The sequence below is a fragment of the Euphorbia lathyris genome, chromosome 7, assembly GCF_963576675.1.
Source record: "Euphorbia lathyris chromosome 7, ddEupLath1.1, whole genome shotgun sequence".
Classification (NCBI taxonomy): domain Eukaryota; kingdom Viridiplantae; phylum Streptophyta; class Magnoliopsida; order Malpighiales; family Euphorbiaceae; genus Euphorbia; species Euphorbia lathyris.
Genome location: NC_088916.1, coordinates 12,154,046 through 12,226,134, shown reverse-complemented (window position 1 = coordinate 12,226,134; position 72,089 = coordinate 12,154,046). Strand labels below are relative to the sequence as shown.

Genomic DNA, 72,089 nt, shown 5'->3' with positions numbered 1-72,089 from the left:
GAGCAGGAGTTTAGATTACCATTAGTGAAGAGTATTAATGTAAGTGGACACAAATATGGACTTCTTTATGCTGAAATCGGTTGGGTCATTTGGAGAAATAAAGAGGACTTGCCTGAAGAGCTTATCTTCCACATTAATTAACTTGGTGCTGATCAACCCACCTTCACTAACAACTTCTCCAAAGGTACACATATTTACCATTTTTACTAGCCCTAAATGATAAAATCATAATTACTGTTAGTAATTTGAAATTATTAAGCTGTAGTTCTTGTTCTTATGATTAAGTTTATCTTGGTCTAGTGCAATTACAAATATAAGGCTAAAGAAGATCTTGCTACTGCTACTCATGCTTTAGAGGTGAGCATGTGAAATAAATTCTCTTTTTCTTTTCCAATTAAGTTAATTAATTGCTTTTGTGAAAAATTTGCTAATCTTAAGCCTTGAGTTTTGTATTGTTCTAGGACAAGTAATAATTATCTCAAATATGGACTTGAAATAAATAAATAAAAATAAAGGTTGTGGTGGTAATGCAAATGTTAATGTCATATATTAGATTTCCAATTTTCCAATCCACTAATGTAATTCATTGTCATAATTAGGCACTAGGATGAATTATTTGGCACGACATTATTTTCTTAATTTATTTATTTGACTTTGTTTCCAAGTGATGGATTATTTGTTATTGTGATAATTTGAAAAGTAAAATTATGTATTTTTAGTATGAGCAATGTTTAACATGTGCTTCTTGCTCCATTTTAACATGAGCTCTAGAGTATGTGTAACATTTTAACTAGGCTAATTATTTTTTGGGCGGATTTATTAAGTCCAACTCATAAGCTTTTGTAGGCAAGGGCCCCTCGACACTATGATTATGAGGGGCCTTGACTCCTAACCAGTCTAAAAATACATTTTAGTATTGTCGATGAAGGATTATAACTCTCATTCGAATCTCTGGTTCGCTTTCAGCCTAGCCTGTAACCCCCTTTAAAATTGTAGTCCCCTTATAATTTTATCCTGCCTTCACTTGGGTTCACTCTAGTATGTAGAAACACTAAGGTCATTATTGCCAATTATTTTCTGCACTGAGTTATTTTTTTCCTGCTTTCAGCCAAGATTTTCATTGACAACCAATCTTCATAAACCCTCTATATTAGGATTAGAATAAGAAAGTTAAAATCTCAAGATGTTAGTCCAAAAATTAAGAAAATGTTATTAGGAAGATATATTTATAATTTAAAGTCTTTGAGAAAGGTTAGTCATTTAGCACCATTTTGCTTGTGTCATATCATCAGAGGACAACAGTAAGTTTAGTATAACCGTAAATAATATTTGAAAGTTTATAAGATATAAAGAAGATTGAGGGAAATGTTTTGAATATTAGCATCTTTTCTTTTGTATATGATACATACAGATAGGAACAAAAAAAACGTTCTATACAAAATGTGTGTTGATCAACAGCTTGATCATAGCTATGAGTCTAATGAATTTGAAGGCATTAGAGTCCATATAAGAAAAGTCACAGAACAAGTGAACTTTCGCATACATATATTGTTGCACAAGATGACTTTAAGTCTATATAAAAAAACAGGAAGTCTAAATTTTAAGATATGGAAAAGCTAAATATATATTTAAATTTTTCTTTTATAGCTAGTCCTTTGTTTGCTTTATTAATTGGGCTGATTTTTATGGGTTCACTTGGTCAAATAAAATGAAGTTAACATTATTTATTCATTTATTAATTTGTATTCACATATAAAGCTAAACATATTATATTTTGCAGCTTATATTATTTCTTCTATATCATTATGTTTTTTTCTTTTTTTTTTCTTGTGCTAGCAATTTGAAATGCCAAAATTAAGAGGAACCGTCAAAAGCTGAAACTTATGGTGACACAGCATACAAATCCTTTTGGTTTGTTAACAAGCAGGCAGTCCTTAGAAAATCGAAGGAACAGTCAATCAGGAACATTTCTGACTCCTATGTAGAGGAATTGACAACAAAGATAAGATACCAACTTTAAGAGAAAATAGATGAGAAAATGAACCAAAAAATATTGTGGATGATGAACAAATTGGGAGACGCTAATTCCAATCTCAGAGTATGGAAGAAATTTACGGTGGCATGTCAAGTGAAAATGACAATATTGTAGTCTCTTCTAACAATAGTGCTTCAAATGAAGAAATGGCATATGACATTGTCATCCTTTTAATTTGTTTTTTTTTTATCATATGACAATGTTAAATTTTATTGTTCGTGTATTGACCTATTACAGTACTATATAATTAAGGAAATTGTTCACATTTTAATTAAAAATGGCTTTTTTTTATGTTGCATGGGTTAAATAATTTGTTACATATATTGAGGTGGTATATGAAAGTGTTACAATGCAAAAGAAAAAATGTTGCTTCGAATATCGTAAATAAAAAAATATATTGCAATTAGAAAAGAGTTGCTTCCAAAAAAAAATGTTAAATAAAAAAGTGTTGCAATAGTGACTAAAAGAGTTGCATAGAAAAACTTATGCTGTAATTACAAGTGTTGCTATAGTGTACAAAAAAGTTGTTTCAAAAAAATGTGTTTGCATAAAACAGTGTTGCAAATATGTAAGAAAGTGTTGCTTATATTTTTTCGACAAGAGTGTTGCAACCCCTGCGAAAGTGGCAACACTTATACTATAGTTGCCTGAAGGTACGGAAAGTGTTGCTATATATATGAATGGTAACACTTATATTGGTGTTGCTACTGACACGGTTAAGTGTTGCTATAACATCTATAGCAACACGCAAAATTGCAACACAATTTTTTTGTCTAAAGTGTTGCCTATTAATCAAAGGCAACACTTTTACAGTCTAAGCCAACATTTAGTGGGTGTTGCTATAGACCATCTATGGTGTAAAGGTAGAAGTATTCATCAGTGCATTGCCTTAGCTTCTGAGGGAGTTAATATGCTTGACAGAAAACGTTTTGATGGACACATGGCCTTAAAAATTGATATTCGTAAGGCTTTTGATACTTTAGACTGGAACTTCCTCTTGGCTGTGTTGGATTCCTTTGGTTTTTCTCTCACTTTTAGGGATTGGATCCTAAACATTCTGGCATCTGCTCGTATTTCTGTGATGATTAATGGTTCTCCAAAGGGTTACTTTTCTTGTTCTAAAGGGGTTAGACAAGGGGACCCCCTCTCTCCTTTTCTGTTTGACATTGCTGAGGATTTTTTCTCTCATTGGCTTGCTAAGATGGTGGGGGGGGTACTTATTCTCCTATGTATTATTCTGGAGGAAATTCTTTTCCCTCTCATCTTCTTTTTGCTGATGACATGCTCATTTTTGGAGTGGCATCCTTGAGCAACTTACATGCATTCAAGGATTTCTTCCTACTCTATGGACAGATCTTCGGTCAGCAGGTTAGTTGGGACAAATTTGCTGTCTTTTTTGGTTTTCAGGTGAGTCCTCCGAAGAGGGTTCGTATTGCTCACTGTCTTGGCATTCGTTTGGAGTCTCTTCCTTTCAGTTACTTAGGAGTCCTTCTATTTAAAGGAGCTCCAAGGGCTCGTCATCTCAGCAGCATTGCAGACAAATTTCTCTCTCAATTTAGCAAGTGGAAAGGTAGCTCTCTCTCCTTTGTAGGGCGTTTAACTCTAATTAAGTCTGCTATTATTGGATCTCTGGTTCACTCATTCTTGATCTATAAGTGGCCAGTGGGATTGTTGAATAAGCTCAATAGAAGTGTTAGGAATTTCCTTTGGACGGGTTGTATTGATCAGAAGAAGCTAATCACGGTTCCCTGGCAGACTTGTTGCAAAAGTTTAGAGGGTGGAGGTTTGGGCATTAAGGACTTTAGAATCTTTAACTAGGCTCTCTTGGGTAAGATGTGTTGAGAATTAATTCAAGGCACCAGTCTAGCTATTTCTCTGATGAAGTCTACATTTCTGGCTGTCTCTGGTTTGCCTAAAGCTACCATTGCTCCTTCCTCGATTTGGTCTTCTTGTAAGTTTGTTTATTCATCCATTTGGGACCAGACCTTTTGGTGGATTGGCCAGTCTTCAACACTCAATTTCTGGACAGATAGGTGGATCATTCCATCGGTGGTGGATATATTAGGTCTTGATCATCAGGATAAGCGTTCTCGCTATAATTCTGTTGATGATTTTTTGGTAAATTTGGAGTGGCTTGACTTAGGTACTCTACCTTCGGTTGTTCAAGACAGAATTCGATCTATTCACCGGGGTAGAGATGATATTGATTTCTACGCTTGGCAGCCCTCTACGAAGTGTATTTTCTCTATCAAAGAGTACTATTCGGCTATCAGTCCTAGTTCCTCCTTGATGAACTGGTATAAATTTGTTTGGAATACTCACACACCCCATTTTCGTTCCTTCACTTTATGGAGAGTTTTGCATGGTCGGGTTCTGTCTCACGACCTCATGCAGCGTCTAGGATTCTCCATTGCCTCTCGTTGTGTGCTATGTGGTAGGGATGCTGAGTCCATTAACCACTTATTCATTAGCTGTTCTTTTGCGGATTCTCTTTAGAGGGCCATTGAGATTCATTTTGACTGCTCTTTGCCTCATCATTCCCAATTCATCCACTTCTTCAGCACTCTTCGTAGCATTCATTTTGGCTCACAGGTGTCGATGATCTGGCGTGTTGCCACTGTCACTTGCATTTGGTTAATCTGGCATTGCAGGAATGAAGCAATCTTTAAGGTGAAGGAAAATAGGCAATCATATGGCAGTGAAAATACAAACTTGTTACCTATTTCCTTAAACCAAGATCCATTAATCATTATTTCATACAAAGAAGGATAGAAGGAAATACCTTATATGACGTACTATCTACCGTTGCTAACAAAGTTCCCTCAACTCTAGTTCCGAGTTCAAGAGCACAAAGAAAACACAAGGTCAAATAAGTCAAAATCTCAACCAAAAGAAAAACAATCAATAGAGATTGTTAACACAAGATCAAAGAGGAAAAAGGAAGAGATAGAATTAATCGAATGGAAGCAAGCGGAGCGATTTCGTCCTCTACGGTAGGGGGGTCGAATTCTCTCTCTGTGCAGGATTAGGGTTGGCCAAAATTTAGCATTAAGGGGGGTATAAATAACCTTTTGTGTCTAAACCCTAGTTAGATAGAATTAGGTTACTTATTAAAAGTTTTATTCTAAATAATACTCTCTTTTTTTGGCAGGGAAAAGAAGGAAAAAAACAAAACACCACAACAAGTTAGCCCGGGATTAGCCTAGGAAAGCTAACTCCCACATTATCTTTCGAAAGCAAAGACAAAAGGAAATTAGGGGAGGCGAGAAAATCGAGACGCCTAATGCCCTCTCATGACCTTTTGTAGCAAGCCGATCTGCCACCCGATTTTGCTCTCTGTAAACAAGGTAGAAATTGATGCTATCAAAAGAGGAGCAAATCCTTCTAATTGCCTTGACTAAATTATGGCTCCCTAAGTACAGAGCCCTTTTATCAGAAATTAAATTGATTGCTTCGAGACTATCTGACTCCACGAGCAGCTTCCTAATCCCCAGACCCTTTGTCATCCTAAGCCCAGAAAAGATACCCCCAGAGCTCAGCAATAAACGAAGAGCCCAAGCCCAGATTCTGAGCAAAACCAGACAACCAAGCACCTCCAACATCTCTTAAAACACCACCAGCAGCAATTCCTCCATTCTCTTTACACGATCCATCGGTATTCAACTTCACCACCCCCTCACCAAGTCTATCCCAGCCTAATAGATGAACAACTGTCCTTGGGATAGAACCTACTAAGCTATCAACTGTAAAACTCTCAATAATTGATTTAACTTTCCTGAAGAAGAACTCCAGCAAATTAGGAATGACAACCGCTCCTTCTCCCACCACCTCTACATTCCTCCAATGTCAAATTTGGTGGCAGACCACAGCAAACAGAATTGCTCCATACTCGAGCTCAGCCAAAATCTTCCCTCCAACACCCTATTAATATTATCTATAATTATATCTAAATATAAAGATAATATTAAGTTATTTGATAGAATAATAATTAGAAGCAATTTAATCACATTAAACTTTCTAACTTAATTCTTCGAAAAAAAAACTTTCTAACTTAATTATCCTATAATTAATTTAACCACAATTATAATCTAATTACAATTGTCTAAAATAAATTAATTCCCACATGTATTTTACTACATGTAATTCCACCCCCCCTCATTCAATGGTCCTTAATGGACTAAGTTGGGCTTCCATCTATTAATTACTATCCATTCCTCTTTTTGGTTCTAAGTTTTATGTGTGACCCATTAGGTTCTTATTGCTACTAGCCGTATACAACCATTAAATTAATTTCCCAAAATTACATTTAATCTTTGTATAACGGAATGAGTACGAGGACTATGAATAGCAGAATCGTAAACATTCCCCCAGAGCTATAAAAAGACAGGTTGATTCCGTCGTTGACCTTTTTGTATTAGTTACAGTATAATTCGATCCTTTATCAACTATATCCTTGAACTGAATCTTATGACTATGGATTATGTCAAGTCATATATAGCGAGACGTTCGTTTTACTTGTACAGACCGAGTTAACTCCGAATAGATAGGTTAAGTGAAATCTCTATTTCAATTCTTAAGCTATCACCTTGCAAGGATTTAGAGTTAAGTCTTCCATAAGTGATCCTTGGATATATCTCCCATTTATCAGGAGTGACAAATGCTCAATCCAATGTTAACTATTCTGCAATTACTTCCTGTGATACCCAACGCCTGTCCGCACACACCCCAGAGTCATCTCTGTTATGGATAATGTTTGAACAGAGTCAACGTATCACATTAATTAACATTCCTTTGAGTTTGAGGATTACTTATACCTATTAATACTAATGTGATGAACATATGACACAAGATAAATCCATCCATCCTGTTATCTCAAGTCAGGTCCCCAATCCTAATGAACTCCTTCACTGGATTCATGTAACTGTCCAGATATCCACATATCTGAAGCTTGTGAGATCAGCTCTCTGTCTCGACAGAAAACATTGTTACATGCGAGTCTCTACAGTATTATGTCAATCCCTATTCAAAACATATTACTTGACTTGGGGTAGTTTTAAGTTTATTAGTTTATTATAATGTTTCGTCTCACTTCATGCTTGGGTAAATTTCATCAATGGTGTACAACCTTTGTCCTATATCACACTTTGGTATACAACCTTCAATTTGTCTCACTAATATATACGAATTTATAGGTGACCTCCCACTATGGTGTACAACAGGTAAAAATGACCGGTCAACGCTCGGTCAACGTGCCACCTCAGTAGTTTTCATTTAAGTCATTAATAAAAATGGACCCACCTAATGTGTAATGAACAAAATGCCCTTTATGAGTTTCCTTCCTAAATACTACTCTCTCCTTCACTTATTTCCTCTAAATACATTCTCTCTCTAACTTTCACTTTCTCTCTCTAACTTCTCTCTCACTAACCCTTTCTCTCTCTAATAGATTATTTTCAGTAAATTCAAGTAAAATGTGTTGTTAAAACATGTGTTTTTAAGTTCATTTTTTATCCATAAATGAAGACCGGATGATAATAGGTTGGTCTCCTTATTCAGATCGATGCGACTGTCTCATTAATATGGCGAGTCAAACCTTCTGATGTTGAGTAAAGGAGGCGATGTGCATGTGTGCCAATAATTCAATATCATCATACTTCACTCTACACTTCTTCAGAGAATCAATGTTTGTTATGCCTTTTAAAGACGATCCATATCATTAGAGACATGCAAGAACTGTATAAAAACATTATCAAAGTTCCAGCTTTTCTTTTCTTAAGAAAATTACATTATCTTGAAAAGCTTCTGGATTTTTCAATTTAAATTTGAACAATAAGAAAATGTATACAAGACTGGGTAAGATGTATCAATGTTTGGAAATCTGATTTTACAAAGGAAAGAATTATGCATAAAAGCAAAGTCTTAAAAACTATTGCACATGCCTGGGTTCCTAATGCACCAGTAGTAAAAACCATTTCTCTTCACAGATTGGATAGACTAATATATCAAAATCGCCAAGATTCTGCTTCAGGCGGCTTTATAGTTCCTTTGAAATATAATATGTAATGGAATGCGAGAAAGTCCACATTTTAGTTCAAATGGTGTTGTCCTGGTGCACTATTTCTGGGAAATTAGAGAGAGAAAGGGCTAGTGAGAGAGAGTGGAATTAAAGAGAGAAAGGGAAATGTAGAGAGAGAAATTATTTACAGGTGATAAATGAAGGAGAGAGACTAGTGTTTGGGAAGGAAACCCATAAAGGGTAATTTAGTCATTGCACATTAGGTGGGTCATCTTTATTAATGAATTAAATAAAAACTGCTGAGGTGGCACGTTGACCGAGCGTTGACCGGTCATTTTTACCTGATGTACACCATAGTGGGAGGTCACCTATAAGTTCGTGTATATTAGTGAGACAAATTGAAGGTTGTACACCAAAGTGTGATATGGGACAAAGGTTGTACACCATTGATGAAATTTACCCCTTCATGCTTGTATGAACACTTTTATAATCACTTTAAATAAACTCATAGATTTCCTTTTATTAGACTTATTTATTTCTTAAAAGTAATTGCCTTTATATAGTTGAATATCATATCTTATTAAAACAAATGATATAAAAGAACAATTCATTTACAACTGGTTTATATCCTAGAACAATTGACTATAGGACATTAAACCCCAACATAAGGAAGTTTCTCCTTCTATTCAGCACTCGAAGATCACCCTCTTTCGAATGATTCGAGAGTCCTTTGCCACTTCTAAAGGTTTTTGCTCTTCGCGGAGAGATGTTGATATCTTATCCCGTCTTCTGGCTTCTCCTAAGCCGCCTCTGTTGGGATTTAGTGTCCTATAGTCAATTGTTCTAGGATATAAACCAGCTGTAAATGAATTGTTCTTTTATATCATTTGTTTTAATAAGATATGGTTTTCAACTGTATGAAGGCAATTACTTTTAAGAACTAAATAAGTCTAATAAAAGGAAATCCCTAAGTTTATTTAAAGTGATTATAAAGTGTTCATACAAGCATGAAGTGAGACAAAACATTATAATAAACTAATAAACTAATAAACTTAAAACCACCCCAAGTCAAGCAATATGTTTTGAATATGGATTGACATAATACTGTAGAGACTTGCATGTAACAATGTTTTCTGTCAAGACAGAGAGCTGACCTCACAAGCTTCAGATATGTGGATATCTAGACAGTTACATGGATCTAGTGAAGGAGTTCATTAGGACTAGGGACCCGACTTGAGATAACAGGATGGATGGATTTATCCTGTGTCACCTGTTCATCACATTGGTATTAATAGGTATAAGTAATCCTCAGACTCAAAGGAACGTTAATTAGTGATTCTGGATTATGGAGTGTGATACTTTGACTCTGTTTAAACACGATCCATAACAGAGATGACTTTGGGGTGTGTGCGGGCAGGCGTTGGGTATCACAGGAAGTAATTGCAGAATAGTTAACATTGGATTAAGCATTTGTCACTTCTAATAAATGGGAGATATGTCCAAGGATCACTTGTGTAAGACTTAACTCTAAATCCTTGCAAGGTAATGGATTAAGGGTTGAAATACAGATTTCACTTAATCTATCTATTCAGAGTTAACTCGGCCTGTACAAGTAAAATGAACATCTCGCTATATATGACTTGACATAATCCATAGTCATAAGATTCAGTTCAATGATGTAGTTGATAAAGGATCGAATTATACTATAACTAATACGAAAAGGTCAACGATGGAATCAACCTGTCTTTTTATAGCTCTAGGGGAATGTTTACGGTTCTGCTATTCATAGTCCTCGCACTCATTCCGTTATACAAAGATTAAATGTAATTTTGGGAAATTAATTTAATGGTTGTATACGGCTAGTAGCAATAAGAACCTAATGGGTTACACATAAGACTTAGAACCACAAAGAGGAATGGATAGTAACTAATAGATGGAAGCCCAACATAGTCCATTAAGGCCCAATAATGGGGGGGGGGGGGCGAAATGACATGTATTAAAATACATGTGAGAATTCATTTATTTTAGACAATTATGATTAGATTATAATTGTGGTTAAATTAATTATAAGATAATTAAGTTAGAAGGTTTAATGTGATTATATTGCTTCTAATTATTCTATCAAACAACTTAATATTATATATAACTAGTGAAAACACTCGTGCAATGCACAAGATCGGAAATTTATTATAATTTTATAGTAAAATGAGAAAATTAAACAATTTTATTAAAATTATAGTAAAAAATAATTTTCAAATTTAATAATAAAATTTGTCGGTTGAAGAAATTTGTGATCCACAAATTTATTACTAATTTTTAAAATATTAAAAGGTTGTAATATATAATTGGACTATAAGAAATCCGATTTAACTTGCAACAATCTTTAAACTATAAATTAGTAATACATATATCAAATAAAAAAAAGGGTTCCGATGTTTACAGCTCCAAGGGCTGTAAATAAAAATCTGAAAAGTCTTATTTGTAATGTTAATTTTTTTTTCAATACATAAAATTGATTGATACTTCAATGCTTAAATACTTAAATACATTTATTATAATATATTGTTATATTTTCAATACAAATAAATGTTTATTTTAAAATTAAAATTCTCTTTTTTATTAAAAATATAAAAATCATAGGGATAATTAATGCTTATATACATATATATCATTTTCCATAAAAAAAATTAATAAAAAAATCAAATGAAAACTGGAAGTATTTTAAATTTATAGTTATCTTATCGTTTTTTTAAGTAAGCATAACTTAACCCTAATAATTATATTTGCATACTAATCACAACGTAAATTTAAGTGACTCAAACTGAATGCCAAAAATACAAACCAACTCTCTTAACATACTAATGTGCATTACTTTGCATTGGATGTTCAATAATTTGTCTATCTTAACATGCGAATCTACATAGTTTCATTGGGATGGATTTTTAAACCATAGAGCCTCATAGGAACATATGTATCACTTTGATTTTTAAATGATTAAATATATGTGCATGAGTATCGAAAAAAATACATGACAAACTTTAGAAGTATGGAAGACAAAAAAAACAATACTAAGATGTGGTAGAATTTATGAAAGATGTTCATATATATAATTTTTCAAAAAATGTCAGCATCTAGAAAATGCTTGTATTGTTTGCCTTTAAAGAGCAACTCTTAATTCATCAATGGACTGTAAAAACAAAACAAAATGCAATCCCCTCATTTCTTAAAACTACTCCAATATATTTCAAAGAAATGCAATCCATTCTGAAACCATGCAAATCATTAACAATTGAATGTAAAATCGAAGAAAACATATATAAAACTACAACAGTTCCAAAATTCCTTATTTCACAAATTTCAAAAAATTTCACGGGTTACGTCAATCATGCAAAAAAGTTGAAAACATAAGCAAACAAATCCTCATTAATACGTTTAAGTTTAGTTATGGCCATCAAGGAAACCTTATGATAAATAAATTGAAAATTTTCTCCATCCTTCTACAGAAGCAAACTAAGCTAATCCAGCATATAATAAATTGAATTTATAGAAAAAAAAATAGAATGCAAATTCATCTTCTTAGGTTGCCAATAACTAAACAAAGATCATTGTTTTGAGACCAAATTGAAAAAATATAAAATAAATGAGTAAATACTCAAATCAAATTTCACTTGATTCAAGTTCCAGTCTTAAAAATGGGAAAATAGCAGATAGTTTAACTTAATTAAAAATTGACAAAGAGAAATATAAGTGTGTACTGAATTGAAAGAAGAATTGTGAGTAGCAGGAGAAACATACCCAAGAACATGAATCAAACCAAAAAAGAAACCCAATTGAAAAACTGAATCTCCATTTTTAAATTTTCCAAATTAAGTCATTTAGAAATACAAATTAGGAGGATTTCTAAAATAGCAGATTGAGGAAACAAAACCAGATGTAGAGCCCATAGACCTTGATTCAAGAATGAGAATATATAAACGAAAGATCATAAACTAAATCATCCTATTAGAAATTGCCAAAATTGAAACAATAAAAATTAGACCTAATACTGAATTAATGAAAATGTAGTATACTTACCAAATGCAGTAAGTGAAGCCCAAGTGAGATTAAGTGGACCATGAATCTCAATGATTTGTAACTGTTCCTGCTGCGATAAAAAAGAATTCAGAGGCCGCAACATTTGATGAATACAGAGCGAGTAACAAAGTTGAGTGTACCAGTTGAGGAATTAAGTGGATGGGTGAGATATTTGTTAGGGAATCAAGAGAGCAGATACAAACAAAGGAGTTATCATCGTGATTAGGGGATTACTGGGAGACATAAAAAGAAAAACAAAGTTTATTTAAAATTTCTGAGAAATTGGATGCACATAAAACTTTTAGGAGAAAATAAAATTTACCTCTTGAAGAGTTGCAGATCATAAGGAAACCCATAAATTGAAAGGAAAAACACTTGCAGATAAACCCAAATGGTGAGAGAATCTTCATTTTCATACTGCAAGAACAACAAAACATAATCGAAAGAAAATAAAAGTAAGAAATCAAAGACATAAAAAAATCATATCTATAGACAAAACTTAAGAAAAATCAATCACTTATGGATGAACTGAAAAAAAGCAAGTATTATAGTTGAATCTGAAACACTCAGGAAAAGACAGGGATGGCGAGCACATGCAAAAATTGAAGAGATTGAAGCAAGAAATCCAATTAGCAGTTAATGGGATATGTAGAGAAGAAGAAGTTGAGCGAGGAGGTTGCATAATTGAGAGAGGCCAGAGATTAAGGGAGTGGGGAAGGAAGAGTTGGGAAGTGATGGTGAAAGTAAATGTTAAAATAAAACGTGAAAAAAAGCAGTTGAGAAGGTAGTGTAAGTATAAAATTTTGTTGTAATAAATAAAATAATCATCAAATTTTGAGGAGATGCCACGTCAGCTTGACGGTAAGCTGCTTTAAATATAGTAATAGATTATAGATAATATCAATATAGTATTATTTAGAATAAAACTCTAAATAAGTAACCTAATTCTATTTAACTAGGGTTTCGATACAAGAGACTATTTATACCCCCCTTATAGGAGAATTTCGGCCAACCCTAAGCAGAGAGAGAGAGAGAAAATTCGGCCATCAAGAGTTGTTGAAGAATTTTGCTCCGCTTGCTTCCATCCGATTGATTTCTATCTCTTCCTTTTTATCTTTGATCTTGTGTTGATTTATTAGAGGCACTCTTTATTGATTACTATTCTTTGATTGAAATTCTAATCGTTTGATTGTTTGTTTTGCTTGTGTTAGTGGAACCCGGGATTAAGAGTTGTGGGCACTTCGTTTGCAACTGTAGATAGATCGTCAATAAAGGTATTTCGTTCTATCCCTCTTTATATGAAATAACGATTAACGGATCTTGGAAAAAGGGAAATAGATAAAAATAGGTAAAAAAATTATATTTCAGTTGCGCCTATGTTTGCCTATTTTCCTTCAGCCTCCTGCTCCCAATATTATTCCAGTCCATTGGCTTAAATCTCCTCCGAGCTGGGTTAAAGTCAATGTGGACGGCTCTGCTTTTGGCACTTCTGGCGAGGCAGGAGCGGGAGGTATTTTTCGCAACTATCGAGGCTTTCCCAAAGGTTGTTTTGCTTTTTCTACCCCTCATTCTTTTTCTTATATGACTGAATTGAAAGCCGCTATTTTCGCAATTGAACTTGATTGGGAGAAAAATTGGCATCAGCTTTGGATTGAGTCAGACTCAATGTACGTAGTTAATCTGCTTAGACATCATTCCATGGATGTTCCTTGGAGTATTCGACAAGAGTGGTTGCATTGTCTCAGCATTTGCTCTAGGATGAAGATTCTCTTTTCACACATCTTTACGGAAGGAAATAGAGCTGCTGATGCATTGGTAAAGTTTGGAGTCTCTTCCTCAGTGATCTATTGGTGGCCTTCAGCTCCTGCTTTTTGCCACAGGTTTATCAATGATGACATTTGTAGTATTTCACATTTGCGTTTTTCTTGACTTTTCCTATTTTTTCTCCTTCCCCTTCTTTTTGTTTGTTCTCCTTTCCCTTCTCTTATTCAAACACTCACTTTTTTTTATTAATATGTTGCGGTTTGTCAGTTCGTGGGCCATGGGTGCTTACCCCACCCAAGTTCTGTCTCGTCCCAATTTCTATCAAAAATAAAATAATCATACAATTTTAATTTATGATAACAAACTTATCTAATTTCATTATTTCCACGCACCAAATTTCCATATATTGGGTTGCTGAATATGGAAAATAAAAAACCCTCCAAATATAATTAGAATATATTAGAAAATTCTATCATTTAATGAATAAAAAAAATTTGTAATTTTCTCTAAAATGATAGGACCCATTAGTATAATTAATTAAGCCTATTACATTTGAAAGCAATATCATTTCTAAGTCTCCGTTTGTTTATAGAAAAATGCTAGGTAAGACAAAATATTTTTATTTGAAATAAAATATTTTTTGATATTTTACTATAACACCGAAAAATAATTTTCGGTATTTGTGCATGCCTTAAAAAAATCATCATGATTGAAAATGGAAGAATGATTGAATCAATCATTACTATTAATTTCCATTTGTAATGATATGATTGGCAAATATAACTTGTAATATTGATGAATTTTAGAATTTGGTGATAATTGTTTTCCATTAAAATTTATGATGTGTTGCAGAGTAGAAAAAAAAATTTTATAGCAACAATCCTATTTTAAATTTATATTACAAAGCTAATTATAATTATATGAAAATTATTCATAAGCTAACGTTGGAATTCTGATTTTTTTTAAATGGTAAATGGAGTAGAGTTCTGATAAATTGAATAAAATATTTTATCCTTTTTCAAAAGGTAAATATTTCCTTATTTTTTAATACATTTCTCTGATTATCAGTTGTTTGTTTTCTTAGGAAATTCCGATAAACAAATGGGGTCTGAGAATCTACTGTTTGAACAAGTTTTTCCTCTTAAAAGCCACGTAAAATATATTCATAGCTCTTAAACTACAATGTTGTTAATATTAACAACGTTCTCTAAATTTCTTTTTTTTTTTTTGCAACTGAACTAATATTACTGAAAAATCGATCTAGCATCATTACAAACTGTTTGTCAAATTGGAGTTGGACAATCCTTCATCAATATCATAGATTCAGTCAAATCAGCAGCCCAATCAGCAAGAGAATATCGTTCTCTAAATTTCATTTTATAACATAAAAATCCTTATATTTCATATAATACTAATATCAAAATCCAAATAAAAAATGGTTAAAAAAGTAACGAAATCATGACCTAAAAATAGATATTTGACCATAATTTATAGTGATATGAATAAAAAAATCAAATGGCCAAACTTATCCATTAACAAAATGTTAGTATCATGTAACATGTCAAAAATGAAATGAAGTTTATGAGCCATAATATTAGTAGCGCTGACAAAGTAGTAGTTTCCGATAAATAGAGTATAAACGAGCTGAGCCGCTCATGGACGACTCAATGTTCGGTTCGAATTATAAACGAACTGAGCTTGAGCACATCAAAACTTATCTAGAAAGCTCGCGAGCATGCTCAGCTATTGGTTTATGAACAAGCTCATGTATAAGCTCAATTATAATAAAACTTGGTTCAATTATTTTTTTATTAATAGTATTTCTATAAAGGAAGAAATATTAAACTATTGAATTTTGTGTGAAACTTTAGTTTTGTAGATTTTACAACTATGTAATTTTGTGTTAAAAAGATTTTAAATAAACATAATTAATAAGTTATTCGCGAGCAAAATTCAAGAACAGAATTAACGTTAAATTTAAATTCAATTTTTCTTAGAAACGTTAGTCACCTTCACCCTGACTTTCCTTCTTGTAATCGTCACAGGTACGCTTCTTGATTTCCCTGCAAATAACATAGTTAGTAATTATTTTATCACCCATTAGTAATTCAATAGTAACTATTCTAGTCCGCCATTCTAAGCTTTCAAAAATCTATGGATCTTGCTTGTTCTTAACCATGCTATATCAAACACTTCCGATTGCTTCTTATCTTGAGTAGTCATATTCGTTTAGTTTAATTAGGCATCTTTCTAATCATGTCTGAATCAATTTATGGTTGTGCTCATCTACTACTTGAGTAACGGTCCAAACACCACTTTTCTGTACTGCTCTTATTCTTGCTTGGCAGTCTATCGTTTTAGTCTTTTATGAGCTTGTGATTTCCTTCATCTGTCATTGTGGAGTGTCCTATATTTGATGAACTCACCTCCATCTTTGCTGCTAGATGCCCTGAAAATGCAAAAACTTTTGACCTTACTGGATTCTTTGTATGCATATTCCAATGGCTCAAAACTCGAATATGTCGTACATATAGTGGACACACTACCGCATTTGTGTTGTTATATGTTTTAGTGTAATATTTGCTTAACAAACCACCATCTTCCAAGCTATATTTGCTTAACAAAACTTTTTACCTTCCAACATTTTAGCAACCTTCCCCATAGAAGGACAATTGTCTGGCCTATCTTGAAGACACCACATTGTTGTCTTAACCATCCTATCCACCATTTCAAAATGCATCTATTACACTAAAACATATAACAACATAAATGTTGTAGTGTGTCCAACTATATGTACGACATATTCGAGTTTTGAGCCATTGGAATATGCATACAAAGAATCCAGTAAGGTAAAAAGTTTTTGCATTTTCAGGGTATCTAGTAGCAAAGATGGAGGTGAGTTCATCAAATATAGGACACTCCACAATGACAAATGAAGGAAATCACAAGCTCATAAAAGACTAAAAGGATAGACTGCCAAGCAAGAATAAGAGCAGTACAGAAAAGTGGTGTTTGGGCTATTACTCAAGTAGTAGATGAGCACAACCAGAAATTGATTCAGACATGATTAGAAAGATGCCTAATTAAACGAATCTGACTACTCAAGATAAGAAGCAATAAGAAGCGTTTGATATAGCATGGTTAAGAACAAGCAAGATCCATAGATTTTTGAAAGCTTAGAATGGCGGACTAGAATAGTGGACTAGAATGGCGGACTAGAATAATTCATCTATCGTTCACGTGTGTATCATTTGATCACCCATTAGTAATGGATAACAAACATATGATTAGACGTGGAAAAAAATTATTTTTTTTTAAATATACTATCTTTTGCACGGATTGGAAAAAAATTATATATTTCGACGAATTTATAAATATTAATCTCCAATTCTATTATACTATCTTTTGAATTGGATAAAATTTAAATTATTGTTATTCTAAAAAAAACATTTTCAAACTCCAAACAAATTATCAGACAATAGAACAAAGGAAAACGACGAAGTTCCATTGAGTATACCTCCTTAAATACCTTATAAGAAAAATCAATTCCAACAAATAATCAATTTAGTTATGTGCACACAATAAAACAAAAACAAAATGCAGAAGAAAGAGAAGCAATCCGCAAAATTAACCATCAAACTAAAGCTTCAAGTTGAGAAGTATTTAATTTAGAACAAAATTAGGTACAGTTAACTATTAAACCGCAGATCCTTGAATGAGAAATTAGAACTCACCCAAGATGAAATAAACTAAACAACCTACCTTATCATAATAATCTAAAGTGTAATATTATAGCCCTGTAAAATTGAAAAATAAGACATATTAAATTTGTATTATTTCATACATTAATGCTAAATAACTAAAATCCAATTAAAGGTTCCTTATGCACCTATATAAATACCCCCCTTACTTCTCTTATTTTTCTTTATCTTACAACCAATTCTATTCCCTTCTCTTAGAAAAAACTTAAAATCTCTCTTCTCTTTAGTTTAATTTCATTTCAGTCTGAATCCTATTCCGCCTTGCAACACTGAGCCTGAATCAATGTAGTCATTTAGAGTTACTGTTGATTCTTTGCTCCTGTTATGTCACTTAGTGCTTAGCGTGAGAATCCTATTCTCATGTTTTTTTATGTCTATCGGCATCAATGTCGAATGTCACTTCGATCTGAGGCAGACCTTGTGGTGCTGGTGGAATACCAACAAAGTCAAACTCTCCCAAAATCTTGTTGTCTGATGCCATCTCACGTTCCCCTTGAAGCACTAAGTGACATAACAAGAGCAAGTGAAAGACCATATGAAGAAGGGGTGTGTAAAGCAAGGGTCATTTATAGATAAAACATGTCGTTTTTAATTTGCGATTTTGCTGATGTGAGTATTATAATTTACATGTTTCAATATTTGATATTTTGAAGCATTTCAAAGGGTCCAAAGAGGAATCTGTGATTGGTCTTCTTAGCAGTCTGGAAGGTGACTTCATGATATATAAAACGAATGATCTGTACAGGCTTTTGTAAGGAGTTGCATCATATTACTAGAAATAATATAATTTTGTATGTAACAATCATCTTCATCATTTTTCTTTCCAAAACTTTAATCGTCTCTTGTTGAGATTCGATTACGATTTTCAAATGTGGATTACGACTTTATGATGGATGAGTTCAATTTTTTTTTGCTGTGAAAGGTGCATTTAAAACCAGTTTTTGGGGATAGTATTAATGAGCTAACACTGTACCTGAGATTATTAGTAATTTTAGCATAACTGAGACTCAACTATGTGAGGGTTAAAAAACTATTTGATAAAACCATAGTTATCAAATCCGGATCGGTGAAAGAACTCAGAAGTATAAAGAGTTAAGGGTTAGAGAGTTGAATATGTGTTAAACTGTTTTATTATTTAATAGGAAATAACACACAGGAAACCTATTTGATAAATCCATAGCTATCAAATCTAGATTGGTGAAAGGACCGAAAAATATAAAGGGTTAAGGGTTTGAGCATCGAAAACTGATTTTATTATTTAATAGGAAATAACACTACAACGCAACTCATTTAGGAGAGGTTTCTTTCATCTATTGTAAACTTTTCCATGGCCTTGGCTCATTGTTGGACTGCACTCTAACATCACTAGGCCCGTCATTAGGTTCTTTATCATTAAAACTCATTTAAGTTTTATGTATTATTTTTATTTTTGTGTTATATAAATAAACAAGTTATAAAAAAATTATATTATTAGTTTACAGTAACAAAGTAATTTAATAAAAAAAATTAATCTTATGTGACAAACTGTTTTAAATAAATTTATATGTGATTAGTTTCATTTTTAATATAATATACTCCATAACTCTTGGTTTTATATAAATTATGCTATGTTTATTACTAATATGATAATTATTTTATTTTATATTAATTTCTAGTTTTCGGTTAAAAATGTTTTGATAAATTAAATAACTAAATGTATAAAACTTAATTGTACAAAAAAATTAGACATGAAAAAGAACTTGAAACTTGAAATTATGTCAAATGTATTGAAATGTTTTGAGTGTTAGAATAAGCAGAACTAATAAAGAGATAAGGTACACCGTTATAAGCATTTATTCCCCTATTTTAATAAGTTACATATTAGTTGTCTATTTTTATTTTTTTTTGAAGCTAATTAGTTGTCTATTTTTTATTTAATGTTTTAGTAATTTTTTTAATAATATTTTTAAATTAAAATATTTGATTTTTTTTTTTGTCCAACTCATATAGAATATAGAAAGAACTATAAAAAATTTAATGAAATTCAAAACGAAACTGTCAAATGAATATATAAAGCCTTTAGAAAACAAAGTCTTACAATTAGAGGTAATGAGATTCTTTACCTAAAGGACTCATTATATAACTTATAAATCCTTTAGAAATCTATTTGAAATCAATGTGTGGTTTAAACCAACATACATCTTCCTCGCTTCTTCTCCTTCGAACTTCCAATGTGGGATTATGTTAAGATTGGTATATTGATGAGTGACTTCATATAAAGAAAATAAAAAATAAAATGAGTTATTTTTTTAATTAACCAATTAGAATGGAACTCCAAAAATTACCGAGATAAACGAAAAGCTACTACTAAATAATAATTAGAGTAGCAAATATTCAGGCCTATTAGCTCAGTTGGTTAGAGCGTCGTGCTAATAACGCGAAGGTCGCAGGTTCGAGGCCTGCATAGGCCATTTTTTTATTTTTAAACAGTTACGTTATAAATTAAATAAATTTCTTCATGTGTGTGTGTGTGTATATATATATTTGTGATTTGTTACTGATGAGTTAAAAAATGATGTACGCATATGATTGAAAAAATATAGTTTAATAAATTATTTTTGAAATTGATCATACTTAACGTGACCTCTCTACTCTTACTTTTTATTCTATCTTCCTCTTTCACATTTTTTAATTCTTTACCTCTTCAGTTCATCTTTATCCATATCTTATTTTAGATAGACATGACAATTGGGTTAATCCAACCAATTATATTATAATAATAATCATACAATTTTAATTTCTAATAACAAACTTATCTGATTTCATTGTTTGCACGCACCAAATTTCCATATATTGGGTTGCTGAATATGGAAAATAAAAAAACCCTCTAAATATAATTAGAGTATATTAGAAAATTCTATCATTTAATAAAATAAATAAATTTGTAATTTTCTATAAAAATAATAGGACCCATTAGTATAATTAAGCCCATTACACTTGAAAGCGATATCTTTTTTTTAGCAAAAAGCGATATCATTTCTAAGTCTCTGTTTGTTTATAGAAAAATATTGGGTAAGAAAAAATATTTTTATTTGAAATAAAATATTTTTTGATATTTTACTACCACACCGAAAAATAATTTTCGGAATTTGTTTATGCCTTAAAAAAATTCATCAGTATTGAAAATGGAAGAATGATCGAATCAATCATTACTGTTAATTTCTATTTGTACTGATATGATTGGCAAATATTACTTGTAATATTGATGAATTTTAGAATTTGGTGATAATTGTTTTCTATTAAAATTTATGATGAGTTGCGGAGTAGAAAAAATATTTATGTACTAATCCTATTTTAAATTTATATTACAGAGCTAATTGTATTTATATGAAAATTATTCATAAGATAAGAGTTGGAATTCTGATTTTTTTTAAATGGTAAATGGAGTAGAGTTCTTATAAACTGAATAACATATTTTATCCTTTTTCAAAACGTAAATATTTCCTTATTTTCTTAATACATTTCTTTGATTATCAGTTGTTTGTTTTTTTAGGAAATTCCGATAAATAAATGGGGTCTTAGAATCTACTATTTGACCAAGTTTTGCCTTAAAAGCCACGTAAAATATATTCATAGCACTTATGTAATTTTGTGTTAAAAAGATTTTAAATAAACATAATTAATAAGTTATTCGCGAGCAAAATTCAAGAACAGAATTAACGTTAGATTTAAATTCAATTTTTCTTAGAAACGTTGGTCACCTTCACCCTGACTTTCCTTCTTGTAATTGTCACAGGTACGCTTCTTGATTTCCCTGCAAATAATATAGTTAGTAATTATTTTATCATCCATTAGTAATTCATTAGTAACTATCCTAGTCCGCCATTCTAAGCTTTCAAAAATCTATGGATCTTGCTTGTTCTTAACCATGCTATATCAAACGCTTCATATTGCTTCTTATCTTGAGTAGTCATATTCGTTTAGTTTAATTAGGCATCTTTCTAATCATGTCTGAATCAATTTCTGGTTGTGCTCATCTACTACTTGATTAACGGTCCAAACATCACTTTTCTGTACTGCTCTTATTCTTGCTTGGCAGTCTATCCTTTTAGTCTTTTATGAGCTTGTGATTTCCTTCATCTGTCATTGTGGAGTGTCCTATATTTGATGAACTCACCTCCATCTTTGCTGCTAGATGCCCTGAAAATGCAAAAACTTTTTACCTTACTGGATTCTTTTGTATGCATATTCCAATGGCTCAAAACTCGAATATGTCGTACATATAGTTGGACACACTACCGCATTTTTGTTGTTATATGTTTTAGTGTAATATTTTCTTAACAACCCACCATCTTCCAAGCTATATTTGCTTAACAAAACTTTTTACCTTCCAACATTTTAGCAACCTTCCCGATAGAAGGACGATTGTCTGGCCTATTTTGAAGACACCACATTATTGTCTTAACCATCCTATCCACCATTTCAAAATGCATCTATTACACTAAAACATATAACAACACAAATGTGGTAGTGTGTCCAACTATATGTACGACATATTCGGGTTTTGAGCCATTGGAATATGCATACAAAGAATCTAGTAAGGTAAAAAGTTTTTGCATTTTCAGGGTATCTAGCAGCAAAGATGGAGGTGAGTTCATCAAATATAAGACACTCGACAATGACAGATGAAGGAAATCACAAGCTCATAAAAGACTAAAAGGATAGACTGCCAAGCAAGAATAAGAGCAGTAAAGAAAAGTGGTGTTTGGGCCGATACTCAAGTAGTAGATGAGCACAACCAGAAATTGATTCAGACATAATTAGAAAGATGCCTAATTAAACGAATCTGACTACTCAAGATAAGAAGCAATCAGAAGCATTTGATATAGCATGGTTAAGAACAAGTAAGATCCATAGATTTTTGAAAGCTTAGAATGGCGGACTAGAATAGTGGACTAGAATGGCGGAGTAGAATAATTCATCTATCGTTCACGTGTGTATCATTTTATCACCCATTAGTAATGGATAACAAACATATGATTATACGTGGAAAAAAATTAATTTTTTTAAATATACTATCTTTTGCACGGATTGGAAAAAAAAAATTATATATTTCGACGAATTTATAAATACTAATCTCCAATTCTATTATACTATCTTTTGAATTGGATAAAATTTAAATTATTGTTATTCTAAAAAAACATTTTCAAACTCCAAACAAATTATCAGACAATAGAACAAAGGAAAACGACGAAGTTCCATTGAGTATACCTCCTTAAATACCTTATAAGAAAAATCAATTCCAATAAATAATCAGTTTAGTTATGTGCACACAATAAAACAAAAACAAAATGCAGAAGAAAGAGAAGCAATCCGCAAAATTAACCATCAAACTAAAGCTTCAAGTTGAGAAGTATTTAATTTAGAACAAAATTAGGTACGGTTAACTATTAAACCGCAGATACTTGAATGGGAAATTAGAACACACCCAAGATGAAATAAACTAAACAACCTACCTCTAAAGTGTAATATTATAGCCCTGTAAAATTGAAAAATAAGACATATTAAATTTGTATTATTTCAAACATTAATGTTAAATAACTAAAATCCAATTAAAGGTTCCTTCTGCACCTATATAAATACCCCCCTTACTTCTCTTCTTTTTCTTCATCTCACAACCAATCATATTCCCTTCTCTCAGAAAAAAATTAAAATCTCTCTTCTCTTTAGTTTAATTTCATTTTAGTCTGAATTCTATTCTAACTTGCAACACTGAGCCTGAATCAATGTAGTCATTTAGAGTTACTGTTGATTCTTTGCTCTTGTTATGTCACTTAGTGCTTAGCGTGAGAATCCTATTCTCATGTTTTTTTATGTCTCTCGGCATCAATGTCGAATGTCACTTCGATCTGAGGCAGACCTTGTGGTGCTGGTGGAATACCAACAAGGTCAAACTCTCCCAAAATCTTGTTGTTTGATGCCATCTCACGCTCCCCTTGAAGCACTAAGTGACATAACAGGAGCAAGTGAAAACCCAGATGAAGAAGGGGTGAGTAAAACAAGGGTCATTCATAGATAAAACATGTCGTTTTTAATTTGCGATTTTGCTGATGTGAGTATTATAATTTACATGTTTCAATATCTGATATTTTGAAGCACTTCAAAGGGTCCAAAGAGATATTTGTGATTGGTCTTCCTAGCAGTCTAGAAGGTGACTTGATGATATATAAAAAGAATGATCTGTACAGACTTTTGTAAGGAGTTGCATCATATTACTAGACGTAATATAATTTTGTATGTAACAATCATCTTCATCATTTTTCTTTCGAAAACTTTAATCGTCTCTCGTTGAGATTCGGTTACGATTTTCAAACAGTTTTAAATAAATTTATATGTGATTAGTTTCATTTTTAATATAATATACTCCATAACTCTTGGTTTTATATAAATTATGCTATGTTTATTACTAATATGATAATTATTTTATTTTACATTAATTTCTAGTTTTCTGTTAAAAATGTTCTGATAAATTAAATAACTAAATGTATAAAACTTAATTGTACAAAAAAATAGACATGAAAAGGAACTTGAAACTTGAAACTTGAAATAAAGTCAAATATATTGAAATGTTTTAAGTGTTAAAATAAGCAGAAATAATAAAGAGATAAGGTACACCGTTATAAGCATTTATTCTCCTACTTTAATAAGTCGCATATTAGTTGTCTATTTTTTATTTAACGTTTTTATAATTTTTTAATAATATTTTTAAATTAAAATATTTGAATAAGTTCATGAATAAGTTCAATTATAATAAACTTGGTTGAATTATTTTTTTATCAATAGTATTCCTGTAATTGTACATGCCCCCATCGCAATAACATATTTTGGTTCAGGCATTTGTTCATATAATCTTACTAAAGAAGGAGCCATTTTCATGGTTACCGTGCCGGCTGTTAAAATTAAGTCCGCTTGTCTAGGACTAGATCTTGGTACTAGTCCATATTTCTATAAAAGAAAAAATATAAAACCATTGAATTTTGTGTGAAACTTTAGTTTTGTAGATTTTACAACTATATAGTTTTGTGTTAAAAAGATTTTAAGTAAATGATAAGTGCATAATTCAACAATAAATAACCCCGCTTTTGTGCTTTATTATTGTCGTGTTTTGTTATTTTTGCGGGTTTTATTGTTTGTTTTTGGTATTTTCATCTCTACAGGCCAATGATGACTAAAGGGAGATAAATTGGGCTTAATTTGGGCCAAGCTGATGTCGGGTCGTGATCCGGAGCTGATTGGCCAAATATTGGTCTGAGTCAGAGTTAGTCTTGTACAAGACTAAGGCAGTTACGGGCTGACAGTTTCCTGCTTCGAATAGAATTGCTTTCCTGATCCGGATTTGACAATTTGAGAACAAGATTTTCAGCTAAAGCACGAAATTGTAGGAGACAAATGAGGAGGCAATTAATTTCAAATTTGAAGAAGGATTCTAGAGCTAATTTGAAGGGATTTTAATTCCTTATTTTGAGGAGCCGTAATAGACTTAAGAACGGCAGATTTTCCAAGTCCAGAACATCAGTTTTTACATTTATTTTTTCCAGCAGAAAAACACATACGTTCCATGGCTATTGATAGCTAATTTCTTAATTTCGGTTAAGGGTTAATTCAAGGGATTTTTCTCTGTTATCGTGAGATCGTTGTATTTCACTTTTCTCAATTTATTAAACTGTTTATTTGTTCATCGTGTTTAGAGAACTATTCTCAATTGATTGTTTGTTCTATGAATGATAACTACAGGTTGTTTGTCGAATCGAATAATCATATGGCTGATTTGGTTTATTAGAGTTTCACCTAAGATAGCCAAACAAGTAGCTATTGACTATTTAAATCAAGCTAGCTTCGTATTTGGAAGAACGGACTCGAGTCGGACAAACCTGAGTTTGTCTTCCACGTGACATTAATACGAATCTAGTTGGGTTTATCTGAGTCAAATGAACAGATAAGTTAGTCCAAAATCGCCGATGCTGAGAGACGATTAATTAAGATCAGGTTCTTCTAATTCTTAAGCTGTCAATAAATTAAATCTTAGGCGCTGAGATAGGATTGTTTATTGATTAGGAACAAGTTATTTGTCGTGCTTAACTAGTTCACTATTAAGGAAGAACACGCCAAACTGACCTGGTGAATACATGAGAATACAATTTTATCTGTCAATGATCGTTAACGTATGAATTATCCTGTGATTCCCCTTGACCGAATTCATCAAAATATTATTCACAAACCTTCCTTAATTTCTGTTTTGTTCTTCTTATGATTTTTGACTTGTTACATTTAAATTTAATAAACTTCACAATTCCAAACCCCCCATTTCATTATTTTGTTAGGTCATTAGAAGTTTTAAATCAATATTATTCCCTTGGGTTCGACCTCTACTTGCTCTATTACAAATTATTCATTTAGGGAAAGTTGGGATTATTTTTGGTGGAATCGGCACCCATCAAATTTTGGCGCCGTTGTCGGGGAATAATCTAATTTGATTTGATTTCTTTTATGACCAGGTCCAACAATTCAGAACAACTTCTCTTTGAATCAGAAATAGAATTACTGGCTCGGAGGTTTCGCAAGGAAGTAAGGTTACAAAAATTACAAAGCGTTGAAACTTCGAGTTCTAGTGACGAAGAAGAAATATCCAGCGAAGAAAGTGAACAATCAGAAGAGGAAACAATGGCAGACAGAACTCTAAGACAACTTCAGGCGCAAGAGGTCAATAATCAGCCCCTATGCATCACATATCCCAACTTGGATGTGTCGTTTGAGCTGAAATCCGGGTTGATTCATTTGTTGCCCAAGTTTCACGGCATGGAGAGTGAAAGTCCTCATAAGAATCTTAAGCAATTCCATGTGGTGTGCTCCAGCATGAGACCGCAAGGAGTAACGGAAGAACAAGTGAAGTTGAGAGCGTTCCCATTCTCACTAGAAGATGCAGCCAAGGATTGGCTTTTAAATTTGCCATCAGGAACAATCACTACATGGAACCAGATGGTACAATCATTCCTGGACAAATATTTTCCAGCCTCCCGAGCGGCATTAATTCGGAGAGAAATCAGTGGAATCAAGCAAAAAGATGTGGAGTCGCTTCATGAGTATTGGGAGAGGTTCAAGAAGTTATGTGAAAATTGCCCTCAAAACGGGATAGCTGAAAATTCTCTGATCCAATATTTCTATGAAGGGATGCTTAGCATGGAAAGAAAAATGGTGGACGCGGCAAGCGGAGGATGTTTCCTCGACAAAACACCAACCGCGGCTAAGGAATTGATCAGAGTAATTGCAGCAACTTCTCAACAGTTTGGGAAAGTTCAGGAAGGTCCCAAGAAGGCGTATGAGGCAAGTAGTTCTAACATTGAAGAGAAATTGAATAAACTGACTAGTCTTGTGCAGAAATTAGCTCTCGGAAAGGCGGCTCAGGTGAAGAAGTGTGGGATTTGTACTGCCACTGATGAATGCCCTGTTCTGTATGAAGAAAATTCGGAACAAGCCAATGCACTTAATGGGTACCAAGGGCAAAATCAAAGAACGTACGATCCGTACTCTAATACGTACAACCCAGGGTGGCGTGATAATCCAAACCTTAGCTACGGACCAAGGCAGCAAAATTATCAATCACGGCCTCACCAATCTACCCAAAACTCAGGTATGCCTTTAACTGATGTTGTCCATAATCTTGCAACTAATGTGCAGGAACTCCAGAAACAGATGACTCAAATAGCTACTGCTCTGAGTGAGATTCAATCTCAAGGAAAGATGTCCTCTCAACCGGTGGACAATCCAAAGCCAAACGTGAGCGCAATCACCCTTCGTAACGGAAGAGAAATAGAGCAGCCCGTTTTAAACAAGCCGATCAGCAAGAAGAACATCGTCAAGGAAGATAAAATTCTTGAAGAAGAAGTGCAAAAGCAAGATAGACCTCCTCCTTTAGTTACCCAAGCACCTTACCCGAATCGGTTCGACAAATCGAAGAAGGAAAAGGAAGAGAAGGACATCTTTGAGGTATTTCGCAAGGTCGAGGTAAATATTCCATTAATTAATATCGTTAGACAAGTTCCTCGATATGCTAAGTTCCTTAAAGATTTGTGCACTAATAAAACTAAGAGAGTTGGGTATGAAAAGATTTCCATGGGTGAGAATGTGTCTGCTGTAATCCAAGGGAAAATGCCCCAAAAAAGTAAGGATAGAGGTATGTTTGTTGTTCCATGTCAGATTGGGAATACTAGTATTAAACGGGCAATGTGTGACTTAGGAGCGTCTATAAATGTCATGTCTAAGTCAGTTTATTCCTCTTTAAATGCTGGTCCTCTTGAGGAAACTGGCGTCGTTATTCAGCTTGCTAACAGATCTATTGTTTACCCCGAAGGGGTGTTGGAAGATGTTTTGGTGCAGGTTGATGGTTTAATTTTTCCAGCTGACTTCTTTGTTATTGACATGGAAGATGATGATCGTTCCTCAGAGGCATCAGAAGTCTTGTTAGGAAGACCATTCCTAACGACCGCCCGGACCAAGATAGATGTTCACAAAGGAACACTGACTATGGAATTCGATGGTAAAACAGTTCAATTTAATGTTTATGATGCCATGGAATTTCCTAACGAAGTGCATTCCGTTTGTGGTATAGATGTTACCAAACCAATAACAGAACATGCTTTTAAGTCATATAGGGAAGATGAATTACAGGTGGTTATTGAAGGAAGCACTGGAATCGAAAGTGTCAGGAAGCTGCAAGTACAGGAGCTCGAAGAGCTACAGAATGAAGCTAATGAGAGCTCAAGGATTTCCAAATTGAAGACCAAAAAATTCCATGACGTCAAAATGATAGTTCAGAAACAGTTTCAAATAGGACAGAAAGTGCTCCTGTTCCATTCACGTTTGAAATTATTTCCAGGGAAATTAAAATCATGTTGGATCGGACCTTTCTTGGTAACTAATATCTTTCCTTATGGTGCAGTGGAAATTCAGCTTTTGGAGAACGGGAAAGTACAGAAAGTAAATGGGCATCGTCTCACGCCATTTTATGAGAATATCCCGATTGAAAGTGGTGAAGTTATGGAGCTACAAGTTCCTGGAGACTAGCCTTAGTCCTCGGATGTGTCTAGCCGAAGACGTTAACTAAAGGCGCTACTGGGAGGCAGCCCAGAGTTAGTCTTGCACAAGACTAACGCCTATCGTTTACATTCAGTTTTTTTTTATTTCTTTATTATTTTATTTTATTTTTATTCCATGTAGGTTAACTGATTAAACTAACATCATCTTCTCCAAAGGATTAGAAGTTCTGAGTTTTGATTTGCAGGTAAGGAAAGATGGAGGAATGAAAGCCCAATAGAATAAGTTGGGGTGTTAATAAAGCCCAGGAGTGTTTAGAAGAAAAAAATTAGAAATGAGGGGTAAAAAGTGAAAAAGAATAAAAATTAGAAACAAGGGTTTTGAACCCACCACCGTCACTTCCAATTCCACTCTCCATTTCTTTAATTTTGATTTCTTTTCATCACTCTCTCCTTTCAATTTATTTCTTTTCATCACTCACCATCTTCAAGCAATCACACCACCGCCACCCACTCCCTCACTCCAATTTCAATCACCACCCAACCATCACTCCCACTTTTTAGAATTAAATTTGAACCCACTCACAACATCACCATCCCACTTTTTTTTTCTTTCTTACAAATTCATACAACACCTTCCATTCCACTTCCTTCAATTTCCACTTCACTTTCCTTTCCTTTGATTTATTTAGTTGGAATTTCCATTTCCTCCATTTTTTTTTATTTCCTTTTCTCTTCCCCCCTTCACAAATTCGAATAACACTAACTCCACTTTTTCATACCGCAACCAGTGATGGCCGCAACTTCTATGGACACATCGTCGTCGACACCTGAGTCACCATAAGATGGAGGCAACCACCCTGGTGATGTAGCGGTTCCTAGAAGGCGCCGAACAGCACCACCACCAAAAGGCTCGGGGTCCCCTCCCCTAAAAAGGGCAGTAAGCTTCTTGATCACTCGTTTATTTATTTATTTTTTTATCTTTTCATTGGCTGTTGAGGTTGCTGCCCTTGCCCCTAATTGATTAAATTCCGCACCGAGGACGGTGCGAGAAGAAAAGCGGGGGAGGGATGATGTATTAGAAGTGCTTTTATGTGAATATGGTTGTTGCATTTTGTTGCATTTTGATAGATGTTTTGTTGTCCATTCTGTTAGTATTTTTGTACATGTTTAATACACTCTTTAGGCTAGAAATTTGTGAAACTATTGGCATAATTTTAGAATAGTGTGAGGTAGTCGTCTCGAAAAAATGTGTTCGAACTAGTGTGAGGTGGCTGCCCTTTGTTTTGTTTCATTGAGATTTTACCATTGCTAGATCATTATCTTCCAAATAATTGATAAAGTTGCTTGTTGTTGTAGTACTGAGTCCCCTAAGTGTTATCGAGTCTTGCGAGTACCTTTCTGAACAGTCGGAGTCAAGTAAATACTTTGCCTACACGCTGACAAACTAAATTGTTTCCAACATTGCATGAAAACTCGTTTTAATAAGTTGACTTAGAAGCAGCACCACCACTTTACACCCCATTTCTGGTAAGCATTTGAGCCTAATGGAAAGAGCAAACACATTACGCATTTGCTCTATTTTCTTTTCTGAGTGCGTCTGCATAGCATGATAGTTCTAGAACTTGCCATGACATACGTTTCAAGACCCGATTGATGAATTCGAACTGTTAAAATGATAAGGGCATTAGGTTTCTTTTGTTGTTAACCTTTCCACACTTTTGAACCCTGAAAAATAAAAAATTTACCAAAATTTAACTAGCCTTTAGACTGCCAATTTGAGCCTTTTTCCCCATTTTTGATACCTTGTTTATTCCTTTGGCCAAGGATACGTTTTAAGCCTTCAGAGTCCAGTTGAAGTTTGTACAAAATGTTGGGTCGTTTGATTTTGTGTTTTGTGTCATATTTTGAACCACAAGCTCTTTAAAGAAGAGAACAACAAACTGTTGTGCTCTATAATTACTTATTGTGGTTATGAAAAAAAAAGAGAAAATAGAGGCAGAAAAAAATAAAAATGAAAAAAAAACAGAAAAGAAAAAGCCTCAAAGAAAAAAAAGAAACAGAGAAAAAGAAAAAAAAAAGAGAAGAAAAGAAAAGAAAAGAATAAATAGGTTACAGACATTTGCCTGTCCTAGTTCGTTTACTGTCTTAGTTTCTTTTGTTTATGTTCTCATTAGTTTTCATGAATATCTCGGATTGTTTTCTAGATATTCATGTGAGATTATGAATTTGTCGTCTTATGTGTTAACCTCGTACTTGTAAATATGCAGTTTTACTTTTGTTTTGGCCTAGTTTGGAGTAGTTTGCACTATTTTACTACTCTCGGATCCCCTAAAGTTTTTTTCCCCTCTCTCTCTTCCAACCCATGAGCCTAACCCACGTTACACCCTTGTTAAGTCCCTTTGATTTTCTGTTTGAATTCATACTATGTGGTGGAGGTTCGATTGATTGGCAAGCCTATGGTAACTACATTCTATGATTGTGACTTGAGTGAATCCTCTAAAATGAATTATAAGCCTAAACACAAGAGTGCATAGAGTGATCACGTGAGGGTGTTGTTGCTTCTAGTTTCTTGTTTTACACATTACGTGCAGTGTTGTTGAGACGTTTTTGGGAGTTAGAAGTATTCTAAAATTCGAAAGATTCTTGACTTGGATGATTGGTAGTCAATGTCTTTATAACGCTTAGGGGAATTAGGAACGAATGATAAGACAACCTAAGAGTATGCAGAGTTAATGCCATGATCTGGTATGCTTGAGGGCAAGCATTGGGCAAGTGTGAGGTGTTTGATAAGTGCATAATTCAACAATAAATAACCCCGCTTTTGTGCTTTATTATTGTCGTGTTTTGTTATTTTTGCGGGTTTTATTGTTTGTTTTTGGTATTTTCATCTCTACAGGCCAATGATGACTAAAGGGAGATAAATTGGGCTTAATTTGGGCCAAGCTGATGTCGGGTCGTGATCCGGAGCTGATTGGCCAAATATTGGTCTGAGTCAGAGTTAGTCTTGCACAAGACTAAGGTAGTTACGGGCTGACAGTTTCCTGCTTCGAATAGAATTGCTTTCCTGATCCGGATTTGACAATTTGAGAACAAGATTTTCAGCTAAAGCACGAAATTGTAGGAGACAAATGAGGAGGCAATTAATTTCAAATTTGAAGAAGGATTCTAGAGCTAATTTGAAGGGATTTTAGTTCCTTATTTTGAGGAGCCGTAATAGACTTAAGAACGGCAGATTTTCCAAGTCCAGAACATCAGTTTTTACATTTATTTTTTCCAGTAGAAAAACACATACGTTCCATGGCTATTGATAGCTAATTTCTTAATTTCGGTTAAGGGTTAATTCAAGGGATTTTTCTCTGTTATCGTGAGATCGTTGTATTTCACTTTTCTCAATTTATTAAACTGTTTATTTGTTCATCGTGTTTAGAGAACTATTCTCAATTGATTGTTTGTTCTATGAATGATAACTACAGGTTGTTTGTCGAATCGAATAATCATATGGCTGATTTGGTTTATTAGAGTTTCACCTAAGATAGCCAAACAAGTAGCTATTGACTATTTAAATCAAGCTAGCTTCGTATTTGGAAGAACGGACTCGAGTCGGACAAACCTGAGTTTGTCTTCCACGTGACATTAATACGAATCTAGTTGGGTTTATCTGAGTCAAATGAACAGATAAGTTAGTCCAAAATCGCCGATGCTGAGAGACGATTAATTAAGATCAGGTTCTTCTAATTCTTAAGCTGTCAATAAATTAAATCTTAGGCGCTGAGATAGGATTGTTTATTGATTAGGAACAAGTTATTTGTCGTGCTTAACTAGTTCACTATTAAGGAAGAACACGCCAAACTGACCCGGTGAATACATGAGAATACAATTTTATCTGTCAATGATCGTTAACGTATGAATTATCCTGTGATTCCCCTTGACCGAATTCATCAAAATATTATTCACAAACCTTCCTTAATTTCTGTTTTGTTCTTCTTATGATTTTTGACTTGTTACATTTAAATTTAATAAACTTCACAATTCCAAACCCCCCATTTCATTATTTTGTTAGGTCATTAGAAGTTTTAAATCAATATTATTCCCTTGGGTTCGACCTCTACTTGCTCTATTACAAATTATTCATTTAGGGAAAGTTGGGATTATTTTTAGTGGAATCGGCACCCATCAAATTTTGGCGCCGTTGTCGGGGAATAATCTAATTTGATTTGATTTCTTTTATGACCAGGTCCAACAATTCAGAACAACTTCTCTTTGAATCAGAAATAGAATTACTGGCTCGGAGGTTTCGCAAGGAAGTAAGGTTACAAAAATTACAAAGCGTTGAAACTTCGAGTTCTAGTGACGAAGAAGAAATATCCAGCGAAGAAAGTGAACAATCAGAAGAGGAAACAATGGCAGACAGAACTCTAAGACAACTTCAGGCGCAAGAGGTCAATAATCAGCCCCTATGCATCACATATCCCAACTTGGATGTGTCGTTTGAGCTGAAACCTGGGTTGATTCATTTGTTGCCCAAGTTTCACGGCATGGAGAGTGAAAGTCCTCATAAGCATCTTAAGCAATTCCATGTGGTGTGCTCCAGCATGAGACCGCAAGGAGTAACGGAAGAACAAGTGAAGTTGAGAGTGTTCCCATTCTCACTAGAAGATGCAGCCAAGGATTGGCTTTTAAATTTGCCATCAGGAACAATCACTACATGGAACCAGATGGTACAATCATTCCTGGACAAATATTTTCCAGCCTCCCGAGCGGCATTCATTCGGAGAGAAATCAGTGGAATCAAGCAAAAAGATGTGGAGTCGCTTCATGAGTATTGGGAGAGGTTCAAGAAGTTATGTGAAAATTGCCCTCAACACGGGATAGCTGAAAATTCTCTGATCCAATATTTCTATGAAGGGATGCTTAGCATGGAAAGAAAAATGGTGGACGCGGCAAGCGGAGGATGTTTCCTCGACAAAACACCAACCACGGCTAAGGAATTGATCAGAGTAATTGCAGCAACTTCTCAACAATTTGGGAAAGTTCAGGAAGGTCCCAAGAAGGCGTATGAGGCAAGCAGTTCTAACATTGAAGAGAAATTGAATAAACTGACTAGTCTTGCCGTGCTTAGGAACAAGTTATTTACCGTGCTTAACTAGTTCACTATTAAGGAAGAACACGCCAAACTGACCCGGTGAGTACATGAGAATACAATTTTATCTGTCAATGATCGTTAACGTATGAATTATCCTGTGATTCCCCTTGACCGAATTCATCAAAATATTATTCACAAACCTTCCTTAATTTCTGTTTTGTTCTTCTTATGATTTTTGACTTGTTACATTTAAATTTAATAAACTTCACAATTCCAAACCCCCCATTTAATTATTTTGTTAGGTCATTAGAAGTTTTAAATCAATATTATTCCCTTGGGTTCGACCTCTACTTGCTCTATTACAAATTATTCATTTAGGGAAAGTTGGGATTATATTTGGTGGAATCGGCACCCATCAGTAAACATAATTAATAAGTTGTTCGCGAGCAAAATTCAAGAACAAAATTAACGAATTATTCGCAAACAAAATGTTGAGCTCGAGCTCGTTAATTTTCTGACATGCGGTACCAATAAATAATATTCTTGGCTTTTTGGAATATGAAAATTATAATTAGGAAGAAGAATGATGATGTTATCATTATAGTTTAAGAACAAGTACACAAGTGAAGAAGCTACAAAATTTGAGTATCAAAAGAGAAAAATACAAAGTACATTCTATGTATGACCGTGTTAAATTCCGATTATATATAGATACGACAATTGGGTTTAGGGCTCTGTCTAGGGATGGCAACGGGTAGGGTACCCGCGGGTAGTGCCAATCCCAATCCCTTACCCGTTTATTTTTTAATTACCCGTACCCTTCCCATTACCCTAACGGGTATATATTTTGCATTCCATACCCGTCCCATTTAATTCACGGGTACCCGCGGATACCCTTACCCGTTAAGAATCAATAAATAAAATAAAAAATATTCCAAATTTAACAAAGTATAAATTTAATAAATCATCCATCTAAAATCGAACAAATTGAACCTTAATCAATAAATAAAATAGCTTAGTGGTATCACTTAATGGTTGAAGAACAAAAGGTTGGTGTTCAAATGTCAAATCTTACATCTAAAATACAATAATATTTTTTAATATTTTAAAAAATTATGACGGGTACCGGGTACCCTAGGGGGTCTTTCCATACCCGTCCCATTACCCTAACGGGTAATGATTTGTTGGGGTTTAGTGTCCTATAGACAATTGTTCTGGGATACAAATTTAATGTAAATGAAGTGTTCTTTACATCATTTGTTTTAATGAGATATATGTTTTATGACTATATAAAGGCAATCCCCTTTAAGCACTAAATAAAGTCTAATAAAAGGAAATCCGTAAGTTTGTTTAAAGTGATTATAAAGTGTTCATACAAGCATGAAGTGAGACGAAACTTTGTAATAAACTAATAAACTTAAAACCACCCCAAGTCAAGTAATATGTTTAGGATTGACATATCACTATTGAGACTTGCATGTAACAATATCTTCTGTCCCGACAGAAAGCTGATCTCACAAGCTTCATATATATAGATATCTGGACAGTTACATGGATCCGATGAAAAGTAGTTCATTAGGATTGGGGACCCGACTTGAGATAACAGGATGGGTAGATTCATCCTTGTCACCTGTTCATCTCATTGGTATTAATAGGTATAAATAATCCTCAGACTCAAAGGAATGTTAATTGGTCATTCTGGATTACGGAATGTGACGCTTTGATCCTGTTGTAACACGATCCTTAACAGAGATGACTCTGGGGTGTGAACAGCAGACGTTGGGTATCACAGGAAGTGATTGCGGGATCGTTATACATTGGATTGAGCATTTATCACTCCCGATAAATGGGAGATATGTACATGGATCGCTTGTGGAAGACTTGACTCTAAATCCTTGCAAGGTGATAGCTTAAGATTGAAATGCGGATTTCTCTTAACCTATCTAATTGGAGTTGACTCGGCCAGAACAAGTAAAACGAACGTCTCGCTATATGTGACTTGACATTATCCATAGTCATAAGATTCAGTTCAAGGACGTAGTTGATAAAGGATCGAATTATACCGTAACTAATACGGAAAGGTCAACGACAGAATCAACCTGTCTTCTTATAGCTCTAGGGGAATGATTACAGACTTGCTAATCACATACTTTCTACATCATTCCGTTATGCAAAGATTAAATATAATTCTTTGAAAATTAATTTAATAAGTTGCATACGGCTAGAAGCAATAAGAACCTAATGGGTCACACATAAGACTTGGAATCCAAAAGAGAGACATATGTTAATTAATTGATGGAAGCCCAACTGAGCCCAATAAGGCCCAATTACTAAGGGGGGCGATTTATGTATGTTAATACATAAATAATTAATTTGATTTTATCAATCCTAATTAGATTAGGATTATGAATTAAATTAATTAAAGGATAAATAAATTAGGAGTTTTAATTAGATTATATTACTCCTATTATTATCCAATAAGGTTATTATTATTATCTTTTATATTTAGATATATTAATAGATAATAATTAAGAATTCTATTCCGAATTAAATTCTTATTCAATAACCTAATTCTATCTAACTAAGGATTAGATACAAGAGAGATTATAAATACCCCTATAGGGATTTTCGAAATCCAACCCTAAGAAAAGGAGAGAGAATTTCAACCCCTAGCTCGAGGACGAGATTTTCCACCGCTTCCTTCCGTTCAATTGATTTTCATCTCTTTCTCTTTATCCCTTGATCTTGTGTTGATTAATTAGAGACAATCTACTTTGGTTGTTATAAACGGTTGATTCTAACTTGATCTTCTATTGTTTTGTTTTGTGCTCGGGAACTCGAAGTAAGAGTTGTGGGCACTTCGTTTGCAACGGTAGATAGAACTTCTGAAAGGTATTTCTTCTTATCCCTCTTTGTATGAAATAACGATTAACGGATCTTGGGGTTAATGGAAATAGGTTAAAATTTTTATATTTTCGCTGCTATACGTTAGCCTATTTTCCTTCATGATTTTGAACCTATACCCTTTTATACAGGGTACGGGTAGTCCCATTAGGGTCGGGTAGTACCGGGTATCCGCGGGTAGAGTACCTGTTGCCATCTGAGTTAATCCAACCAATTATAGTATAATAATAATAATCATACATTTTTAATTTATAATAACAAACTTATCTAATTTCATTATTTGTACGCACTAAATTTTCATATATTGGGTTGCTGAATATGGAAAATAAAAAAACCCTCTAAATATAACTAGAATATATTAGAAAATTCTATCATTTAATAAATAAAAATATTGGGTAAGACAAAATATTTTATTTGAAAATAAAATATTTTTTGATATTTTACTACAACACCGAAAAATAATTTCCGGTAGTTGTTTATGCCTTAAAAAAATTTCATCAGGATTGAAAATGGAAGAATGATCGAATCAATCATTAATGTTAATTTCCATTTGTAATGATATGATTGGCAAATATTACTTGTAATATTGATGAATTTTAGAATTTGATGATAATTGTTTTCTATTAAAATTTATGATGAGTTGCGGAGTAGAAAAAAAGTTATAGCACTAATCCTATTTTAAATTTATATTACAGAGCTAATTGTATTTATATGAAAATTATTCATAAGATAAGCGTTGGAATTCTGATTTTTTTTAAATGGTAAATGGAGTAGAGTTCTGATAAATTGAATAAAATATTTTATCCTTTTTCAAAAGGTAACATTTCCTTATTTTCTTAATATATTTCTCTGATTATCAGTTGTTTGTTTTCTTAGGAAATTCCGATAAATAAACGGGGTCTGAGAATCTACTATTTGAACAAGTTTTGCATCTTAAAAGTCACGTAAAATATATTCATAGTGCCATGTCCGTGTCTAAATTTCTAGAATTTATACCTTGATATTAATATATATTATAATTATTTGGTGTGTGATTTTTATTTGGTGCTATAAGGAAAGTTTGGAGTTAATTTGATGGGTTTATGTGTAAATTAAAAGTTTAGGATAATTATTAAAAGATTATATAAAGATGGAGGACCAAACTGGATATTTACCAGATTTGGGATATATAACCCAAACCTTTTCCAAGAACTATAGCATTCTTATGCATAGTTCTAAGTCCTAACCGAAGAGTTTTTTAGTTTCGGAAGCGTTTCTTAGACAGAATTTAGAGGAGAATCGAACGGGTGTATTTTCTTCAACTAGTAGCCAAGGTAAGTAACTATCAACTATATTTTGAGTTTTATATATATATATATATATATATAATCAAAGAATTTTCAGAAATTGATATCTTAGGGTTATACAGAAATTTTGAAAAATTGGGGTTTTTCACGATCTTGCTTTTTATTGTGAAATTATAGTTCAAATGAAGCTATTGATTATGATTATATGTGAATTACAGATTTTACTTGGTTATGTTGATTTGAGGTTTCGTTTGGTTGATAGATTTTGGAGTTTTTATTGATTAAGGATTGATATTTTGGAGAATGAAAAAATTATGAGCTTGATTATGAAATATATACATATATGTTTTTGGTTTATATATATATATATATATGGAATAAAATGTTTGGTATCCATTAAGAGTCGTCCGGTTGGGTGGTTTCGAATCTAAAAGACCATATTTAGTGAGAAATATGGCATGTGTACACAGTCTGAAAACCTATCGGTATGGCAGTGAAGTATCGGGTAAGACCCTATGGGATAATGTTAAAAGACGTCTCGTGTATGTTGTGAATTGTGATTGATTGATAAGGGGATGAACTCAAAAATGGATACAATATTTTAAGTTTTTGGTTTAGTACCTTGACTATATTATGAACTTAAGTTTTGAGTATATTTTATAAGGTTTTGATTAAATCCTTTATAAATGTATATATGTAGTTATGTTAAGTAAAATTGGTTTTTTATAGCTGATAGTTTCTTATTGAGATTTTTGTCTCATTTTTCCAAATGTTTTTAATGTTTTGTTTTAGGCGAAGAAGTGCAAGGTACCGAGAGGGGTACTCGATCATAGGGCGATGTTCGGTTACAGCTACGAGGTTCAAGTTGTCCCTAGGGTATTGCATCCATTTTGTTCATGTACATATATGTGGATAGTATATGTTTAAGGACACTTGTATATCTTGTTTTTGGTAATGTCCTTTTGTTTGGTATGTATTATCTACATGTATATATATAATTAGCTGAAGTTGAGAACTTGTGGAGCAGTGTGATATGGGTTATGAATAAGTCATAACTTTGAGCTAGAGATATTAGAGAATTGTCTATATAGGTAATGCGAAAAAATCAGATTCATATCTGAACCTTATGATGCATTTTTCGACCAGATATAGGCCGAATATGTCATGGAGTCGTAAATAAAAGTTCTTTATTTTTGTCTTACGTTTACAGGGGTTTTTGAATCGCCTTAATCGGACTCCGTATGAAGAAGTTAGGCTGGAAACGACATATGTTGGTTATTTTAGCTTTAAACCAGAATTTGGTTTTTGTTTTGATTTTTCTCCTTATTTGAGAGACACTGCTACTGATTTATATAATAAGCCAGTGGTAATGTCCCGCCGTCTTATCTGATCTGATTTTAGATCGGGTTTGACACATAGCCCTTAAACTACAATGTTGTTAATATTAACATTCTCTAATTTTTTTTTTTAACTGAACTAATATTACTGAAAAACTGATCTAGCATCATTGCAAACTGTTTGCCAAATTTGAGTCAGACAATCCTCCATGATTTAGCCAAATCAGTACCCCAATCAGCAAGAGAATAACGTCTCTAAATTTCATTTTATAACATAAAAATCCTTATATTTCATATAATACTAATATTAAAATCCAAATAAATCATGGTTAAAAAAGTAACAAAATCATGACCTAAAAATAGATATTTGATCATAATTTATAGTGATATGAATAAAAAAAATCAAATGGTCAAACTTGTCCATTAACAAAATGTTAGTATCATGTAACATGTCAAGAACGAAATGAAGTTTATGATCCATAATATTAGCAGCGCTGACAAAGTAGTAGTTTCCGATAAATAGAGTATAAACTAGATCTGAGCATGGGCCGGCAAGTCCGCCCGGCCTGCCCAAGCCCAGACTCATTTAGTCGGGCTTGAACACATAAAAATGATGTTATAAACTCGCCAAAAACTGGGCGAGCTTAGGCATCGGTCCGACCCGACCCGGCCCGATATACTATATATAAATTATAAATTATATAAATATATCAGATCCGCACTTAGCCAATATATATTTATATAAATTATAAATTTATTTTATATTTTTTGGTTTAATGGCGGATACAGTATGTTTTTTGGAATTCAATTGAGCATTGAATATGTTTTTTTGGTTTAATTGTTTTTGGTGTCACATTTTAAATTTAATTGTATTTTTTGGTGTGATATTTTAATTTTAATTTTTTTAATATACAGATGGGCTTAGACGGACGGGCTTGGGATTCATATCTTAGGCCCGAGTCCGACTAAATTTCTTGCGGGCTAAGATGGGCTTGGGCTCGTCAGGCTTTATTAAAAGCCCGACAGACCCAACCCAGCCCAGCCCATGTCCAGGTCTAGTATAAACGAGTTGAGCCGCTCATGAGCGACTCAGTGTTCGGCTCAATAAAAACTCAACCGTGTTCGGTTCGAATTATAAACGAGCTGAGCTTGAGCACATCGAAACTTGTTTACAAAGTTCGCGAGCATACTCGGCTATTGGTTTATGAACAAGCTCATGAATAAGCTCAATTATAATAAAACTTGGTTCAATTATTCTTTTTAATAGTATTTCTATAAAGGAAGAAATATAAAAAAACTATTGAATTTTGTGTGAAACTTTAATTTTGTGGATTTCACAACTATATAATTTTGTGTTAAAAAAATTTCAAATAAATATAATTAATAAGTTGTTCGCGAGCAAAATTCATGAACATAATTAACAAACTGTTCGCAAACAAAATGTTGAGCTCGAGCTGGTTAAATTTCTGATGAGCCGTGCTTGACTCGGCACAATTAGAGCCCACCAATAAACAATATTCTTGGCTTTTTGGAATATGAAAATTATAATTAGGAAGAAGAATGATGCTGTTAGCATTATAGTTTAAGAACAAGTACACAAGTGAAGAAGCTACAAAATTTGAGCGTCAAAAGAGAAAAAGTACAAGGTAAATTCTATGTATGACCGTGTTAAAATTCCGATTATATATAATATAGGCACAATACACAGCCCTCCAACTTTCTAAATTGTTCAGTTCAAGTCCTATACTTCTATTTATTTTTAATTGAGCCTCCAAATTTTATTTTTCACTTATTTGAGTCTCTTTGTATACTTCAAATGGGGCTGATTGAAGAAAAAAGTAAGCCTATGCATAATGCACTTCAAGTTCAAGAGACTCAAATGACAAAAAATGAAAAGCTGTGGCTCAATTTTATAAAAAGTAGAAGTATAAGGACTCAATGAGCAAAATGTAGAAAGTTGAGGAGTCTAACAATGGATTTTGCCAAATATATATGATATGATAAATCTCACCAGGATATGAGGAAGATAGCAGCAAAGAAAAAGAAGTTAGTCCTTACGGATTGTGTTACAATCCTCGAGTTCGACATCGAAGCCGGTGCGTTTTCGGACAGAAGAAGCAACATCAGGAGATATTTTGCATTTATTCTGCAATTCCTTAAATCTCTCAACATCAAAACTCTGCTTCTTCAATAGCTGTCTTTGCCTAGAAAGAAAGAGTCTCTTCATCAAGTCTTGGTAAGTTGGATCTCTTGAAGTGAACAAGAAGTATGCATAGCCTACTATTATGCCTGTTGTTGTTGCGAAAAACGCTATTGGTTCCATGACGTCCCATGAAAATTCCCAGAATGTTAGTCGAAAGAATAGTGAAATCTGCACTATAAAGAACCCAAGCCCTGACCAAAGGACACGGCGAACCTGCCTATGCGCCTGTATGTCAATTTCTTCCTTCCTTTCCTGCAGATGTTTTAGCTCAGCCCTCATAGGGTCATCTTCCGGAGTAAGTGCCAGAGGCATCGCTCTTTTAACCAGTTCTACCACCTGAACACAAGCAAATACACGAATAAGTAGTTGCGAAAGCTAGAAACGATTTCCCCCCGAAGACTCAAACAATAGATAAGCACGATTAAAACCAGCACGTGCAAATGCACATGAAGATGCTGCTGGTTATTGTTGAAAACAGATACATACCTCTAACTACTTCGCACTTCTATTCATTCATGATGACGCACATGATCTAACCATTGTTTTGGCATCTTACCTTTCTGTAATTTTCATGTGGGTAACAAGTAACAATGAGTTTTTCAAGACTAATCATGTTCAGTAGAACGTACGGTGACATGATGCTGAACACATCCACAAAAAGAGGACAGAATGTATACGAAAGAGCGCAGACATAAGTAACAATTTCCACCAAATGAACCAGCAAGCATAAAAGGAGGTAGAAGAAAGTAGAATGATACATCACTATATTACTCAACTTTTGAGCAGCTTCTACTCGAAGAAAGAGAGAAGTTCGCTAGTACTCATGCAGACAAAATCATGAAGTTATGTGAACGTTAAAAGATAACTAATTGAACAGCAGCACAAGTCAAAACTCAAAACTAGGCTGTGTCCTAACACGTTCAACGTTTCCTCAGGAAGTTAGTTTTGATCAGATGGGTGCTAATGATGTTTCTTGAACTAACTTATTTCAGAAAACAAAATAAGTATCATCTGGACATCTTCCAAGTTCCAAAATTAGAACTTAGAGGTGTAGAATCTTCATTTTTGTGCTTCTGCCAGAGGGAAACATCTTAGAATACAATTTCTCCCCATATTGGGAGGAAAGCTGGAGATTCATAGCCACACCGTAGGCCACGGAAAGGTGAAAACCTACATCCTTGTAACAAGAAATCTTCACCAACAGTATGTGATAGAGAATGTGGTAGATAATGCTAGATGATAATAATGGGCAATCACGGAATAGAAAGTGACGTGCATACCGCTAGCTGAAGTTTGTTATATTAGAGGTTATATAGTGATCAGTTAGGGAGAGTGGAATTGGAATACATTTTGGGAATCGGCCTTTTGGCTTGGGCCTACAGACATCGAAAAAGGCTATACCATTTGCTGCAAATCAACATGGAGCTCAGATAGACAAACAACTAGCTATATCAAATCTCAAATCATGACAAACTGCATGAAATTCTTGAACAAAGTTCGTTATGATTGTAGTGGGATCCGACACTCACAAATAGAATTGACCGTTCAATGATAGAGGAGTCATACTTCCTTACGAACAAGAACATTTATAAACAACACACCAACTTCAATGATTGAACAAATTTTTCTATGTGCACCAGCAGCTGATGTAAGCTCAAACATTCTGTTCCCCAAGAACCTTGAGATTAATCGAATGATCCACAATGATCATCTCATATTTCTTTCACAAGAAGGCAATATACACCAGCCAAAGGAAAAGAAAAACGAGATATACGGTAGACCTTCTTTAGTCCGATTAAACAAAAGCTTTACCAATATAATATAGCTTGTCAATTTCATAACACTTTTACATTCTGGTATTTCTAATTCTGTTTGTACTATTTCTGGGCCACAATGAAAAACAGCAATTTGATGGTTACAAGTGGGATATCCAATTCAAGAACATGCTAGGCCCCATACTGTGACATCCCCAGACATGAAAAAGAGGTATCCTCACTCTGTACTACTGCATTATGCTTAAAGTTCAATCACATTTTACCTAAAACTGCCCTACATGTTTCTGTTTGTCACTAACAAGACAAATAAAAGATAAAGAAACTAATCATGCTTCTCTTAACCCAACAATTCATGACATATACACTTTATTGATGTCTTAACTACTGCAATCATGGAGATGAGAATGTAACCGTGATTAAAATACTTATGCGGGAGAGTTTCGCCTCCCCAGAGGGACCTACATGGCTCGAATCTGGATGATTTAGGTTTAGGCCCAAAAAAACTACTGCAATCATAACCTTGGAGCTGTTTAGTGTTTTAAATCTGTACTAAAATGCAAGGCTGAGCATGATATATAATAAGAGGCAACATAGGAAAGCAGAACATCATGAATTGATTTGACAGGTCCCGTGATTACAGCAATAAAGCAAAACAAAACAAAAAGAAGGAAAATGATTTTTCTCAAGGAGCACCAATAGAATCCAATGATAATGAAAGGAAATGGACACAAAATGGAATATGCTCCATACACAGGGGAAAGGGGGGAAATAAGGTACCTTATCAGGATGGAGATAAACCTTGTCTCGGAAGAGAAGGATGACACCAGCCTCATCCATAACACGAGCAAAAGCCATGGCTTCTTCTTGAGTTCTAGCAACACCCATGCTTTTACAAGCTTCAAGAAGATCAGTATAAGGTATTATCTCTTTCCCATCCATCCCTAATTTCAATTTCAATCCTTCCACATTCACTAGCCTCATCAATCTCTTCACCTCTCCACAAGTTATACTTTCAGTATCTACTTTCCCCCCTTCTCCTCCTCCTTCCTTTTTGCCGCTGCCATTAGAATCAGACGAAGACGACGTTGACATTAAGTAATACTTGCTCAACAGCGTCGCACCCGGCCGTCCTTCTCTTCCAAAACATGAAGGTTGAAGAATCGGATACCTTCCCGATCCCAACAAAACCGGTGAAGCCGTGAGTGACGGAGTCGACCTCACCACCACCGCCGCCGTAGATGCGGCGGCTGTGTGCTTGAAAACACCAGAAGACCATAATCTCCTCCACATTGTATGAGTTTTAGACTTGGATTATTGTTTTATGTATCAAAATTAACATTAGAACATGTTAAAAACAATCAAAGATGATATCGGATCGATAGAACAAAGACAGATCTATGAACCTGCACATTAGGATTGACTTTGTTGTGTGAATTAAGAAATCCTAAAATACATGAATTTGAAAATCAAAAGAAAGAGAGCATCTTCTCTTTCTTAAAATAAAAACCCAAAAGCGTAGGCCACTAAGTAGGAAAGTTGAAGGAAATGGTAAAGGTTAAAAGGGAAACGAAGAAATAGCTAATAAATGTCCAAATGCCGACGGAGAGGGCGGATATGGCCGGTGGTCTACCATTCTCCAAGTGTTTGAATTTCCGATAGATTAATCCTGCTCATGTCCTTGTTCTTTGGAAATTTTTGGATTTTGGATGTAAGATTTTTGTTGCAAATTTTTTTTTCTTGGTTTGCGGATTTACGAATAGAGGTCTGTGGTTTAAAAGTTTGTAAATTGAGATTTCTAATTTGTTACGGTGTTCAGTTAATGAATATTTGAGTCAATTGGTCGGTTAAAAGATGCTTTCAATGTACTGTAGTTAATTTGGAGATTCTGGGTTTATATGTGTGATAATTTGTAAAGTCGGTCCCTATATTTGTTTCAAATCGCTTTTTAAAGTATGTCGCCTTTGTGCCTCGGGTGGGCCGTGAAGCGTGCTTGTCCGCTCTCTCGGGTGGTTATGTGATATGGGTTTAGACAGGCATTTTTTGAAAGACCTACATGTTTGAACTGGAGCAACCACCAGTCAATATGGGTGTAAACGTTATTGTACGTCTATTCATTGTTATTTTGACTCCGTTTTTCATGATGTTGGGATAAAGATTGTCTGCGAAGACTTTTGAGTTCGTTTATCCTGTTATGTGTAGAAACGACATAATCTCATCCTACCTCGCTCGATAGATCAGTACTATCATGACATTATGTGTTTACTATTCATTTGCTTCGGATATTGATACAAGTCGGATGTTCGTGCGATTCCTTTTCGGAAATTCAGAATTTAGAGCTTGTTTTAGTTGGAGATTAGGCGTATAACATATCCATAATCACATTTATTAAATTAAAATTCAATCTTAATTTCTCATATATCACGTATGAAAAGATCCAAAATATGAATTTTAAATAAGAGTCTTTTAATTATATTATGAAAATACCAACGCTTTTTGTGTGAATTAGATTATAACATTTTTTTTTTTTGAGTAAAAATGGTAAGCTAGAACTAGAAGGACTATGGACATCCCAACCACCTTTAGGAGACCTAAAAGAATTAGGTCTGAAATATTACTAAAGAGAAAACTACAAAATGCAACCAATGAAAAGAATGAAATTGACACAAATCTAATTCAATAAATGAATTTATATGTTACTTCATTAGTTCCTTAAACTTGCTTAAAGTTTCATGATTAAATTCAAAATTTATAAAAATAGTGGGCGACTATATACCGCACTAAAATTCCGGTTCACCGCCCTGTATTGACCTTTTTGCCCTTCTCATTATTTCAAACATAAGTTTTGAAATTCCAAATCCTCTCAACATCTTTTCCATTCTAAAAAAAACCGACCAAAAACGAGATGGCACGAAGAGGAGGCATCGGCAAAGGATACATGGGTATTACGGTAAGTATTTCCATAAAAAAAGTTATCAAAATCGTGAGTAATCGGGCCGAAATTCGGGATTAAAATCCCAGAATTTCGCCTAGGCGGGCGCCGGAATCCATCTCCACCTACGGTGGAACGCATGAACTATGCGTTCCACCGTAGGTGGAGATGCAGCGTGTCGAGCGATCCACCCTAAGGTGGATCGCACGGCGCACGCGCTCCACCGTAAGGCGGAGCGCGCGGCGCATGCGATCCACCTTAGGGTGGATCGCTCGACGTACGCGTTCCACTTAAGGTGGAACGCGTACAACGCATGCGCTCCACCTTATGGTGGGGCGCATGCGCCACCCGTTTGGCCTAAGGGCCAAACATTTACGGCGCACTGGTCGGCCCTAAGGCCGACTGGTGCGCCGCACCCGTTTGGCCCTTAGGGCAGGTGGTGTAAACCACCCGCCCAGGCCAAAAAGGGGCAAATTTTGAATTTTTTTTAAAAAAAATTGCACGGACCGGGCGTAGGCAAACCCGAACGTATAGAAAAAAAAATTATGTTAAATTGAATATACCTTATAAATAAATAATATTACAGGATAAGGAGGGAGCTGACCCTAGACGCACGTCTTCACGTCCTGTTACTGCATCTGCTCGACGGGACCGGGAGGAGCAGCAGCGGTTTATGGCGGACGCCCGGAGGGCACATGCTGCACAGGCGGAGCGTGCTGAGGGACGGGATGAGGCGGCTGGTATAGACATGGACGGGGATGCTTCTATGCATCGTCCTAGTGCTGATACTATCCCCATAGATCGTGGCGTTGTGACGAGGGGTCGAGACGGACGATTTTCTTCTACCGCAGCATCTTCTTCTGGTAAGAGAAATTAAAAATGTGTTTATTTGTATTTGTGTTAATCGTGATTATTGAAAAATATACTAAAAAATTAATGTCTACCGTTTGCTGTAATTTCAGGTAGCAGCAAGCGATCGAGGAGTGTAGAGGATGACTGGGTTGTGAAGGACCCCGTCCCCGGGGGTCCATTTGATGGTGCTGTGATCCCGAGCTTTTTGGGACATATTGCATGTGCTATATGGGCCGGTCAGGACAGGGGCGTCCTTAGGTGTCATACCAGATCAGGGTATTGCACGAAGCTGAGATTATGGTACAGTGGTTCTTCCCGGACGATTCAGTCGCGTATCGAGTCATCTGGCTTGTTCCATTTACCTGGTATTATGCACAGTCACATAGATGATGCACTGATCACGACATTTGTTGAGCGGTGGCAGCCAAACACGTCATCATTTCACATGCCATTTGGCGAGATGACCATTTTGATGCATGATGTGTGGGAGATATTGCGCATCCCCGTAGATGGTGCTATGGTGACTGCTGATGCGACTGTTGATGAGCTTAAGGAGTGCGTGATGGATTAGTTTGGGGTGACTCGGGTTGAGTTAGATGCCCGTCATTATGCTTCTGGTGGTATACGAGCCGCTTCCGTCATGGAGCGCTGTGGAGGTGATCGGATTCCTGAGACCCAGGCTATAGCTTGGACGTGGCTGATGCTCGGTTCCACCTTGTTCGTAGACAAGAGTTGTGACCGCATCCGACCTTCTTGTCTGTTAGAGGTGCAGGACTCGGCGGCTGGAGCCGTTGGACTTTCTTGGGGATCAGCTGCACTAGCATATCTATACCGTCATCTTGGTATTGCTACCAGAGGAGATTGCGGGCAGATGACGGGTTGTATGACATTGCTCCAGTCCTGGATTTATGAGTATTTTCCTTGCTTCAGGCCACATCGAGAGGCAGTTACAGTTGACCCGGATCTTCCTAGGGCTTCGTTGTGGCCATCTATATCGATGGAGAAGAGCGATGAGCGGCTGAGAGCATTTCGTGCCCGGCTTGATGTGTTGACAGCAGATGAGGTATACTTGCTTTATAATTATAAATACTATTCAATTAAAACAAATTTGTGTATTACTTGTATGTGTTAATGTAATTTTATACATCGGTAGGTCATGTGGATGCCGTATGGCCCTGATGCCATTACTGAGACCCCGAGGACTCTATATTCTGGATGGATACGGTATCGGGATGTGATCGAGCCGTACATGCCGGGGCGATGCCTTCGACAGCTTGGACATGTGCAGACCATTCCTAGACCGATATTGCAGCCTTCTAAGGCTGTTCGCCCGTGGACCAGTTTGAAGTATCGTGTAGAGGTGCCAGCTGTGATGGTGCAGGGTATTTGGGACTCTTTTCCCCAGTCGTCCGTCCTTATACTGTCTGTATTCACTCCAGCACATACTCCATCAGATTGTGAGGATCAGTACATGCATTGGTACACCCGTCACTCACACCCTCGTCTACTTCCGGAGATTGTTGCACCCGGACCGGCTGTTTATACTCGCTCGAACAGTGAGATTGTAAGTTATTTTTGGTTTTCTTGACTGGTCTAGTAATGTGAAATGATATTTACTGAAATGTGAAATGATATTAACCTTGTTTTTTGTTCCTTACTTTTTTACAGTGGGTTAGTCGATTATCTGACTGGGGTGAAACTGTGCTGGATCACATGAGTCATCTGGACGAGGATGCTGCGATTGTATATAGGCAGTCGTTAGAGGAGATTATGGATGCTTGGCATTTGGTCAAGTGACTTATGACTGTATTTTGTAGTATTTTAGTACTATTTTGACAGAATTTGGTGGATTGATATTTTAGTACTTTTTTGTGGTATGTTTTGTTATTATTGCAAATTTAAGAATACATTAGAACGACATAAACTGCATAAACTGTAAAAATACATTAGAACGACATAAACTGAAAAAAGACATTACAACGACATAAACCGGAAAAAAAAGACATTAGTCACTATCTTCTTCGTACACCTGAATGTTTGGTGAAGATGTCGCTAGTACACCTGACTGTATTGCAATGTATATCTCTTTCTCCTCTGCAATATTCGTCTCATATTCCACAGGAAAAATGTTCCATGGAGCATTTCCTCTATTTCTTGGCCAAGCTCGTCCTGGCAGGTAATCGTTCTTTGAAGCGCTGATACTCTGTAGTACTCGAACCTCTAATTTATAGCGATCCCAATTTTTCACGATCGAGTAAGGATAAGTTCGATGAACCTCATGAGAAATTTCAGACTCTGTCCATCTTAAAAAGATGATGGAGTTGAAATTTTTTTTAGGGATGATTCCCCTCTGATTATCACGCAATAGTCTGGCGAACATAGCTTTCCAGTCATCAATAGGCATAAACCACTTCAGAAATGTTTGAATATGACTAGGAATATTTCCTTCATTCAAATTGTTCAACCATTCCTCTAGAGCAAATTCAAAAGGCATGTAATTCATATAACATAAGAACCACAACATGTGTAGTGAGTATATTGGAAACTCACCAGCAGACGGAAGCTTGAAGCAAAACATAAATGGAAATTCAGGATGGAACATTGTTGGACTCACAAATGTCTCTCCATATACACGGATTGCGTAGTATTGATAATCAAGCATCTTCGTCGTGCAATCAGACTTATTCAAAGTTGAAACTATGCTTTTCTCGGGAGGAAAATTAGGGAACTCGTTGGTAAAATCAGATGAAGCCATTTATGTTTGAGAGTTTTCGTTGATCGTAATGTAAAGAGTAAATGTGGATAACTGAAGTAGCAACATTGTTTAATTTTATAGATGGAGAATATAGCCATTGGAATATAGACGTTGGAATATAGACGTTGGAATATAGCCGTTGGAATATAGACGTTGGAATATAGACGTTGGAATGTGGATAACTAAAGTAGGGGGCACCGGAAAGTTAGGCGATAAATTTAAACGTATGTAGTGCTGGCAGTGATTCCCTAAATGAGCTATACAAATCTCACGTGATGGTCTTGTAGCAGTCGATGCGGCATACAATGGTAAGATAGTACCACACAACGCTAATGTGTCCCCACCTGAGAAGCCAAATAACATGATAGCAGAATTGTACATGGTAGCAACCGGCCACAAGTCATCCCAAACGATCATCCAATAATCCGGCGTACAACCTGCACCGTCCCAACTTACTCTACGAAGAGCTGCATCAACAGTATCAACAAACACTCTTTGATACAAACAACGGTTAGCAATTACTTCATTTCGAATGTGATGCCTAACTGTCTGCCACGCTTCTTCGTCACCAAAAATGTAAGTTGCTACCGTACGGAAACCACAATTTCCATCACCTACAACGTCGTAGTATGATTCGACGTATGGTTTAATTATGCCAACTATTTTATCGGTATGTACGAATTCAGAACCATGATACGTTTTTCCATCTGCATTCATGTATATTAGTGTAAAACAACTCTATATTGCAAAACAGTTATAAAAAAAAGTTAGGTTTATCAGATATAATTTACCTGATGAGGCAGCATTATGTACCGAGGATGATGAGCTAATTCTGCCACTTCTACCACGACTCCTAGATGAACTAGTAGAACGAGCTCGTCCACGACGAGTTTCATTATATTCCCAAGAACTCGGCATACGTTTTGTGGATTTGCTCACCTTAGGTCGCCCCCGCACGTTAATTTTGACATCGGGTTCGGTGTACTGAGCTTGATCAGGGTGTAGTTGATCATGGATAAACATTGAAATATTACGCATTACGGATGGGTCGGCTTTAGAGACTTGGTCCACTAAGGACTTAAAATATCGCTGCTCCTAGTTCAGATCATTACGCCCGTCATTTTCATCAGTGTGACCATGATTGATTAAAAGTGTTCTCCAAAACACGTGAACACTCTCAGAACTGATCATTTGTTCCAGATCACAAGCTCGTTTCAGTTCACATGCACATGGTATCTTATGCGATGTTCTCAATACACAACCGCAACGCACGTACACTTCATGGCTCAACCCTCTCATACGCTCTAACTCTTGATTCAACAACTGCAGACAATAATGAGAGACTTTGAATACAAGTTGGCTTAATGGGCGTCCGGTGAAAGTGACTGCTTGACGAAGCCGCGACTGTTCAAGCATGTACCTGATACGAAGACAAAATTATTATTAGTTAGTGAAATGATACAACCCTAAATGCAAATTCCAAAATCGCAGTAGAAGAAATTGCAAATACCTTATATTGGTTGCTTGTGATTCAATCTGCTTGTGAACCTTCTGCCATACCGTGTCAAGGGACCCAGTTGCCGTATTGAGCCATTGCTTTAGACTAGCATGTTCGCTCTCCACTCGACAAGTAGTTGTGTTACCAAAATGTAGGAACTCCTTTGTCCAAGCAACAACAAACTTCTCCTTATGCACCAACCACGTCTCCTCAACATACGAGATAACTCCTTTGAACCTGCTCATCTTTTCCTTCATCATCATAAGATTGGTCTCGTACTCCTCAATGGTTAATGATTCTAATATTGTTCTCCATTTGCCATTCTTGAATTTAGAGGCAAGGCCTTTATCTCCAATGATTCTATACACACGATCTTCCACATCCTTATTAATATGCCAAGTGCATAGCAAGTGCGCTGCTTGTGGAAAAACTTCTTGTATCGGCTTTAATAACCCAAGCTCCCTGTCACTAACAACAACGGTCGGGTTAAGATCATCCCCAAGCAAAATCTTCAGCCTTTGCAAAATCCAACGATAGCTCCCTTCGGTCTCGTCTTTAACAATAGCATACGCTATCTTGAAGTTATTATTGCATGGCGTCATCCCAACAATCTCAACAAACGGCATTTTGTACTTGTTTGTTTTGTACGTTGAATCAATGTCGATGTACCAGTGGTAAGTCCTGAACATATCAACTGACTCTGGATGTGCCATGAACACATGCGTTATCACACCTGAATCAGCCTGTGTGTAATTGACCTATTTGTTCTCCACAGCAATATGGTAGAATTGACTAGCCAGGTCTCTACCTTCAAACGCGTCCCTCCTCACTTTGTCCCTGTAATTATATATGTGTTTAATTACTGAGTTGTCCTCTGGGTGTTTTTCTTTAACTGCTGCTAAAATAGCACAAGGCTTTGCTTGAGCTGAAGACATATCACGCACAATTTGTTTAGATGCGATACTGAGTTCGCTCATTTGCCGACTTCCCTCTGGATACATACGCATTGTATGGTTATGCATTCCAGTTAACCCAGCCTTAGCCTTTATCCCCCATCCCGAAAGGTCTGCATGTTGATAGGCTTTAATCTAAAATTTACATCGGCACGCTTTAGTTTTACTTTTCCTAATTGCAGGATCTTCATCATTTTTCACAACACCTCTATATCGTTCACCCCGTGAACAGCGCAACAACTTCTGTTTACCCCCATTTTTGTGCGAAGATATTACAAGCTCAAACCCATTCTGAATAGCTATCTTTTTTGCCCAATCAATAGCATCCTGACTGGAGGGGAAAACGGTATCCGTTATAAAACGCGAACTATAATCAATGTTATCGGGGTTCCAATCTTCTATCGGTACCTGAATATACGAAAAATTTACATTAAAATTACAAAAAAAAATACTTCGGGCCTATTTCTCCCGTTCGAAATTAGTTCGGGGCAATTTTTGCCCACTTTTGCCTGAACGGGCAGGCTACCCGTTCCACCATAGGTGGAAACGGGCAGCGCGTACTGCCCGTTCCAAAGGTGGAACGGGTGGCGCGTACCACCCGTTCCATGGGTGGAGCGGGTGGCGATTACCACCCGTTCCATGGGTGGAGCGGGTGGCGATTACCACCCGTTCCTTAGGCCGATCGGGTAGTTCATCCGATCGGCCTAAGGAACGGGTGGTAATCGCCACCCGTCCAGGCAAAATTCGAATAAAAAAAATAAAAAAATGATTAATAACGTTTTTAATTCTCGTAATATTACCTCGTGTTCGAACTCATTGTCTTCGGGAATGTTTTGATCCATTTTTTTCAAATCCGGGATTTGTGCTCGGGAGAGAAAACTAGAGAGAGTTTTTAAGGTATTAGGGGGAAAAAAAGTGGCAAGGGTAAAATGGTCAAAACAGTGCGGTGAAACGGAAATTAAGGGCAGTATTTAGCAATACCCTAAAAATATCATAAAGATGTAAAAAAAAGTTAACTTGTTTTAGGGGTGTTTGTTTACCTACTTTTCACCTTCTGTTTACCTTTTCATTTTAAAAGGTGTTTTGTTAGACTCCTCATGTTTGCCTTTTACAGTTGAAAAGCAACATTAAATGTTTGGTTAGTGATCTCATGTTTGTCTTTTACACCTGAAAAACAGCATTTTACAAAAGCAGAGAATCTCTACTTTTTGGAAAAGCATCTTTTTCCAACAGTAAACAGCAAACAACAATAACAAACAGTAGGTAGAACAAACGGACCCTTAATGACTTAGAATCGCGGATTAGGCCTTTATTTTTTAAGTTTTCAATTTTTTTTATAGATTTAAACAAATTAAAATATACTCCCTTCGTTCCACAATACATGTCTTTCTAGAGAACTTTTTTTTGTTCCACATATGACATTTTGCTTCAATCTATGCAAATTAATTTACTTTTACCAATTATACCCCTATTTAAGTTGACTTTTTGCCTTGGGAATAGATAAAGTTACTAGTGGATCTAAATAATACAAGGGTAAAAAAGTCGTTTATTTAAAATTAGGGTAATTAATTTATTAGTCCCTATATTTTAACAAAACACACTGTTTAGTCCCTGTATTTTCAAAAACACACGGTAAAGTCCTTAACGTTTTTTTCGGTGAACTGTTTAGTCCCTAACGTTTTTCTCGGTGAACTGTTTAGTCCTTCATGTTAGACTCTCATGAAGATTCTGTTAGTCAATTTGGATTTGCGTTCTTCTTTTTCCTTTTATTTTCATTTCCTTTAAACTCTAATGCATCTAAAATCAACTTCGAGCGTTCTTTTTCTTGATTTTCTTGTTAATCGTTCAAATTCGTAAATATTTGGTCTATTCTTTTTCTTGTTCTCCATACAAGTAGCTTCTTTTTCTAAATTTGATTTTTTCTACTGAAGTTTGAAGGTAAATAGTAAAGGATAATTTAGTCATTTCTGAAGTCATAAACGGTAAAAAATCTAACAAACAGACGGAATGACTAAACAGTTCACTGAGAAAAAGGTTAGGGACCTTACCATGTGTTTTTAAAAATACAAGGACTAAACAGTGTGTTTTGTCAAAATATAGAGACTAATAAATTAATTACCTTTAAAATTAATTGCATTTCTTAATTAGTGTGCATTAACTTTAAAAGATATGTATTGTAGAATAGAAGGAGTATATCAATTTAAACAAGTTTAAGAGGCAAATGGATAAGTTGAGGGGACTTATCAAGTTTTTTGGATAAGTTTAGAAGACTCTCTTTTAACTCTTTTTAATTATTGAATTCATATCAAAACAACATTTTTTCTCGTTAGCTCTTGAATCAGTCATGTTAATTTTTATTTTTATTCTGATTTTTCGGTTCGAGACTCGTCAAACACCTTTTAGATGGATCTTCCCAATTAAAACTTTTGACGACACTAGGATTCGAACACGAGATCTAGTTTAAGTGACTTGAGACCCTTAACCACTCAAGTCAATCTTAAACAGTTAATAAAATGAAACTCACAATTATTATTTTATTTTAAATAATTATCTTTCATCTAATTCTCATGGGATAATGGTCAAATTTAATCCTAACATTTTAAGCGAAATGCAGATTTAATTCTAACATATGAAATTATGCAAATTTAACTCTAACGTTTTCAAGCAAGATCCGTTTTAGCCATGCGCAATCGAAATTTTGAAAATACTGGTTTTACTGTTATTTAACTGTCACATTGGACATTCCAAACAAGTTTGTCGATAAATTGAAACAATTTCGTATATTTTTTTATTGGTTTTTTTTTTTTTGTAACTAGGTTAATAACACAGTAAATATTTTAGACAATTTGACAAATGTTTTGTAATTAACTTATATGTAGCAGTTAGTTTTTTAGAATTTTAACAGAATTTTTGTGATTTTGTTAGTAATGCACTAAATATCTTAGACAACATTGATATTAGAAAGGTCTGAAGTAACAGTTAAATGCCAGTCAAACTAGTTTTTTCTAATTTTTGATAATGTAGGCTAAAATTGGTCTTGTTAGAAAATATTACGGTTAAATTTGCACAAGCACTTTCTTTAAAACGTTAGGATAAATTTGGTTGGGATAAAGTGCAAAAACTACCACTAATAATTACATCCGGGAGCAATTTTACACTTACATCTAAAATTGTTCAATTTTATCCTAACGTAGGTAGCCACGAGAAATTATACTTCTGACATTGGTAAGTTGAATCAATATCAGACATTATTATAAATCATAAATATTGTGTTCCTTATTCTATTATTGCCTATCAGTTGGTTCTAAAAAAATCATAATTTTTGTGATTTAATAATAGAATTGGAGATTAATATTTATAAATTCGGTGAAATATTTGAATTTTTTTGTCAAATTCGTACAAAAGACAAACTATTTTCTAAAGCTTTTTCACGTCTAATCATATGTTTGTGATCTATTATTAATGAGTGATAAAATAAGGTAAATGTGAAATGTAGATGACAAGATTCATGACCGAGTAGACAGTTTAATTAATTATTTCTCAAATTGACTCAACTTGTTAATGTTAGAAGTAAGATTGCTCTTGGCTGGCAATTTTACGAGTAAAATTACATCATTTTAGATGTTAGGAATAAAATTATTTCTGATTGTAAATGTTAGATGCATTTTTACACCTTATCCCAATTTGATCTTTATCCCAACTCTAATTAAGAAAGCTTGTAGATTCTCTCTCCAATACAAAATATATATAAAAAAAAAAAATCACATACAAATTAACAATTGCAATTTGACGCCAATAAGGGTTGGTCCGAGTGGTAAGACATTGAACCTCTGCTTGATAAGTTTGAGGTTTGATTCCCCACTCCGTCAAAATTTAACCCTCATTTGTAGGTAATCTGTAAATTCCACTGTAAACCCTTATCGAGGTCTGTGGTTTGTCCTGACCTTGGGAGTGGGTAGGTCTATCCTTAAATTGGATATGTTCGTGAATCCATTTTCTAACAACCTGTCCAAGTCCATTTTTAATGAATTGGGCCTGATGCATATTTAGCTCAATTCATTCCAAACCCGCAAAAACCCAAATATAAAAGGAAAATTTACATTCACATTTACTTCTTAGAAAATATCTACAACTTTGTCAAAAACTAATTTGAATTTTATCAAATTAAAAAACTGTCATTTTTTAAAAACAAATCACGTTAACAATTCCAAAAGGTAGGAAATTCATGAATTTTATCAAATTAAAAAACTGTCATTTTTTAAAAACAAATCATGTTAACAATTCCAAAAGGTAGGAAATTCATAACTATATCACTGCGACATTTTTCAAATATGTTTAATGCTTTTGATATATTGTTAATTAAATTATCCATATTGATTAAAATATAAATATGATTCCTATTATGTGTTTTATGTAAAAGGCCCAATATAAAATAGGTTAAGTTTGAAATATGTCTTAAAATCCAAATCTAACCTAGCTCAGCTCGAACTATAAAACAATTATGTGTAATTTAATTACATTTAACATTATATTTAAAATGTTAATTTAATTTTTTTTATTTTCAATTTATTGTATCTGTCTCTGTGCATTTAAATTATTTTCATTTGTATATATATGTCAATATTATTTCCATTTATAAGTATAAATGCAATAATCTTTTTGAAGAAAAGGTTACATTGCTTTTCTTGTTCTTTCAAATAATTATTAAATTTTTGTTACTATTTATTATTTATAATGACAATTTAATTTTATGTTTTTTTAGAAAATTTAATTTATGTTTTAATTTATTTTTAATATAAATATGTAGATGGACGATTCCAACGTTTAGAATCAAAAAGAATAGTTACAAGAGGTTTTTCAACCCATAACAGATCTTTATTTTTTTTTTCTATCAATATTTCTAACTTCGAATTTTCTTGATTCCCATCCAGATAAAAAGTTTCATAAAGTGGTCTATTTTTATAGCATGTCTCTTTAAAGTGAAAATTGAATTCATCTTTTGTTTTTTCCTTTCCATTCACTTGGATGGACTGAACCGATCTTGTCTTGAGAATTAGTTTTTCTAGTTAAGTTCAATCTGGTCCGAAGATGTAAATATAGTGCAGACTGGACTAAATTGTATATGTAAAAACGGATTAGGTCTGATCCAATCTCTTAACACGTCTACTTGCTTTCATTTTAGGAAGGAGCGTGAAAATAGTCTTACAACCTCAAAATTATTCACCTTTTTTTTTAATTATTATTTCCATTATATTTGGAAGTCGATAAACACACTTTAATTCTCATATTGGAGTTAAATGCGCAATGAACTTTATTGTTGTTTCAAATAGTTACTTGACTTCAATTTGTTTTAATATTATTTAATTTTAAAATTTCTTTCAATTAAGTTACTCTGGCGACTTCAATAGCAAAAAAGTACCAGAAAAATGATGTGACTGAAACGATACGTGGATGACACCTAGCTGGTCAAAATGATATATGTCAGGTAGGTGGAAGCCACATATCGTTTCAATCAGCTATGTGGTAGTAACATATCGTTTCAATTAACGGTGATAGTTGACTGCTGCTGATATACGGTCATGTCGCTTTTTTAGTGTCTTTTTACTCTTGAAGTCACTGGAGTAACTTAATTAAGACAAATTTTAAAATTGAATAATTTTATCCAAACAAATTGAAATTATGTGATCATTTTAAAACAACTATGAAAATTTAGTGACCGATGGTACATTAAACCCTCCCACATCGAGTATAGTATCTATACTATATATAATAGCTGAAGCAGAGAGAAATGAATAGAAGTGTTTTAGAGCCTTTTTGATGAGTTGTCCACGTAGTAAAAAATCTGATTAAAAAGATTTAATTAATTAAAAATAACAGATTTATATTTATATTTATATTTATAATATATTAAACAATTACTAGCCTATTAATTAAAATAATAAAAGAAAGCAAGAGTTACGGGAAGATGAAAAAACACAAAGCAACGGAAATCCAAAAGTCACAAATAAACTTCTATATATCGTTTCGATTGTTAACTCTAACTAAAATTTAGATTTTGGCTTTATATGAACTCAATTTTTAGTTTTCTCAGTTGTGTTGTTGTTTTATTTTTATTAAACAATAGTTGTTATAGTTTCATCTTTTAGAGATAAAATTCCATTTCTGTCGTTACCTAGATTCCATACCTCTCGCTATCTTATCCATGTTTTCTTTTTTATTTGTCTTTTTTTTTCAAAATGACTAAAATAAAGATTTTGTATTTTTGCATTCTGTTTTAGTATATGTTGCTAGGTGTTATCGTTTCGATTGTTAACTCTAACTAAAATTTAGATTTTCGGCTTTATATGAACTCAATTTTTAGCTTTAATTGAAGTTATATTAATTTTTCTAATTCAAAACCTGTTGAAATCCACTCATTTTTTTAGTTTGAAATATTATACTTACAATGAAGTTTATTTCAATTATAAATTATGTTATATTATTATTATTATCAAGAAGTTATTTTTTTCCAATTTTCTAGACAAAGAGATTGTAAGCCTCTAATACACTTGATAAGATGTTTATTCTTGAAGAATGTGGATTATGCTAGATACGAATTCAAAACGAAGGTAAATAATAAATTTTGATGCTCAAAATCCTAAAAATGTACATTAATTATGGGATATTAAGATAATTGCTTTTGCAACATTGGCTTATATAGTTTTTAACTATTATATTATGGTTCGTACAAAATTTTTAGTATTTCAAGAGTTTTTAACAGATGAAAATGAAACATGATCATAGGACAAGTTGTTGAAAAATATTATTATTTGAATCTCTTCAAATTCTCAAATGTTGAGCATAATGATTCTAATTAATATAATTAATTTTACATATTAATTATAAAACATTTTTTTATACTAAGTGGTTACAATTGCGATTTAATTCTATTTAACTAAAATTAATTTATGGACTTAATACAACAACAACAACAACAACAAAGCCTTAGTCCCGAAATGATTCGGGGTCGGCTAACATGAACCATCATATAAAACCGTGAAATCAAGTCGTGTCAGCGACACAAATTCTCTCCCTCCACTCTTTCCTATCCACTACCATATTTTCCTCAATCCCCAATAAACTCATATCACTCGCGATCACCATCCTCCAAGTTTGCTTAGGTCTTCCCCTACCCCTCACCACTACATCCTTTTGCCACTCTTCAGTCCTCCTAACCGGCGCATCAAGCACTCTTCGTCTTACATAGCCAAACCACCTTAGTCGGTTTTCCCTCATTTTATTCTCAATTGATGTAACCCCTACTTTTGTCCTCATTATTTCATTACTCACCCGATCCTTTCTCGTATGACCACACATCCATATCAACATACGCATCTCCGCTACCGACATCTTATGAGTGTTACAGTGTTTCACTGCCCAACACTCCGTACCATATAATAGTGCTGGTCTGATTGCCGTACGGTAGAATTTTCCCTTCAATCTATTTGGCATGTCGGGGTCACAAAGGAAATCCGTAGCACTCTTCCACTTCGCCCAACCAGATTTAAATACCGAAAGCAATCTGATGCTTGAACAACTCTCCCATCTAGTGTGATTGTCCCTGCCTCCCTACTCCTATCGCCGCTAAACTTACACTCCAAATATTCTGTCTTACTTCGGCTTAGCTTAAAGCCTCTAGATTCTAAAGTTAGTCTCCATAGTTCCAACTTCCTCTCCACGCCTTCTTTCGTCTCATCGACCAACACAATATCATCTGCAAACAACATGCACCATGGTATACCATCTTGAAGTGAACTCGTTAGTTCATCCATAACGATGGCAAAAAGAAAAGGGCTTAGTGCAGAACCTTGATGCACTCCAATCGTAATAGGGAACTCTTCAGTCTTCCCAACGCTGGTGCGTACACTCGTGCATGCTTCCTCATACATGTCCATTGTTATCATAGTATAGTGTAATGGGATTTACAATGTCAGGCACCACACCAAGTTCAGTAATGAACTTCTTAATCCAAACCGCTTCCTTTGCTGCTTCCGCAACAACGATATACTCTGACTCGGTCGTAGAGAAAGCTACGCTTCCTTGCTTGGAACTCTTCCAGCTGACCGCGCCCCCATTCAAGATAAACAGGTATCCTGATTGGGATTTAAAATCATTCTCATCTGTGAGATGACTGGCATCTGAAAATCCTTCTATTTTCAGATCCCCTTCTCCGTACACTAGGAACATGTCTTTAGTCCTTCTCAAGTACTTAAGAATGTTCTTGACGGCATTCCAGTGCTCGTCTCCCGGATTACCTTGGTAACGACTCGTTATACTTAACGCGAATGCTACATCAGGTCTATTACAAAGCATAGCATACATAATCAAACCGATTGCGCTGGCGTACGGGATTACAGCCATGCGCTTCTTATCATCTTCGGTTTTAGGACATTGATGATTGTTTAACTTTACTCCATGTACCATGGGTAAGTTACCTCGTTTCGATTCAAGCATCCTAAACCGTTTTAGCACCTTTTTGATGTATGTAGCATGTGAAAGACCAAGCAGTCTTCTTGATCTATCTCTATAGATCTTTATACCAAGTATATAAGCTGCTTCACCAAGGTCTTTCATGGAGAAGTTACCTGATAACCATACTTTTACCGACTGTAGTAGAGCTGTGTCACTTCCCATTAATAATATATCGTCCACATATAATATCAGAAATGCAACTGAGCTCCCACTTGCTTTCTTGTAAATGCAAGCTTCTTCGCAATTTTGTTCGAAACCAAATTGTTTTATGGTTTCGTCAAAATGCTTGTTCTAGCTTCTTGATGCTTGCTTGAGTCCATAAATGGATCTCTGAAGTTTTCAAACCTTGTTTGCATCCTTTGATATGAAACCTTCAGGTTGCATCATATATACATCCTCAAGCAGGTTTCCGTTTAGGAAAGCTGTTTTCACATCCATTTGCCAAATCTCGTAATCGTAGTGAGCGGCAATAGCGAGCATTATTCTGATTGATTTGGACATAGCCACAGGAGAGAAAGTTTCGTTATAATCAATTCCTTGTTTCTGATGATATCCTTTCGCTACTAACCTAGCTTTGTAGGTGCTAACCTTTCCATCCATGTCAGTCTTCTTTTTGAAGATCCACCTGCACCCAATGGGTTTTATCCCTTCGGGTGGATCAACCAAAGTCCACACTTGGTTGGTGTACATCGAATCCATCTCAGAATCCATGGCTACGAGCCATGCTTTAGAATCTGGACTGTTAAGAGCCTCTTCGTAGTTTTCGGGTTCGTCGTCTAACACGAGAACCTCATCATTATCTCCCACTAGAAAACCATATCTAATTGGGAGTTCACGAACTCTTTGTGATCTACGAATGGGTGGCACTTGAGTCTCATCTAATGTGACTGCTTCGGGTTCCTCAACCGCTTTTGTTGTTTCAGTTGGTGTTTCTTGTTCTTGAACTTCATCAAGCTCAATCATGCTTCCCTTTTCTGTTTCTTCGAGAAACTCTTTCTCTAAGAAGGTTGCATGCTTGGATACTATTACTTTCTGATCATCTGGATGATAGAAGTAATATCCCACAGTTTCCTTAGGGTATCCAATGAAGAAACACTTATCAGATTTAGAATCTAGTTTGTCTGACGCTATGCGTTTAACAAATGCTGAACAACCCCATACTCTCATGAATGAGAATATGGGTTTCCTACCAACGAACAATTCATATGGTGTGGAACTAGCGGATTTAGTTGGTACTCGATTTAGGGTGAAGAGGGCAGTTTCTAAGGCATAGCCCCAGAATGTCTTTGGAAGTAATACTATGCTCATCATGGATCGTACCATATCTAGTAAGGTACGGTTCCTCCTCTCGGATACACCATTGAGTTGTGGTGTATAGGGAGGTGTCCATTGTGAACATATCCCACATTCACTTAGATAATTCAGAAAATCATCTGAAAGATATTCGCCACCTCGATCGGATCGAAGTATCTTTATTTTCTTTCCTAATTGATTTTCTACTTCATTTTTGAAGCATTTGAATTTCTCAAAAGCTTCGGACTTGTGCTTCATCAAGTAGATATAACCATATCGGGTATGGTCGTCTATGAAGCTTATGAAGTATCTGAATCCTCCTCTTGCTTGGACTGACATAGGACCGCATACATCGGAATGTATTAATCCTAGAGTGTCTGATACACGCTCACCTTTATTGCTAAAGGGTGTCTTTATCATTTTACCTTTTAAACATGCTTCGCATGTTTCCAATGATTCAGGATCAATTGAATTTATAAGACCATCTTGATGTAGCTTAAGCATGCGTCTTTTGTTTATATGGCCCAAACGACAATGCCACAAGTAAGTTGAATTATCTAGCTTATGTCTTTTGGTATCAATTGCGAAAACAAAAATTTTGTCATCTAGCACATAAATCCCATTTTGTGATATTCCTGAAAAATAGAAAATCTCATCTCTATAAAAATCGCAATGTTTGTCTTTTATTGAAATATGAAAACCGTCGTTAACAAGACGACTAATAGAAATAATGTTACGAGACATTTCTGGAACATACAAACAATTCCCTAATTCTATTACAAGCCCAGAGGGCAAACTCAAAGCATAATCTCCAATGGCGAGGGCGGCAACTCTTGCTCCATTTCCTACTCGCAGGTTTATGCTTCCTTTCTTCAATTCCTTAGTCTGTCTGAGTCCCTGAATATTCATACAAATATGAGATCCACATCTGGTATCTAATACCCAAGATTCAGACTGTGAAATTGTATTTATTTCAATATAAAACATACCAGATGTTGAAGTCCCAGCTTCTCCCTTCTTGAGGGTAGCTAGGTACACCAAACAGTTTCTTTTCCAATGCCCTTCTTCACCACAAAAGTGGCACTCTCCTTTGGGCTTCTTCACTTCCTTTCCCTTTGTTTCGGTGAGCATGGCCCCCTTTCTGTTCTTAGGATGGTTTGGTTTGGGAGAGTTCCCTTTCCTCTTTTTTGATCCTTCAATAGCAAGGGCCGATATCCCCTCGTTTTCTTTCATATTGGGCTCGACTGTCTCGAGCATATTTGCAAGCTCTTTAAGAGAGGTTTGCAAGCCACTTATTTGGTAGTTCATGATGAACTGTGAGTAGCTCTCGGGGAGGGACTGAAGAAGTAAGTTTACACTTAGTTCATGATCCATCGCATCTCCAATACTAGAAAACTTGGTGATAAGGCTAATCATCTTGACACAATGTGCGATTACAGATGTGCCCACCTGCATCTTGCATCTATATAACTGCTTTATTATCTCGTAGCGTTCGCACCGAGTTTGATTCACAAACAACTCTTTCAGGTGCGCGACCATGGAATAGGCATCCATTTCTACATGTTGCCTTTTCAATTCCAGTGTCATTGATGCAAGTATGATGTCTCCCGCATGATCGTCATCAGCCTTATGCTTCAAGTAAGCATAAAATTCTTGGTAGGGAGCACCATTCGCCGGGTAAGGGGGTATCGGTGTATCAAGTACATACCCTTTCTTCTCAAACTTCAAAACGATTTTGAGGTTGCGATACCAGTCGGTGAAGTTTGAACCGTTCAACTTGTTATCGGTAAGTATATTTTGCAGATTGGTGTTAGTCATGATTTTAAGAGTGTTTTAATTTAACCTGAGAGTGAGAAAGAGTAAACGTATGTTATTCATTTGCTTTAAAGTACATCAATCTAAAATTATAGGTCTTTTAATTCATTTTAAATTGCTCCCACTATTTTGCCAAATTAATAGCCCTCCATATTAATTCGAAAAATTTCACAAATCCTTTAGTGAGCTAGGATCCTAACTCCTGAGATTTCGCCTTAAGTTTGCTCAACAAGCTAGTCTCATTTGTTAGGTAGATTCATGTAATCAACCACATCTTTAATGTGATTCCTAGGTTATTGGGTTACTAACCACATTAGTAACTAATATGCTATTCATATTAATCCCAACCATATTGCCCATTAGTCTATGATAACATGAGTTTGCTCATCCAATTATCATAATCTAATTTAAGTATTACCTCATATTCATGAAAGAACGATTTTCGATAATTCAGGTGTTACCATAAGACCCCGAGCTTGAGTTTGCTCAACAACCCAAAGGCCCCCAGTACTGCCGGCTGAATTATAATATTAGGGAGGGGCAACCGATTTTAATAACTTGCTTATTTACTTAACTTTTAATTAGTGAGGGATTTTTTTTATTTCAAGTCTCATAATCTAACTTAGTCTTGATTTGCTTTAGCATACATCAGACACATACATTGGTGTTATGGACATATTATCTAAATTATTCCGTCGAGTCAGAGACGGAATAAAAGGCCAAACCTAGGGAAATACTAACTATTACATATTTCTCTTTAGGTCCTCCGTCTTCTCCATGGCGCCTCGAAATTACATATTAATTTCTATACTACTAAAGAAAACTTCAATTAACTCGAATGGAATTAGATGAGAGGAGAAATTAAAATAGATAGTAGAAAGGCAGGATTCGCAGGCCCTATTTTAAAAATACCAAAAGACTAAAAGAGGGTCCAAATATGTCCATAACTCCAAACATGCATAGACTCAATTAAATAAATTTAATTGGTTGATTACATAAGTACTTTATGTAATATTTAGGTTAATCGCATTAACACATCAAATTAACTTTCATCCAATTTTAATTTTAACAGTTTCGTATCTTCTATATTAACCTTTTAGATTAATACAACTATACAAAACTTTAATTATGCATGTCCCAATTATTTTGATTTTAATTCATTTAATACTTTTGATTTACAAATAGGTAAAACAAACTTTTAAATAAATTTTTCATTCGATAATCAAAACATAAAACTATTAATTTCTGAAATATATATATATATATATATATATATATATATATATATATATATATATTTAAAACTCGGTTTTATTTAAAAACAATTTTAAAAATAAAATAGAGGTCCTCTCATATCGGGCCCACAAAAAAAGGGACCCGAGACTCACGGTGCCGCCGCCGTTTGGCAGCAGCTCCGCGGTTGGCCGCCGCTGCCTTACGGCAGTGGCGCCCAGCCACCCAGGGTTGCTGCCTCGCGGTGCAACCCGGACTGCTGTCCGTTTTTTTTATTATTATAATTATATATATATATATATATATCAGTTCTAAAACGGTTTTAAAACGATTTTCAGAAAATAAAAAAACCTATTATAGATTTTCCGTTTTATCTTTAGAATCAATAAAACTAACTTTTATCAATCTAACTATAAAACTAATAGATTTTGTTATAATGATTATCAATCAAAATTATTAGGAACATATGTATAAACTATTTTAATTAATAATTAATTAAAACTTAGTTATCTTTAGAACTAATTAATCAAAACAGTTTTGTTGATTAACCTAACTATAAATATTTATTCAATCTGATTAAAAAACCTTTTAATTTTCATATATGAAATAACGGATTTAACGCAGGCTCTGATACCACTGAAGGAATTTAAGGCTAACGTATGGCAGCGGAAATATAAAAATTTTAACCTTTTTCCATTAACCCAAGATCCGTTAATCGTTATTTCATATAAAGAGGGATAGAAGGAAATACCTTTTGATGAACTATCTACCGTTGCAAGCGAAGTGCCCTCAACTCTTACTCCGAGTTCACGAGCACAAAACAAACACAACCCAAAATCAAGTTAGATATAAACCGTATAAAAGCAATCAAGAATAGATGGCCTCTAATCAATCAACACAAGATCAAGGAATAAAAGAAAGAGATGAAAATCAATTGAACGGAAAGAAGCGGTAGACAATCTCGTCCTCAAACTTGTGGGTCGAAATTCTCTCTCTCTCTCTCTCTGGCTAGGGTTGGCCGAAATTTACATAGGAAGGGGGTATAAATACTCTCTTGTATCTAAACCCTAGTTAGATAGAATTAGGTTACTGAATAAGAATTTAATTCGGAATATAATTCTTATTTATTATCTATTAATATATCTAAATATAAATATAATAATAATAACCTTATAGGATAATAATAGGAGTAATTTTAATCTCATTAAACCTCCTAACTTATTTATCCTTTTATTAATTTAATTCACAATCATAATCTAATTAGAATTGTTAAAATCAAATTAAATTATTTATGTATTTTCATACATAAAATCGCCCCCCTCTCTCTACTGGGCCTTAGTGGACTCAGTTGGGCTTCCATCAATTAATTAACATCTGTTTCTCTTTTGGGCTCCAAGTCTTATGTGTGACCCATTAGGTTCTTATTGCTTCTAGCCGTATGCAACTATTAAATTAATTTTCACATAATTATATTTAATCTTTGCATAACGGAATGAGTACGCTAAATGTGATTAGCAAACCCGAAACATTCCCCCAGAGCTATAAGAAGACAGGTTGATTCTGTCGTTGACCTATCCGTATTAGTTACAGTATATTTCGATCATTTATCAACTACATCCTTGAACTGAATCTTATGACTATGTATAATGTCAAGTCACATATAGCGAGACGTTCGTTTTACTTGTACAGGCCGAATCAACTCCAATTAGATAGGTTAAGTGAAATCTGTATTTCAAGTCTTAAGCTATCACCTTGCAAGGATTTAGAGTCGAGTCTTCCACAAGCGATCCTTGGACGTATCTCCCATTTATCGGGAGTGACAAATGCTCAATCCAATGTATAATTATCCTGCAATTACTTCCTGTGATACCCAACATCTGCCGTCCACACCCCAGAGTCATCTCTGTTATGGATCGTGTTACAACAGGATCAAAGCATCACATTCCGTAATCCAGAATCACTAATTAACATTCCTTTGAGTCTGAGGATTACTTATACCTATTAATACCAATGAGATGAATAGGTGACAAGGATGAATCTACCCATCCTGTTATCTCAAGTCGGGTCCCCAATCCTAATGAACTCCTTTTCATTTAATCCACGTAACTGTCCAGATATCTGTATATATGAAGCTTGTGAGATCAGCTTTTTGTCTCGACAGAAGACATTGTTACATGCAAGTCTCAGCAGTGATATGTCAATCCTAAACATATTACTTGACTTGGGGTGGTTTTAAGTTTATTAGTTTATTATAAAGTTTCGTCTCACTTCATGCTTGTAAGAACACTTTATAATCACTAAACAAGCTTATGGATTTCCTTTTATTAGACTTTATTTAGTTCTTAAAAGGGATTGCCTTTATATAGTTATGAAACCATATCTCATTAAAACAAATGATATAAAGAACGCTTTATTTACATTAAGTTTGTATCCTAGAACAATTGTCTATAGGACATACCAAGTGACCCTCATAGGCAAAAAATGTTTTCACTCTCCTCTTTATATGTTTATATCTCGACATTCTCTCTTATTTTCAAAAAAAAAACCTGAGAGGAAGATGATTCTCTCCAAATTATCTTTTTTGTCCTTCATTTTTGTTTTATATTGTTTTGTTTGTTTTTTTTCTTACAAAATTCAAGAATATATAATTATTAGAAAATACTAATGAAGTCTAATAAGTGTTATCTGTGAGCGTGAGTGATATTCTATATAGTGAAAGAATGAAGAACAAATTGATTGAATGTCTTGATGAGATATTACGAGATGAAAATAGGAGAAATCATCACCTTAAACTGATTCAAATAGATATATTGGTTTATTTTAGCATAATGAATAATTGAATTCGAATACTTGGTGATCATGAAATTCTATCAAGCAAAATGATTATCATCAAGATGAATTTGTGACTAATTTTTACGATTTTTTTATATGTAACATATTGAATTGATAAAGTTTCTTCATATGCAACATTAGAAAAATATTGATTGTAATAGTTTATAGAATAATATATTGATGTTGCTTCCATTTTAATATAGATTGTAATTCTTTTATATCGTAGATATAATATTTAATTTTAATTGAAGTTTAATTCAAATTTTGTTTAATATATATTGTAATTCTTTTGTATCGTAAATATAATATTTAATTTTAATTGTAGTTTAATTTAATTTTTGGTTTTTCGTTATATTTTAATATATTTCTTAATTAATCTCCTATTTTATTATTATTGTTTCACAGAATTTCAAAATATGAAAATGTATTAAAATTCCTAAAAAGTACAAATCATTGAATTTTGTAAAAAAAAAATAAATCATTCACCCAAAAACTAAGTTGCGTACTGTCAAAATTAATAGAGAAAGACGTATGAAAGCTACTGAAAGTGGCGGGGATCTAAAAGTGCCACACTCAAACGACAGATTGATAACGACGTAATTATGCAAGAGGCAAGGGATCAGAAAAAGAAGTGTATCGACATCTCGATGAATAGAAGGGTGGGGGACTCGGAGGAGCCCCACCCCCAGCAATGAAAATCCTAAGTTGGAACGTTCAAGGTCTGGGTAATCCTTGGACGTTCAGAGCCCTCAAGAAGATTATGAGGGAGCAACACCCAGACATCCTTTTCCTAATGGAGACTCGGATAGGGAAAAAAGGAAAAAGCAATCTGAGTCATAGCTTTACAGATTTCAATTTTTTCATGATTGATGCAGTTGGAAAGAGTGGTGGTTTAATTCTAGCTTGGAGAAAGGAGATTGATCTAGAAATCAGACACTACTCACAACATTGTGTCTATTTTTTTCTACAGCAAGACAACTTGACACGATGGCGAGGTATGGGTATTTATGGTTGGCCGGAGAAACATAACAAACATCTTACGTGGGACCTCCTCAATTACCTGGGTAAATTGGACCCGCATCCCCTTCTCTGTTTTGGTGACTTCAACGAAATTATGTGGTCCAGTGAGAAGCAAGGTGGGTGGATTAGAGATAATCGGGAAATGGAGGAATTCCGTGTGGCTCTGGCGAACTGTGACCTTCAGGACCTGGGATATTCAGAGACGGGTTTCACCTGGTATAATCGTCGGTCTGGTGGGGCGGCGATTTGGGAGAGATTAGATCGTTTTCTTGGCAATGAGGCTTGGATGGCGTTGAATGAGGCGAATACAGTTCAGCATCTACCCCGGATCAGCTCCGACCATAATCCAATTTTACTTGATATAATGAGAAAGGAACCAAGGTCCAGGAAATCGCGAAATCGGTTCAGATTTGAACAAGGTTGGCACAGACACGAACAGTACAAAGATCTTATTCAGGAAATCTGGGCGAGTTCACGGTCTGGACGAGATCAGATTCAACAACGACTCACTGAAATCTCCGAAAAGCTGCAGGTATGGAACAAAGTTACCTTTGGGGACAGTCATCGAAAAATCAGGGAAGCAACAAACTCTCTTAATAAGCTGCAACAGGCTGCTGATCCTGCTAAGAAACCTCTAGAGGCGGAACTGACAAGGCGAATCTCTGAGCTATTGCTATTTGAAGAACAGAAATGGAAGCAGAGAGCCAGAATTGATTGGCTCCAAGCCGGGGATCGTAACACAGGCTTCTTTCATGCTAAGTGTAATGCCCGACGACGCAACAATCGTATAAATAAAATCCAAAATGAGGCAGGGCAGCTGGTGGAAGACACACAGCAGATTGAAGAAGTGATCCTGTCATACTTTAGTGACCTTTTCACCAGTTCAAACCCTGACGATGAACTCATGGCTGAAAGAGTTGATACCCGTTTGACTGAAGAGCAGACAACTATGCTTCAGGCACCTTTCTGTAAAGAGGAAATCAAGGAGGCCCTGCATCAGATGCATCCCAGTAAGTCCCCTGGACCTGATGGCATGTCGGCTTCCTTTTTTCAGTACTCATGGGATTTGTTGGGTGACGATGTGTGCAATTTTATCCTCAAAATCCTTCAAACAAGTGAAATGCCTCCTGAACTAAATCATACGCACATAGCCTTGATCCCCAAGGTCAGAAACCCAAGCAAAATGCAAGACCTCCGGCCTATCGCCCTGTGCAATGTCCTATACAAGATTATCTCTAAAACTATTGCAAACATGCTGAAGGCGGCTCTCCCAGATATCATTAATGACACTCAATCAGCTTTTGTGGCCGGTCGACAAATTACTGATAATGCTATTGTAGCTTTTGAGGTTTTTCACAGTATGAAAACGAAATTGAAGGGGACTAGAGGGAGCTTCGCCCTCAAGATTGACATGAGCAAGGCCTATGATAGGGTGGAATGGATCTTCCTCCAACAAGTCCTGAACCAGATGGGCTTTCCTGCACATTTCAGTAAGCTGATTAAAATGTGTGTATCTACTGTAACTATGTCCTTCCTGATAAATGGTCAACCTTCTGGTACAATTGCCCCGACTCGTGGGCTCCGACAAGGAGACCCAATTTCGCCATATCTCTTCCTCCTATGTGCTGAAGCCTTATCAGCAAACATCAGACATGCAATCGCACAGAAACACCTTCATGGAATTAAAGTATGTAGATCAGCCCTGTTATCTCTCACCTATTTTTTGCTGATGACTCTATCGTATTTGGTCACGTAACTCTAGCTGAAGCAGATATGATTAATGAGATTCTCCGACACTATGAGAAAGCATCCGGGCAGCTAATCAATTTTGATAAATCGGAAATCTTCTTTAGTCATGGGGTCCCCGAGCTAAGAAGAGCACAAATCTGCTCTCTCCTCCAGGTCAAGAAAACTGGCGCTTTCCCAAAATACCTGGGTCTCCCAACTATCATTGGGAAATCTAAGAAGTTGGTGTTCAGTTCTATCAAAGACAGAATTAGGAAAAGGCTTCAAGGTTGGGAAGAGCGATTTTTGTCAGCCGGAGGAAAAGAGGTCCTTATCAAGGCGGTAATTCAGGCTATCCCTCAATATATCATGTCATGTTTCTTACTCCCTGATTCGTTATGTGCTGAAATTCAGGGTATTATTAGTCAATTTTGGTGGGGAGGTAAGCCTGGCAAGCGCACTATTCATTGGCTGGCTTGGGAGGCCACCTGTCAATCGAAGGATCAGGGAGGGCTTGGATTTAGATGGCTACAGTCCTTCAACTTAGCGCTGTTGTCTAAGCAGTGTTGGCGAATCCTAAACCGACCGACTTCCTTGTGCTCGAGAATTCTGGAGGCTAAGTACTTTAAGGGCAACGGTTTCCTCAATGCGACCCTTGGGACTTCACCGAGCTTCTTTTGGAGAGGGCTGATAAAAGCACGTGAGATTGTGAAAAAAGGGCTGATGTGGAGAGTAGGTAACGGGCTCTCTATTCGAATAATGAAGGATAACTGGATCCCGGGGCTAAATAGCAGGAAACCAATTATGGCCCTCTAATCCGCTGGTCCTGAATTGGTGTCTGAATTAATTAACGGTAATAACTCCCGTTGGGACTCTACTGCTCTTGCCTCAAATCTGATCCCTTCAGATATTCATGAAATAAAGAAGATCAAATTAAGTGCGCGGCTGCCTGAGGATGAACGCTATTGGGGCCCGGATAAACACGGAATATTCACGGTTAGAACAGCTTATTATCTTGCTGAGCAACTTCGACAGGCTGAAATAGGACGACCAGGTACGTCAGAGACAGATGGGAATTGGTTCAGGAATTTTTGGAAGTTGCAGCTGCCTGCTAAAATCGCCCACTTCTGCTGGAGATTAATAAAGGGCCTCCTTCCCTGTTCTGATGCATTAGAAAGGCGTGGAATACCAGTTCACAATGTGTGCCAGGTATGTGCTGAACCTAACGAATCTTTAATCCATTGTTTCGTTCTATGTCAGGAAGCGCGGAAGGTTTGGAATCATGCCAACCTCTCGCTTCGTCTGGATAAACTACAGCCAAGGTCGATGGAGGAATGGATCAGACAAGCCCTTGAGTCCCTCC

General features: G+C 35.0%; 3 protein-coding genes, 1 non-coding gene and 1 pseudogene across 4 annotated transcripts; 3 read left to right on the top strand and 2 right to left on the bottom strand.

The window, feature by feature from the left end:
* The window catches only part of LOC136236006 (glutamate decarboxylase 1-like), a 1,435-nt pseudogene extending 1,135 nt beyond the window's left edge, over window positions 1-300 (top strand).
* A 19,726-nt stretch (window positions 301-20,026) lies between these two features.
* On the top strand, window positions 20,027-20,100 carry TRNAI-AAU (transfer RNA isoleucine (anticodon AAU)). The gene has a single exon. It is a non-coding gene; the product is annotated as a tRNA-Ile (tRNA).
* Window positions 20,101-40,880: 20,780 nt separating this feature from the next.
* Window positions 40,881-44,953, bottom strand: LOC136235661 (calcium uniporter protein 6, mitochondrial-like). Its single transcript, XM_066025497.1, has 2 exons — window positions 44,088-44,953; window positions 40,881-41,871 (listed from the first exon to the last, which is right to left on the bottom strand). The coding sequence occupies exons 1-2, from the start codon at window positions 44,598-44,600 to the stop codon at window positions 41,380-41,382; spliced, it is 1,005 nt and encodes a 334-aa protein (XP_065881569.1). The 5' UTR covers window positions 44,601-44,953; the 3' UTR covers window positions 40,881-41,379.
* Window positions 44,954-45,894: 941 nt separating this feature from the next.
* On the top strand, window positions 45,895-48,888 carry LOC136236005 (protein MAINTENANCE OF MERISTEMS-like). The gene is made up of 5 exons (XM_066026130.1): window positions 45,895-46,257; window positions 46,826-47,102; window positions 47,202-48,154; window positions 48,245-48,655; window positions 48,760-48,888. The coding sequence occupies exons 3-5, from the start codon at window positions 47,732-47,734 to the stop codon at window positions 48,886-48,888; spliced, it is 963 nt and encodes a 320-aa protein (XP_065882202.1). The 5' UTR covers window positions 45,895-46,257; window positions 46,826-47,102; window positions 47,202-47,731.
* A 2,053-nt stretch (window positions 48,889-50,941) lies between these two features.
* Window positions 50,942-52,094, bottom strand: LOC136236004 (protein FAR-RED ELONGATED HYPOCOTYL 3-like). The gene is made up of 2 exons (XM_066026129.1): window positions 51,357-52,094; window positions 50,942-51,266 (listed from the first exon to the last, which is right to left on the bottom strand). Exons 1-2 carry the CDS (start codon window positions 52,055-52,057, stop codon window positions 50,942-50,944), a joined length of 1,026 nt encoding a protein of 341 aa, XP_065882201.1. The 5' UTR covers window positions 52,058-52,094.
* Between the last annotated feature and the right edge of the window lie 19,995 nt (window positions 52,095-72,089).

Excerpts from the sequence above, each read along its gene's own strand:
- LOC136236004 (XM_066026129.1), bottom strand. The coding sequence starts at position 52,057 with ATGGCACATCCAGAGTCAGTTGATATGTTCAGGACTTACCACTGGTAC. Across the intron at positions 51,267-51,356 it reads TCACAAGCAACCAATATAAG|GTACATGCTTGAACAGTCGC; the intron begins GTATTTGCAATT and ends TCTTCGTATCAG.
- LOC136235661 (XM_066025497.1), bottom strand. The coding sequence starts at position 44,600 with ATGTGGAGGAGATTATGGTCTTCTGGTGTTTTCAAGCACACAGCCGCC. Across the intron at positions 41,872-44,087 it reads TTTATCTCCATCCTGATAAG|GTGGTAGAACTGGTTAAAAG; the intron begins GTACCTTATTTC and ends GCTTGTGTTCAG.
- LOC136236005 (XM_066026130.1), top strand. The coding sequence starts at position 47,732 with ATGGAGCGCTGTGGAGGTGATCGGATTCCTGAGACCCAGGCTATAGCT. Across the intron at positions 48,155-48,244 it reads ATGTGTTGACAGCAGATGAG|GTCATGTGGATGCCGTATGG; the intron begins GTATACTTGCTT and ends ATACATCGGTAG. Across the intron at positions 48,656-48,759 it reads CTCGCTCGAACAGTGAGATT|TGGGTTAGTCGATTATCTGA; the intron begins GTAAGTTATTTT and ends ACTTTTTTACAG.